The sequence below is a fragment of the Coregonus lavaretus genome, assembly GCF_964263955.1.
Source record: "Coregonus lavaretus genome assembly, chromosome: 24".
NCBI classification, from domain to species: Eukaryota; Metazoa; Chordata; class Actinopteri; order Salmoniformes; family Salmonidae; genus Coregonus; species Coregonus lavaretus.
Genome location: NC_140011.1, coordinates 39,664,173 through 39,736,261, shown reverse-complemented (window position 1 = coordinate 39,736,261; position 72,089 = coordinate 39,664,173). Strand labels below are relative to the sequence as shown.

Below are 72,089 nucleotides of genomic sequence, written 5' to 3'. Positions count from 1 at the left end.
ACCAAATCAAAACTTTGGTGAGCTTTGTACAGACACAAACGACTGACCCAGCACCTGCCCACCTGAGAGTTGGTCCACGGGGCTTCGTTCTCCACACCGGTCACATAGCTAAAGTTAGGTGTCGCGTCCCTTCCAACTCAAGTCTGTCTGACTCCCTCGTCCTGTTCGAGCCAGATGAAGACAACAATCAATTAGAACAACTAGATATTGGAGAGGGCCTTGTAGAAGTCAAGAGACAAGCACACGCATATGTGGAGATCCCAGTCGGGAACCACACCATTCTGCAACAGTTGTATGTATGTGTAAGAAGGATGGGACACTCCAGATCTGTATAGACTACAGGCAGCTGCACCAGAAGACGGTTCCTGACAGGCACCCACTGCCTCGGATCCAAGACCTTACAGACACTCTGGGGGGTTATATTTGGTTTTCCATCTTAGACCAGGGCAAAGCCTACCACCATCCCATTTGGTCTGTCCAACGCACCCGCAGTCTTTCAGTGAAGCATGGAGGAGATGTTGGACACTCTTCATGATGAATGCTGTATCCCCTACCTCGATGACGTACTGTGTTATGCCAAGTAATTTGAAGAACATGTTGAAGGACTCCGGAAAGTCCTCAGAGCTCTCCAACATCACGGAGTCAAACTCAGACCAGAGAAATTTGAGCTTTTTAAGCACGAGGTCAGGTACATGGGGCATCTTGTCTCTGCAGATGGTGTAAGGATAGACCCCAAGGACCTAGAAGCTGTCTTGGCACTCAGAGAGAAGACACCTCAGACGGTTGGGGAGGTGCGTAAACTACTGGGTTTCCTGGGCTATTATCGAACGTACATCCAGGAATTCTCAAAGGTAGCTAAACCACTCTACGAGTTGCTCCAGGTCAAGTCAACAACAGCAGTGCTGTCAGTGAAGCCAGCCGGAGGGAAAGTCAAAGGGCCCCAGCTGTCCTCCCAAGCTCCTGTGGAATGGACTAGTGAGCATCAGACCACTCTGGAGAGACTAATCAACATGCTAGCCAATCTACCTGTGTTAGCGTATCCCGACTTCAACTCACCGTTCATGCTTCCCACCAACGCCTCACAGGGAAGGGCCTGGGAACCGTTTTATACCAACACCAGGAAGGGAGGTTGAAGGCTATTGGATACGGCATTTGGAAATTGCTCCCAAGGATGAACCTGACTTGTGGAGGTCTACCATTTTTTTATTTTTTTGCTGATTTATTTTCATTATCCCATGATGTCAAGCAAAGAGGCACTGAGTTTGAAGGTAGGCCTTGAAATACATCCACAGGTACACCTCCAATTGACTCAAATGATGTCAATTAGCCTATCAGAAGCTTCTAACGCCATGACATCATTTTCTGGAATTTTCCAAGCTGTTTAAAGGCACAGTCAAGTTAGTGTATGTAAACTTCTGACCCACTGGAATTGTGATACAGTGAATTATAAGTAAAATAATCTGTCTGTAAACAATTATTGGAAAAATTACTTGTATCCTGCACAAAGTAGATGTCCTAACCGACTTGCCAAAACTATAGTTTGTTAACAAGAAAATTGTGGAGTGGTTGAAAAACGAGTTTTAATGACTCCAACCTAAGTGTATGTAAACTTCCGACTTCAACTGTATAAAACAAAAGAAACCAGTTACCCACGTCTGAGCTCCCATGGGAAGCATCACGTCTAGCTTTTCTGTATTGATTACCTGCACCTAAAGACCAGCCGAGGTGGCTACGAGTATATCCTAGTAGTGGTAGATCATTTTACATGGTTAGCTCAGGCCTACCGCACAAAGAACCATCTCCCACAGATTGTGTGTCAAGGGCTGAGCGTAGATGTGGTGCAGAAATCAAGCGCAGGACAACAGAGGCTCTTCAACAGTCTTTAGTGAGGATCAAACAATACAACAGACTCACGGCAAAATCCCAGCCAGAGGGCAAGCGAAGAATGACGCACACAGAAAACAGTGCGTAACCCAAACTGCGCACACAGTGCGGACACTCTTTCAAAATAAAACAGAACGAGAGAGAACAAACTGACGCCTAGCTGACACGAAACAATTACACACAACACATGACAAAACCTAAGAGAACTTATAGGGCACATAATCAACACTAACAAAGAACAGGTGTACAAACAGACCAAACCAAACGAACATCGAAACATAGAACGGTGGCAGCTAGTACTCCGGAGACGACGACCGCCGAAGCCTGCCCGAACAAGGAGGAGAAGCCGCCTCGGCCGAAACCGTGACAGTACCCCCCCCTTGACGCGCGGCTCCAGCCGTGCGCCGACCCCGGCCTCGAGGACGACCAGGCGGACGCGGAGCAGGGCGCGTAGGATGACCACGATGGAACTCGGTCAGAAGAGACGGGTCTAAGATGTCCCTCCTCGGAACCCAGCACCGCTCCTCCGGGCCGTACCCCTCCCACTCCACGAGATATTGGAGCCCCCCCATCCGGCGTCTCGAATCCAGGATGGACCGAACAGTGTACGCCGGAGCCCCCTCGATGTCCAGCGGGGGCGGAGGAGTCTCCTCTATCTCAAAGTCCTGGAGTGGACCAGCTACCACCGGCCTGAGGAGAGACACATGGAACGAGGGGTTAATATTCTTGTAATCAATAGGCAATTGTAACCTGTAACACACCTCGTTCAACCTCCTCAGGACTTTAAAAGGCCCCACAAACCGCTGACCCAGCTTCCGGCAGGGCAGGCGGAGGGGCAGGTTTCTGGTCGAGAGCCAGACCCGATCTCCCGGTGCGTACACCGGTCCCTCACTGCGGTGGAGATCGGCGCTCGTCTTCTGTTGACGGATGGCCCGCTGCAGATGGACGTGAGCGGCGTTCCACGTCTCCTCCGAGCGCCGCACCCACTCATCCACCGCAGGGGCCTCGATCTGGCTCTGATGCCAAGGTGCCAGAGCCGGCTGGTATCCTAAAACACACTAGAACGGAGTTAGTTTGGTGGAGGAGTGGCGGAGAGAGTTCTGTGCCATCTCGGCCCAGGGAACATACCTCGCCCACTCCTCCGGCCGGCCCTGGCAATATGACCTCAGAAACCTACCCACATCCTGGTTCACACGTTCGACCTGCCCATTGCTCTCCGGGTGGTACCCCGAGGTAAGGCTAACCGAAATTAGGATTATGTCTATTATGCTTTGGGGATAAGGCCTTGGCTCACGTCGGGCTCATTCCGTGGGGGGCCGAGTGTCTGGGTGTTTTCCAACCTCCCTTGTACCTGACTGATGAAATAATCTCACTAATTAGCTGGTTGTCTAGGTCTTAATTGAAAGGAAAAAACTGTTGTTGGGCCCTCCGTGGAATGAGTTTGATGCCCCTGCCTTAGGGACTGTAGGAGATTGATGGTGAAATATTATGATGTTGAAATAATAATAATATGATGTGATGCTGAATGGCTAAGATTACACAAATGAACTTTTTCCACAAATTAACTTTTAAGAAGGCACACCTGTTAATTGAAATGCATTCCAGGTGACTACCTCATGAAGCTGGTTGAGAGAATGCCAAGAGTGTGCAAAGCTGTCATCAAGACAAAGGGTGACTATTTGAAGAATCTCAAATATAAAATATATATTGATTTGTTTAACACTTTTTTTGGTTACTACATGATTCCATATTATTTATTTCATAGTTTTGATGTCTCCACTTTTATTCTACAATGTAAAAATAAAGAAAAACCCTTGAATGAGTAGGTGTGTTTTGACTGGTAGTGTATATTAAGGGTAGCAGCCTGACCAAGAAAAAACTTACAGGGAGGTATCTGTTAGTCTTAGTGATACGAGACTTGGATCATTGTGAGACGAGGCTCGTATCATTTGGAAATGGAACCCGCACCATCTTAGGGAGTTAGGGGCAACTTAAGGGGGGGGTGTAGATGTTAAGAAGTTTATAGAACGTAAGATTCCATTATCTTGTTATTAAATGCTGTACTTCTCATAAAATTGTAATAGACAAAAAATATTGCATTGGTAGCCTAACGGGGTGTTAGATAAGGGCGCGGGAGGTATCTAATCCATGGTACATTTTTGCTTATCATAATTGCTTGTGTGTTTATTGATTTGTGATATTGATTTTTATGCCTGTCTTGCTTGTGTCGTTGTTCTGAAACCCTGTATCATCAAAGAGTCATACAAGTGCATGTCTTTACTCAAGGTTTCTTAATTGATTTGATTAATTGAGGATATTAACATCTGGTTAATAAGCTGGTTGGGAATCTGAGTTACAGTAATAAAGGAACCTGAGGCTAGACTAGGAATACTGAGTGCATTTTTAAGGAGTCATAGGAGGGGTGATTCTGGGCGCAGCCAACCGAGGAAATAGGGCCCCTTGTAGTGGTCTACGGTGGAAGCTCTGGCCTGGATCATCAGGGACGGCGCCAGGTGGAACGGGAGTGAGTATATGCACTAGGCTCTGAGGATAGCCCACCTATTGTAAAGGCCCTTATCGCTGAGGTAGCGGAATTGTCCCTAGCTATAAACTAACCCGGTGGTAAGGTTGAGCTGCGTTTACCAGATCTGGAGGATCAATAGAATAACGGACTGTTGGTACACAGGTTCGAGTTGAGTTGTTAATCTTGCAGAAGTGGTATCCTAGTTTGACACCTTCCATGGAGTTGCATTATTTTCCAGAGAACGCATAGAGTTGATTATCCTTTTTACACCATGGCTATAATTTAACACATCCAATTGCAGGTAGAAATGTGTTCAACATCCAATGAAGTAGATAGCAAGTTTACTAGATAGCTACAGTTGTTGCCTCGGTAACCAAACAAACAGACTTGCTAGTTTTGCTATCCAAACCGTCAGTCGAATTCAACAATGCCAATAATGTTTTCAATTAGACTTTTGCTTTCAAAAGCAGCTCAAACATAGAACATGTAAGAATGAAGCCATTGAATTCTACCGTGCTGATATACTGTGTGTTATAGTGCACGCTCTAGAATGCCCTTTAAGCCAATCAGAAACAAGTATTCAACAATTCCATGGTATAAATATATTTATAAACTGGGTGGTTCGAGCCCTGAATGCTGATTGGCTAAAAGCCGTGGTATATCAGACCGTATACCACGTGTATGACAAAACATTTATTTTTACTGTTCTAATTACGTTGCATAAGAACAGCCCCTCAGGCCTTATTGCTTAAATATAAATACATGTACTGTATGCATGGGAACTGAAATGGTGAATTAAGGCCAGGATTGCTTTATAAGTTTAAACACTGGAACACAGGAACATGTGATGTTATAGCCTGGGGGCTTTTGTAGGTTATTTATTTAGTTTAATTATTTTACATTTGAAAGTCATTAGCCTATTTCTATCATCTATAGAGCCTACACTTTCTATCAGTTTATAACTTCTAACATGGCTGGGATATAGCCTATGAGGACTGGTCCCACTGGGCACACACTGGTTGAATCAATGTCGTTTCCACGTCATTTCAACAAAATTACGTTGAACCAACGTGGAATAGACATAGAATTTACGTGTGCCCAGTGGGATGCGTCCATAAAATCCTGGAAAAATCCTGGATTTTTTTTGGTGTGTTTTCCAGGTCTGGAAAAGTTTTGGAAAAGTAACATATTTGTGAAATAACATATGTGAAAATAGTCTAGACTCAATTTTCTCTATCCATATTACATGAAATATTATATGAAATTATCATGAAACAGCCTAGCTAAAAGATGTCATGAGTCATTTTACACTATGCAGAATTGCAGGAAATTAGCATCAAAACAACAACATTTTCCTAGGGAAACAAAACCATCTTTTGGTGGTCTATCTCAATTAACAATAATCAAAATAGGTCCAAATGCAGGTCCGGCCAGCATTTTTGCTTCCAACCTTCACCAACTTATTTGGTCTTTCACAATAGCTATTTAAGTCAGTGGAACAATTCGCATTCCTTACAATGGGCTAAAATATAGGGTAATCAGTGTGCTTGTGTCAGCAAGAACAACTTTTGACTGAAATGCTGTTTGTTTTCTAAACGTTTGCTTTGTAGATTTGGACATAACAAGAAACAATGTGTCAAACTGGAGCTGCACTGTACTACTCAAACAACTATCTAACAACCATCCATACAGAACAACTTACCTGATCTGTGATGCCCCATGCTGCCACACCTTACTTGCCACAGGAATGCTCAGCCTTCTCAGGAAGAATCACATGCACATGACACAGAACAACTGGTCACAATAAAAACCTGTTTTCATTCTTCGTTAAAACAGTACTGTTATGGCTGGCAAAGTAATACCAACCCTTCCCAAGGCTGGAGGGGGTGAAATTCCCCCGGAGAACGAATTCAGAGACTCACTCTCATTTCTAGATGTCTTGAGTGCAAATGAGTTTGAAGGAGAGCAAATCGAACCAGCAGTTGCATTGGAGACAGAGTCTGATTTTTACAAGGGAACCCCACCCAAATGGATGAACGTTTACCTGGCTGATGTGAAGGCAGACTCTGATAGCAGTGTCACACCTACGGAAAAAGGAAAGGCCATTGGTGTTATCAAAAGGGATGGCTATGAGGAACTTAGGGAGCAGACTATGGTATTTCAACAGAGCCACTAGAGCACAAGCACCATTAATATTCAGCATGAGACGGGCAGTGGGGCGACCACCCTGGCCATGCAGGTACTCTGGGACCTGAGGAAACAGTTCAGATGTACTGTTCTGGTCAACCCTTCTACTGACAAGACGTTTAATGCCAAACAAGCACAGAAAGACCTCAGTTTAGATACAAAGGCAATTGCCAAACAGGTGATAAGACTTTTTGAAACAGGTGGTCCAGAAAAACAGAACACTGTGCTCCTCTTGCAGGACAACGAACACCTGAATAATTCTCTACAGGACAGCCTCACCAGAGAAATAAAGAGCAAAATATACATGCCAGATTCCCTGTGGTCATTGTCATACATTGCATGCGCAAGGTCATCCTTGGTGAAAATGCTAATGGTAAGACTAAAGAGGAAGAAAGAAGACACCAAAACCAAGAGGGATCCAAAAAGGAGACCAAATCCAAGACCAAAGTGACCCTCAGAACTCAACTGTCAGTCTCAGAGAAAGTCAGCTTTGAAAACAAAGAAGAAGAATTGTGAATGTACCACGGACAGAAACGAATCATGTTTTACAGCTTTAACATAACGCAATCTGATTTCAGTAAAGAATATGTGAGAGAAAAAGGAATGAAAATAATTTCATTTGTGAAGAGAAACAAAACATCCTGCAAAACCAGACTTTTTGCATTTCTTGTGCTGCTAAATTCCTATGTTCCTGGCTCCTATCTGTTGCAGTCACAGTGTGAGGCATTCCTCGGGTGTCCAGACCCTTCGGATGTGGATATGCCTTTTAAGGAGCGCGTGGAGCCTTTCAGAGATCTCATGGTGGAATTCTCTAGGAAGAAGGGAGAAGACAAGCATGTTAACATGGCACACTCACTTATAGCTCATCAATGTGTTGAGTTACTGACCAAGGCTTCTGTCACCAGGAGTGAGACAATACTGGACTTTCTGAAGTTTGTAACCAAAGCCCAAATCCAGCTATCCATGTTCCAGTACTTCAAAGACATGCTAACTAAGAGGGAAACAACCCCAGTTTTCCAGATTGATCCAAGATATTGAGAACAAAGAAGGCTTTCACACTTGTTTAACTGTCTTGAAAAATGCATCAGATACATTTATGCTTGATCCATTTTACCGCCAAGCTCTTGCTCGCTTTTACTACATCAAAGTGAGGGACTATGACAAAGCTGAGAAGGAGGCTATAGAAGTTAAAAGGAGAGAGCTCAGAAATTAATTTGTTCCTGATACACTGGGACAAGTCCATAAAAACTATTTGAAGACCAAACCTGTGCGATCATGTGCAAAATACACTTTGTCCTATGCTGAAAAGGCCACCAGGGCCTTCAAACAGGAGGAAGAGTTGGCTGGTAAAGAAAAGGGTGCTGGCATAAAAGATTACAGCATCTTTAACAATAGGGGGCACTTTGGCTTTTTGCAGGTTGCGAACACTGTTTTTGATTCCCTTACCAAGATCACCCAAACATGGGAAAATCTTCTCACCCAGGAAATTCCAGCAGAACATCTTCCTCAACTATTTAAAGATAGAAAACTCGAGAAGTACAAGCCTCTCCTCGCCAGTCTCAGAGATGATGTTGAAAGGAAATGGACGTTTTTTGAGAGATACCTTACTTACTCTGAGCCCAGTAACTTAGGGGACCAGCCACCATACTTTCAGCGAGAAATCAATGATTGCTATGCAAATTACATAATTACACCCAGACTGTTCCATGCACAGAAACCAGGGGGTGTACAATTCCAGAAACTTAAAGAGAAAAAACCCTCTACCTTTCCTGGACTACTCTCCTGTGTCAATCGAAACACCAGAAAGTCTGAGTTGCAACACATCACAGAATTGTGGAGAACTATCTATGATAAAAACAAAAGTGGCAATGTGAACATTGCCTGTAATTACATCCTGGTCAACATCCTGGCCAACGGGCCAGTGACATCTCCAGAACCCACAATTCTACCACAATTAAGAGTAATTCTTCAGAAGTTCATTCAGGAAGACAACAGAGATCTCTGGACCCCAGAGTTTTACCTCCTTGTCCTGCTACTGTTTTGGCCCGAGGAAGGAAGAGAGGAGGATGTCACCAACGACATTGACCTCAACATGTATGTTGGGCTTATGAAACTTGCATATAACAGCAAATACAAGAAGTATCTTCGATCCAGAGAACTTGTATCCCTGTTCTACCTGGGAAGGGGTGATGGTTTGAGAAGACTTGTTCAGAAATTAGAAAAAGAGAACCAATGGGAACAGTCTGAGACGGAGGGGAAACCAGGGCAGTTTTCTCAAAACAGTGGCAGACGAGACGGATTCCAAAACCAACTTGTTCGTGTCAATGGAGTGGTCAGAGAGCATAAGGTAGTTGCCTGTATGGCAGACAAAGACATTGAGATTTGTCCCAAAAAACAGGCCAGTTAATTTTTTTATTAACTAGGCAAGTCAGTTAAGAACAAATTCTTATTTACAATGACAGCCTACACCGGCCAAACCCAGACAATGCTGGGCCAATTGTGCGCTGCCCTATGGGACTCCCAATCATAGCCAGTTGTGATACAGCCTGGAATCGAACCAGGGGGTCTGTAGTGACGTCTCAAGCACTGAGATGCAGTGCCTTAGACCGCTGCGCCACTCGGGAGCAAGTGTTTGGAAGGATGGCGATATCTCATTTTACCTTGGCTTCAATATCAGTGGCCCTGAGGCTTTTGACATAAGGTACACAGTAGAATCCGAAACAAATGTTCAGAAACAAATGGATGATGCCATTGGATCAGAGAGAACCATAATAAAAGACTCAAAAACATTCAATCAAGGTCAGTCATACCTTCACTTGTATTAGATCTATTCCACATGATGGGGTCCCGTTTAAATTCAAATATACAAGGGTGTGTATACTGTATCCATGGGTTTGTTTCTGAGACACAGTACCAGATGCCCCCAAAGGCCAAGATGACAGTGTGTTTACCTCTATTGGTAGCACAGCAAATGTGTTTTCTCAGTGATTAGCCCTATGACTTGTTTTTTGGCTAAAATGGTAAACTACTCATCAAAGGTGTACATCATGAAAAGATGGACCAATGATTCTCATTTCAGAAATTCCAATGGGCTGTAAGACTTGTAGACACATTCAGGTAAGTAAGAAATTATACATTTTGGGCCACTGACATCACTGCAGGGTTGGGGTAAATTCCATTTAAATTTCAGTAAACGAAATTGAATTTCAGTTCACTCCCTGAAATGACTGAATTGAAATGCAATTAACCCCAACCCTGCTGCAATCAATCAATCAATACACTTTTTATACAGTTTAAATTTAGTTTACAAAGATGTCTGTCACAAAGTGCTTTACAAAACCTAAGCCTAAATTCCAGGGAGATCAAGCCATTTCCACATATGCTAGGACAAATGAGTTTGATCGAAGGAAGACCTTTAGGAAACCTTTAGAGTAACAAACCTGTTAATTGACAACTCAACCAAATGTTAATGAAAACTAGACGTTGAAATGACGTCTGTGCCCAGTGGGATGTATTAAAGTCCTACTCCAGTCTCATTTTCAGCTCATTTATCACCTGATATACTTAACAAAAGGCATTGTTCCTCAAGCAGAGAATGTTGCTCATCGACTACAGCTCAGCCTTCAACACCATAGTGCCCTCCAAGCTCAGGGCCATGGGACTCAACACCTCCCTCTGCAACTGGATCCTGGACTTTCTGACGGGCCGCCCCCAGGTGGTGTGGGTAGGCAACAACACATCCGCCACGCTGACCCTCAACACGGGGGCCCCTCAGAGCTGCGTGCCTAGTGCCCTCCTGTACCTTTACATTTTACAGTTTAGTCATTTAGCAGACACTCTTATCCAGAGCAACTTACAGTTAGTGAGTGCATACATTTTCATACTGGCCCCCCGTGGGAAACAAACCCACAACCCTGGCGTTGCAAGCGCCATGCTCTACCAACTGAGCTACAGGGGACTACAATAGTCATACTGAGTCGGTGATTAAATTATTTGCCATCTTACAAGATCCTCCTGAGACGCACAGGGCCTGTTGCATTTATTCACATTATAATGGAGTCTTCTCATCCTCAGTCGATAAGGATTTCCACCAACCTACAATATGGACAAAGAGGAACTGTACTCCCTGTTCACCTACGACTGCGTGGCCACACACGACTCCGACACGACAGTGGTAGACTTGATCACCAACGACGATGAAGACAGCCTATAGGGAGGAGGTCATTGACCTGGCAGTTTGGTGCCAGGACAACAACCTTTCCCTCAACGTCAGCAAGACAAAAGAGCTTATCGTGGACTACAGGAAACGGAGGGCCCAAGCGCGACCCCATCCACATCGACGGGGCTGTAGTGGAGCAGGTTGAGAGCGTCAAGTTCCTCTGTGTCCATATTGTAGGTTGGTGGAAATCCTTATCGACTGAGGATGAGAAGACTCCATTATAATGTGAATAAATGCAACAGGCCCTGTGCGTCTCAGGAGGATCTTGTAAGATGGCAAATCATTTAATCACAGACTCAGTATGACTATTGTTAGGTTCTAAATAAATAGAGTAAAAAAACTAACGGCCGACTAGGAAAAGCTCAAACCAAGTTTATTCACCCACTGGGTCAAACAGCTGCCTAGACAAAGACATGGTTCCACAAGTACATATATTTATACCCTCCACTGGATGGAGTCAACTCCTCGCACATCTAGACAGCCAATACATTTCTGTTGCTAGGCAGGAATTTAAGCGATGTGGGTAATAAAACTCTTCCTTCTCCCTTCATCTGACCTGACCTCGGCCCACATTCCTCACTAATCCACAGCTATCTACCCTTATCAGTGCCTTTTCCCTTACTTAGTAACTCTCCAGGCCCATGGCTCATATCCAATCTCCATTGACCCCCACCATATACATTCCTCATACATGTAACCATTAACTTCTAGTATAGCAAGTATTTCAAACTAGAACCCAACACTATAATGAACATGTCTAACTTGCACCGTTATGCAATTAGTAAGAGACTAGATACAAATAGCTAATCATGGCGAACAATGTTCTAACATTAATGTATTGAGACAAGTAGATCAGGGTGGAACATAATCATATGCTATGTGTATAGTGTAATAAAACTTCCAATATACCTACTCAATAATGAACGTATAGTCAATCAAAGCAATACTCTGTAAAACAATACGATTTATTAGTCACAAAATAATTTACACTCAATTAGTGTACATGAAATACATGATCCATTACAGAATACACAGAGCAAATTACTATCATCAATAAGACTTAACGCGGTTACATATGTTTTCTGTTCAGAATAATCTCTCTAAGATAAAATCTATGTGTTTTATACACACAGGAGCTTGCTAACAAGTTCTCAAAGTATGGGCGAATTCACTGTCCTTTTGACCAAATTCAAGTAGGAACTCTCCCCCAACCTGAATTAACATTTATTTGCTAATTAACACAAAAGGCAGGAACATTCTCTAAACTAATCACCACACCTCAAAACTTTATGATAGGAGCGCACCCCTGTGTCGCTACCTTTTTAATTTTATTTATTTTTATTTTTTATTTTAGTCATTTAGCAGACGCTCTTATCCAGAGCGACTTACAGGAGCAAGTAGGGTTAAGTGCCTTGCTCAAGGGCACATCGACAGATTTTTCACCTAGTCGGCTCGGGGATTAGAACCAGCAACCTTTCGGTTACTGGCACAATGCTCTTAACCACTAAGCTACCTGACTAACGTCCGACTAACAGAATAACAGTTTCCCCGTAACAATAAATCCATAGCACTTACGGTACAATAAAACATATCAATATTCATAGATCTTTATGAACTCTTGAAACAATCCAAATGACAATTTAATTCACACAGTAACATTCATTTAATCATTTAAAGTTTTCATCAGTCTTCACACCTCTCCTGGCATCAGTGACCCCAGGGCTTCCATGGGAACGTCTCATCCCAGAGGTTGACACGGCAAAGGTGTGGCTGTCTCCTGTGATATTCAAATATACGACCATCCATCCAAACAATGTCATGAATCATGATTGAGTCATCTCACTGGGCCTCGGCAACAGCAAGTCGCGAGTATCAACTTCTCTCATTTTTCCACCAACACCACTAAGGAATTAACATGGTCCACACACACCAACAGAGCCGTGAAGAAGGCGTGACAATGCCACTTCCCCTTCAGGAGGCTGAAAAGATTGGGCATGTGCCCTCAAATCCTCAAAAAGTTATACAGCTGCACCATTGAGCGCATCTTGACTGGCTGCATCACCGCTTGGTATGGCAACTGCTTGGCATCCGACCGCAATGCACTACAGAGGGTAGTGCGTATAGCCTAGTACATCACTGGGGTCGAGCTCCCTGCCATCCAGGAGTCAGAGGAAGGCCCTAAAAATTGTTAGACTCCAGCCACTCAAGTCATAGAATGTTCTCTCTGCTACTGCATTGCAAGCGGTACCAATGCACCAAGTCTGGAACCAACAGGACCCTGAACAGCTTCTACCCCTAAGCCATAAGACCCCTGAACAGCCTAGGTTGCTATTCGGTTAACTATCTGCATTGACCTCTTTTGACTCATCACTGATGCTACTGCTTATTTACCCCTATGTACATATCTACCTTAATTACCACGATGACTCGATACTGGTAACTCATGTTTGTAGCCATGTTAACGTTACTCATTGTGTATTCCTCGTGTTATTATCTTTCTAATATTTTTCTGTTTTTCTCTATGCATTGTTGGGAAGTAAGTAAGTAAGTAAGCATTTCACCGTTAGTCTACACCTGTTGTTTACGAAGCATGTGACAAATACAATTTGATTTGATTTGAAGCAAGGGGGGAGGCCGATGACATCACAAATCCCCATCAGATCAACTCCTTGAAGTTTGCAGTTGTAAAAAAAAACACTATTTTGGTCAAAAGTAAAAAATTTACCCTTTAGTGTGTATACTTTACTGTATTTATACTTGGGAAATCACTTTTCAACAGTAAAAGTAAAAAGAAATCCCATGAGGACGTCTTTAACGATCCAAAATAAGAGCTACATGCACAGTAAAAGATATCTGAAGGATATCAAGTTGTCCTTTGGTCCAACCACTTCGTCCTTTGACATGTTTTGCTTGACTTTTATTGTTGACCTCAGGCACAGTTCTCCCAAAGGGTGCTATGAATGCACAGTGTCTGAACTCCGCTGGGTGTGTGAGAGCAATGTCATTCTGAAATACCACTACAGGAACTGGGAACCCTACAGTCAACTTCTGAAACACATGCAGTACACACAAGGTGGTCCATTGCTGGACATCACTATGGAGTTTGGTAACTGGAGGAAGTTCATCTGCCACACTTCATCCGTTTAGTTAAAATAATTGAACATATTCAGAAATAAATTGTTGTGCAATTTAATGGTTCATATTTGTTTTATTTGAGTTCAAGCTCATCTTGACTAAAGCACTTAACGTTGTTCTTGGTTGTGCTGAATGAATAATATAAAATGTTTTTAAATTCTCTCCAATTGATTGTGTTGTGCAGGGACAAACCCTTCCCTGATTAATGTCTTGAAGATTCTTTATGTAGAGGAACATAGAGTGTCTTTCAAGGAAGTGCACAAGGTCACCCGATTCCATGTTAAGCTTCTTCGTCCTGATTTCTCAGCTCTTTCACAGGCTGTACCTGCTCCTCAGAAACTCTGGTCAACAAGAAGTAAGGCACAACCATCATTAAGTGTCTATGTTGACAGTTAGGCCGTGATTCAATCCAATCGCGCTTGTAGACAATGCCTTTTTTTAAGGCAATGTTCCCACGTTCCCGGAGATCACGGTAAACGCTGCGTATGTCGGTCATGACCTTTAAATGGCACCTTTAAACATGTTTTTTTTTTCCGCAGAGTTGCACGTTGTGTGAATTATTGGTCTGACTTAATACTCCATTGTTCATTTCATAGGCTGTGCAGAAAAGGGAGAAAAGTCAGATGTCCAAAGGATTTTCCGAATATCTCATGTCAAGTCCAAAAGGACCCCTAAAGCTGAGAAGTCATTTTGCGCTCCATAATCCCAATGCCAAATCAATCAGACCTCAGGTGTAGTTTTAGCAGATTAGGGACATGACTGACATTTAATTCAAAGTTCTAATATTTTTTTCTATTCATTAAGTTTGACCCCTCTCTCTTTCTCTCGCTCTCTCATATTCTCTTCTGTTTTGTCTTTTTTGTTTCTCTCGTTCGTTGAACCATATGGCCATCCATACAGAAGATTCAGCTGTTACCTGACGACGTCGAACCAAGACGTTTTAAGATGGTTATGGATAAAACAGGGATTGACAATCAGATGGAGTTAATCGGAGATGATGGAAACATAGTATGGGATGATTAACTACCAAAAGGTAAGAGATACATTCCACTCATTTTCGGACAGATGCTATTAAAACCCTCTACAGTCTAAGGGGGGGGGGGGGGGGGGGGTCGCATCTTTGATAGAGGGCGGCTCATAACAGCCAAACCGTTTGGGCGCTACAGACGTTTTCGTGAGAAGACTGATTGTCGAGATGTCTCATGGTCTGACAAACACCGCTCTCTAGCTCTGCCACGTTTCATCTGACTTAAACGGACAGATTGTGATGGGGATTTTTTATTATTATGCTAATTCAAGTCTAGGGGATTAAAGTTTACTTTAATGATATATTATATTTTGGGTTTATTTTTCAGATGAATACAGCAATGACAAGTTTGTTTTCATGAGTCATAGTCAGTGAGATGCAAAGCTACAGAACATTCACCCAGGACATTGGATTTTTTTCTGCGGGATTAATTTTAATCACTGGACATTGATCACCGGATATTCGGCCAGTCTGCACAGCGCGTTATCGACCCAGAACATATCAGTTTTTCCGCCGGAATCACTGAATCACTGGACCTTTAACTCCGGATTTCATCGCTACCAGCTAGCTACCACCAGCCAGCTACAACAAAACGGACGCTGTGGTCTGGCTAATCAAATCATCCTGAGCTAGGCCCATCGCCCATCTCCCGGCTATCTACCTCTCTGTCAACCGGACGGGACCACCTAGTGTTGACACGGAGCCCCGCCGATCCTACACGACTGGTCTGCGGACGAAATCGTCTGATGTGGTTACGACGTTAACCACGAAGATTCCATCCATCTGCTAGCCCTGGCCCGCTAGCCGTGGCCTCTTACTAGTGCTTCACCACCGGACCTTATGATAACTCAGCTATACAGCTGATATCTGCTGGACTGTTCCTTTTTACGGTACTACATCCTGTTTATGTTTAGCCTCAGCCCAAACATGGTTAGTTTATTGTTGTTTCGGTTATTTCTAATTGTACTATATCACTGTAGACCCCCCAGCCTAGCTAAACCTGCATTAGATAGCTCCTTTGCACCTCCCCCTATACACGCGGAGACCGACTCAATTGATGACTCTAGCGATGCTATCTCTTTCATTGTTACCCAACGCTTAGGGTTACCTCCACTTTACTCATATCCTTCCATATCCTTGTCTGTACATAATGCCCTGAATCTTTTCTATAACACCCGGAAATCTGCCCCCTTTATTCTATGTACCCAACGCACTAGAAGACCAGTTCTTAAAGCCTTTAGCCGTATCCTTATTCTAGTCCTCCTCTGTTCCTCTGGTGATGTAGAGGCTAACCCAGGCCCTGCAGTCCTCAGTATCACTCCTACTCCCCAGGCGCTATCATTTGATGACTTCTGTAATCGCAAAAGTCTTGGTTTCTTGCACATAAATATCAGAAGTCTACTTCCTAAGTTTGAGTTATTCACTGCGTTAGCACACTCTGCCAACCCTGATGTTCTAGCAGTGTCTGAATCCTGGCTCAGGAAGGCCACCAAAAATTCTGAAATTTCCATCCCCAACTATAACATTTTCCGTCTAGATAGAACTGCCAAAGGGGGTGGAGTTGCAATCTACTGTAGAGATAGCCTGCAGAGCTCTATCATACTATCCAGGTCTGTGCCCAAACAGTTTGAGCTTCTACTTCTAAAAATCCACCTTTCCAGAAATAAGTCTCTCACTGTTGCCGCTTGCTACAGACCCCACTCAGCCCCCAGCTGTGCCCTGGACACCATATGTGAATTGATTGCCCCCCATTTATCCTCAGAGTTTGTACTGCTTGGTGACCTAAATTGGGATATGCTTAATACCCCAGCCATCCTACAATCCAAGCTAGATGCCCTCAACCTCACGCAAATTATCAACGAACCTACCAGGTACAACCCTAAATCCGTAAACATGGGTACCCTCATAGATATCATCCTGACTAACATACCCTCTAAATACACCTCAGCTGTCTTCAACCAGGATCTCAGCGATCACTGCCTTATTGCCTGCGTCCGTAACGGGTCCGCGGTCAAACGACCACCCCTCATCACTGTCAAACGCTCCCTAAAACACTTTAGCGAGGAGGCCTTCCTAATTGACCTGGCCCAGGTATCCTGGATGGATATAGATCTCATTCCGTCAGTAGAGGATGCCTGGTTGTTCCTTAAAAGTAATTTCCTCTCAATCTTAAATAAACATGCCCCATTCAAAAAATACAGAACTAAGAACCGATATAGCCCCTGGTTCTCCTCAGACTTGACTGCCCTTGACCAGCACAAAAACATCCTGTGGCGTACAGCATTAGCATCAAATAGCCCCCGCGATATGCAACTTTTCAGGGAAGTTAGGAACCAATATACACAAGCAGTCAGGAAAGCAAAGGCTAACTTTTTCAAACAGAAATTTGCATCCTGTAGCACTAACTCCAAAAAGTTTTGGGACACTGTAAAGTCCATGGAGAATAAGAGCACTTCCTCCCAGCTGCCCACTGCACTGAGGCTAGGAAACACTATCACCACCGATAAATCTACAATAATCGAGAATTTCAACAAGCATTTTGCTACAGCTGGCCATGCTTTCCATCTGGCTACCACTAACCCGGCCACCAACTCTGCACCCTCTGCTGCAACTTGCCCATGCCCCCCCCGCTTCTCCTTCACACAAATTCAGACAGCTGATGTTTTGAAAGCGCTGCAAAATCTGGACCCCTACAAATCAGCTGGGCTAGACAATCTGGACCCTTTCTTTCTAAAACTAGCCGCCGAAATTGTCGCTACCCCTATTACTAGTCTGTTCAACCTCTCTTTCATAACGTCTGAGATCCCCAGAGATTGGAAAGCTGCCGCGGTCATCCCCCTCTTCAAAGGGGGTGACACTCTAGATCCAAATTGCTACAGACCTATATCCATCCTGCCCTGCCTTTCGAAAGTATTCGAAAGCCAAGTTAACAAACAGATAATTGACCATTTCGAATACCACCGTACCTTCTCCGCTATGCAATCCGGTTTCCGAGCTGGTCACGGGTGCACTTCAGCCACGCTCAAGGTCCTAAACGATATTATAACCGCGATTGATAATAGACAGTACTGTGCAGCCGTCTTCATCGACCTGGCCAAGGCTTTCGACTCTGTCAACCACCGCATTCTTATTGGCAGACTAAATAGCCTTGGTTTCTCAAATGACTGCCTCGCCTGGTTCACCAACTACTTCTCAGATAGAGTTCAGTGTGTCAAATCGGAGGGCCTGTTGTCTGGACCTATGGCAGTCTCTATGGGGGTGCCACAGGGTTCAATTCTTGGGCCGACACTTTTCTCTGTGTATATCAATGATGTCGCTCTTGCTGCTGGTGACTCTCAGATCCACCTCTACGCAGACGACACCATTTTGTATACATCTGGCCCTTCATTGGACACTGTGTTAACAAACCTCCAAACGAGCTTCAATGCCATACAACAATCCTTCAGTAGCCTCCAACTGCTCTTAAACACTAGTAAAACTAAATGCATGCTTTTCAATCGAACGCTGCTGGCACCCGCCCACCCGACTAGAATCACCACTCTCGACGGGTCTGACCTAGAGTATGTGGACAACTACAAATACCTAGGTGTCTGGTTAGACTGTAAACTCAACTTCCAGACTCACATAAAGAATCTCCAATCCAAAGTTAAATCTAGAATCGGCTTCCTATTTCGCAACAAAGCCTCCTTCACTCATGCTGCCAAACATGCCCTCGTAAAACTGACTATCCTACCGATCCTTGACTTCGGCGATGTCATTTACAAAATAGCCTCCAACACTCTACTCAGCAAATTGGATGTAGTCTATCACAGTGCCATCCGTTTTGTCTCCAAAGCCCCATACACTACCCACCACTGTGACCTGTACGCTCTTGTTGGCTGGTCCTCACTACATGTTCGTCGTCAAACCCACTGGCTCCAGGCCATCTATAAATCACTGCTAGGCAAATCCCCGCCTTATCTTAGCTCATTGGTCACCATAGCAGCACCCACCCGTAGTCTGCGCTCCAGCAGGTATATCTCACTGGTCATTCCCAAAGCCAACACCTCCTTTGGCCGCCATTCCTTCCAGTTCTCTGCTGCCAATGACTGGAACGAATTGCAAAAATCTCTGAAGCTGGAGACTCTTATCTCCCTCAATAACTTTAAGCATCAGTTGTCAGAGCACCTTACCGATCACTGCACCTGTACACAGCCCATCTGAAATTAGCCCACCCAACTACCTCATCCCTATATTGTTATTTATTTTGCTCATTTGCACCCCAGTATCTCTATTTGCACATAATCTCTTGCACATCTAGCATTCCAGTGTTAATACTATTGTAATTATTCTGCACTATAGCCTATTTATTGCCTTACCTCCATAACTTGCTACATTTGCACACACTGTATATATATTTTCTGTTGTATTTCTGACTTTATGTTTTTTACCCCATATGTAACTCTGTGTTGTTGTTTTATTGCACTACTATGCTTTATCTTGGCCAGGTCGCAGTTGTAAATGAGAACCTGTTCTCAACTGGCTTACCTGGTTAAATAAAGGTGAAATAAATAAAAAATTCAGAACATGCAGAGCATTAAGATAGAAATATGTTATGTATACTGAACAAAAATATAAACGCAACATGCAACAGTTTCAACTGTTTTACTGAGTTAGTTCATATAAGGAAATCAGTAAATTGAAATTAATTCATTAGGCCCTAATCTATGGATTTCACATGACTGGGCAGGGTCGCAGCCATGGGAGGGACTGGCCCAGCCAATGAGAATGAGTTTTTCCCCCATAAAAGTGTTTTATTACAGAAATAAATACTCCTCAGTTTAATCAGCTGTCCGGGTGGCTGGTCTCAGACGATCCCGCAGGTGAAGAAGCCAGATGTGGATGTCCTGGGCTGGCATGGTTACATGTGGTCTGCGGTTGTGAGGCCGGTTGGACGTACTGCGAAATTCTCTAAAACGACCGAGGTGGCTTATGGTAGAGAAATGAACATGAAATTACCTGGCAACAGCTCTGGTGGACATTCATGCAGTCAGCATGCCAATTGCACACTCCCTCAAAACATGAGACATCTGTGGCATTGTGTTGTGTGACATAACTACACATTTTAGAGTGGCCTTTTATTGTCCCCAGTACAAGGTGCACCTGTGTAACGATCATGCTGTTTAATCAGCTTCTTGATATGCCACACCTGTCAGGTGGATGGATTATCTTGGCAAAGGAGAAATGCTCACTAACAGGGATGTAAACACATTTGTGCACAAAGTTCGAGAGAAATTAGTTTTTTGTGCGAATGGAACATTTATGGGTTCTTTTATTTCAGGGTCTTTATTTGTTACACTAACCCAGTCCTTCTCAAATAGTGGGGCGCGCCCCCCTGGGGGGGGCTCGGAGCGATGCCAGGGGGGGCGCGTGTGACCCCGGGGAACATGCTTTTTTTTGCCGCAGGGAGTAGTTTTTTTTTTGCACCGAACAAGAGCACACAGCACAGAGCAGGAAATATGAAGTGCAGATAACAAACCCTTAAGAGACCATGGAAACATATCTAACAGGGATGAAAAGAAAGACGGAGATAATGAGACAAAGTCTCCCGAAAGCTAAGACGAGGAAATATGACGAAGCGTATGTAGCGCTTGGCTTCACTGTGACTACGGTGGGAGACGAGGAAAGACCGGTATGTTTACTGTGTCTAAAAATGTTGGCAGCGGACAGCATGAAGCCAAATAAATTAAGGCGTCACTTAAAGACATTACACCCCAATCACGCTGATAAGCCTCTTGAGTTTTTTCAGCGAAAACGTGCCGAATATTGCCAACAATCGTCCGGCTTTGTGAATGCTACTTCAGTAAACAGCGTCATATAAGGTGGCGTACCAAATTGCTCAGTGCAGAAAACCCCACTCCATAGCAGAGGAGTTGATACTGCCTGCAGTATTAGACATGGTCTCTGTCATGCTGGATGACGCAAGTGCTGCAAAAATAAAAACTATCCCTCTGTCCAATGACACTGTCGCCAGACGTATAGATGACATTGATAACGATCTTAAAGAACAGCTGGTAAACTCAAAGACAAACTTTTTGCCTTACAGTTCGATGAAGCAACTGACAGCAACAAAGACTGTTTATCGTTTATGTACGTTTTGACATGACAAACTCCCTGTGTGAGGATCTACTTTTTTGTAAATATGTCAGAGACAGAGCCACAGCTGAAGAGCTATTCAAAATGCTGGACTACTTCCTGACTGAGAATGGGCTAAAGTGGGAGAACTGCATTGGTGTTTGCAGTGATGGTGCACAGACCATGGCAGGGATGAGAAAAGGACTTCGGGCACTCATCAAGAAGGCCTCACCTAATGCTGAGTGGACACACTGTGTTATACACAGAGAAGCACTGGCATCAAGGCACCTTTCCTCTGAATTAAGTGAGGTTATGACTGACATTGTAGGTGTAGTCAATTTCATAAAGACCAGACCACTAAAAACAAGAGTCTTCTCTGCTATCTGTGAGGAGATGGGAGCTGAACATCAAGCTGTGCTGTTTCACAGTGAAGCAAGGTGGCTGTCATGAGGAAACGTCTTGTCCCGAGTTTTTGAGCTCAGAGAGCAGATAAGAATGTTTTCGGAGCAGGAGCACAAGTATGACCTCGCAGAAAAATGTAGTGATGAGAACTTCCTGGCAAAGCTGGCCTACCTGAGTGACATATTTGGAAAGCTAAATGAACTAAATCTACAGCTTCAAGGGAAAGATAAACACCTCCCTCAGGTCACAGACAAGATCAGCTCTTTCACTCGAAAGCTTGCAATGTGGGGCAGGCGACTTGATGAAGGAAATACTGATTCATTCGAGAACCTGCATGAATTTGTTGACACTACTGACTATGATGCCACCTCAGTGATTCCATATATTAAGGAGCATATTTCATCACTGATGGGATTCTTTAAAAAGTACTTCCCTGAAAACAGTTCCCAATATGACTGGGTGAGAGATCATTTCAATGCACCAGCTCCAACTGGTTTCAGCTCTGCAGAGGAGGACCAGTTCATTGATATCACGTCTGACTCCACATTGAGACTGAGGTTCACATCACAGACACTGAGTGAATTCTGGCTGAGTGTAGAGAGGCAGTATCCACTCTTAGGGCAGAGGGCTAAGAGTGGATACTGCCTCTCTTTGTGAGACTGGCTTCTCTGCTGTTGCTGCACTGAAGACCAAGTACAGGTCCCAGCTAAACATTGAGCAGGAGCTGAGAGTTGCAGTATCATGCTTCAAACCCTGCTTCGAAAAGCTGTGCACTGCAAAACGTGCTCATTGTAGCCATTAATCCTGACTTCCTCATTTTTATATAAATAAATAAAATAATCAGCTCAAATTGTTTTATTCATTTTTGTTTTATAGGTCAAAGTGTTTCATATATTGTGCTCCTGAGTTAATGTTGCTGATCAATTTGAATGTATTGTTATTTATTGATTATATTTTATTTTATTTTTCAGTATCAAATGGTCAAAAAATGTTTACAGTTTAAATAAGGGTTGCATTTTTTTTAAATTTCAGGCAAATTGATGCACTTTAAGTATTTTCTGTTACAATGTTAATAAAGTTATTCTTTGTTGTAACTATATTTCTTTCTTTTTTATTTTCTTTAATGTTAATAAGGATACAATGTTATGCAGAGGTGTACATATAACAATTTTATAGACAAATTATACTATTTACAGTCGCGGCGGAGAGTTGGGGGGCGCGAAATGTTTACTTCTTCCTAGGGGGGGCGTAACAGAAAATAATTGAGAAGCACTGCACTAACCCATTCTTCTATCTTGTCTCTCTCTCTCTCTCTGTCTCTGTCTCTCTCTCTCTCTCTCTCTCTCTCTCTCTCTCTCTCTCTCTCTCTCTCTCTCTCTCTCTCTCTCTCTCTCTCTCTCTCTCTCTCTCTCTCTCTCTCTCTCTCTCTCTCTCTCTCTCTCTCTCTCTCTCTCTCTCTCTATCTCTCTGCCCATCCTCTGACTTGCAGAACCTAATCCAAAAATGCTGACATCTGTGTCATAGTGGATAAAGATACTTCACCGGATCAACCCAGTAATGAAGAGTGAAGCTGACCAAACAAAGGCACTGACTTGGCCAAGGACCTTCCTCAATTAATTAATGGTTTTGATAAAAAAAACAAAAAAAAAAACGCCTCTGGGTAAACTGATATGAAATATATTTACAAAATAATGACACAGGCATAACCTCACAGCCCAGTCATCACCTCTCCAGCATCTCTGTATTGTCCTGGACCACTGAGTCATCTAATGTTCTGACTAAGGAATGGATAAGCAGCTGTCATTGACAGGGTCATATTCATACCAGAGCATGGTACAGACGCTCTGATTAAGAAACAATGGCAAAAATGTTTTATTGATACTGTGTTGTTGTTGTCTTGAATTGATGGTCTTATATTATTAACATTGCGTTTATTTGTATTTTTAGTGTTTGATTCTTTGTATTGATTTTATGTTTTGTATTTGAAGTAGTGTGTTCATCCGACCCTGTCAATCAATCAAATGGTGCGCCATATATTTCTGAAGTTGATTTTTGTTTATAAAGTTGATTTTAAAATGTTAATGATGTTTATGTGGTCCTCTGTAGCTCAGCGGGTAGAGCACGGCGCTTGTAACGCCAAGGTAGTGGGTTCGATCCCCGGGACCACCCATACACAAAAAAAAATGTATGCACGCATGACTGTAAGTCGCTTTGGATAAAAGCGTCTGCTAAATGGCATATTATTATTATATTATTTATGTGTTTTCTTTACTATAACACTAATGGATCTGCTGTGATGGATTTATGATGTATACTTTTCAAAGACTACAGATGTTGGATCTTAATTTGAGCCAGTTTGCTACAGGAGGAAAATAACAGCAACAGGAAATGTGAATTATTATATAGATTATAATTACTTTTAGATTTTTGTTTATATGAGGATTGAAGGGCGGGAACCCGGTTGACGAGATGTACCGTGAGGCCAAAACCGCTCCCTTTTCCCGGGATAAATAACTTCAAGAAACCGGTCACTTAATTTTTTAATTGTAGCTGCAGAGTTTTAAAACAGTCTATCACTCGAATATCGTTGCTTTAAATCAGTGCACAGCACTCGCAGTCTTTCTCTCCTTCAACTCCATTCAAATTGCATCCAAAATAGATAATCTTGTTTTAGATTGATATATGTAGCCCTATATATAGATGTCCTAGCCTACCTCTTTCAGGTAATACATTCAATGCAGTATTAGCCTTATGTTTAGCTAATTAATGATGGGTTATGCATAAGCTTCTAACTTAAAGCCTCTGTCTCTTGCGCAATACGCAAGCACCTGTGCTCCGCTGGACATATATATTTTTTGCATTTCTTCTACCAATAGACTATTCATAGAGGGACGCAAGCTCTTTTTTGATGAACGTTAAATACAGCAGCCAATATAACTCACGGGTAGTTTGAAAGAAGAGCTAACGCACGATGGCGGTAGGCTATAGCAGTTATTTATTCAGACCCATAACCATTCAATCTTCATCAAGAGAAGTGAAAGCCTTCTGCATCTAATTCTAGTCCAATATTAGTCAAGGATGTCATTAGAATGATTAAGATAAGGACAATGAAACGTATTTCATTTAACTGTTGAAAGCGAGGAAGGAATGAAGCAACAATAGAGAGAGAAAGAGGAGGTAGGCTAATAACATTAGGGGACATATTATGAAAGGTATATGTGCGTCAGCCTACTAATTATACAAATAGGCCCTATTATATATTTGTTATTTGAAGTGGAATATACCAGTGCAATAAAATTAAATAAAACACAACCACCAAACATCCCTGCAAATGATATGGGGAAAGTTTCAGGGCATGGGAAAAGTGTAAATTCAGTCTGGAACTTTGATCATAGATTTATTTAAAGTCCATATTTATGATATTCCTCAAATTGTTCTATCATAATTCTTACAGCTTTATTGCTGTAAATGAAACAATCTGATATATTTTCCAGCCTCCCTATTCCGCCCCTTTCTGGCTCCGCTTCTCCATCTCGCACCCCTCGTTCCCCGACTCGTCCCTTTATCTCTCTCTCCATTACTGTGGCGCAGACTCACCATAGGCGCGTTTCTCCACTTGCGCTCTCCAACTCCCGCCAGTGGAGAGCTCTTTGTTCTTTTGTTGAAACGTTTGCTGTTGCTTTCAAACGTTTAAATGCAAATGTGGTAGATCTATATCCTATCTAATCCTTCAATAATTGCTAGCGTTTCATCATTCCATCCCTGTACCGTTTATTGCAACACTTCGACATTTCTGTTTCATGTTTTATAAGATACATTTTCATTTACCAGATCCAGGAAGTGGTGTGTTTGTGTTTACATGTGGCCAGTGGAGTGCCTATGTACGACGTAGACTTCCATATTAGCAACACTTTCATTAAAAGGAATTTAATCATAGCTAATTATTATTATGATAAATCATAATTGCCAGCTACATTTTCTCAATCTTATACTTCCAAACGTGTTTTTATTGTTAGCTCTTTGCATGTGTTTCAGACAATGGTAAAACTCATTGTTGAGAACAAAATAGTGCAAGAGTGAGGGGTAAGAAGTAGAAGGGAGGCTTGACCAGAGGAGGGGTGATAACTGACCAATGCTGGGGTGAGTTGAGGAGGAGGGGTGATAACTGACCAATGCTGGGGTGAGTTGAGGAGGAGGGGTGATAACTGACCAATGCTGGGGTGAGTTGAGGAGGAGGGGTGATAACTGACCAATGCTGGGGTGAGTTGAGGAGGAGGGGTGATAACTGACCAATGCTGGGGTGAGTTGAGGAGGAGGGGTGATAACTGACCAATGCTGGGGTGAGTTGAGGAGGAGGGGTGATAACTGACCAATGCTGGGGTGAGTTGAGGAGGAGGGGTGATAACTGACCAATGCTGGGGTGAGTTGAGGAGGAGGGGTGATAACTGACCAATGCTGGGGTGAGTTGAGGAGGAGGGGTGATAACTGACCAATGCTGGGGTGAGTTGAGGAGGAGGGGTGATAACTGACCAATGCTGGGGTGAGTTGAGGAGGAGGGGTGATAACTGACCAATGCTGGGGTGAGTTGAGGAGGAGGGGTGATAACTGACCAATGCTGGGGTGAGTTGAGGAGGAGGGGTGATAACTGACCAATGCTGGGGTGAGTTGAGGAGGAGGGGTGACGCTTTATGAGTGAGGAGGAGGGGTGACACTTGCTTGACTAGTGCAGGGTTGATATTTGACAAGGAAAGGGGTGAGGTCTGAGGAGGGGTGACACTTGCTTGACTAGTGCAGGGTTGATATTTGACTAGGGAAGGGATGAGGTCTGAGGAGGAATGATGATGTTCCTGATATGTATTCCATAGTTATATGTCTAAAACAAATTAGCTAGCTTCTTATAACATAAATTGAAGTAGGCCATGAATGACTATGGCCTTACCACCAACATTAGATAATAAAATACACAAAAAAAAAATGAATTGAATGACTGACTTTTTCATAGGCTATGTAACTTGAATAGAAGAGAGATCCAACGAATTTCCACAAAACCTACACACAGGAATATCTCATAATATTAAGTATGAACACATTTATTTACAAAGTCTTACAGTGTTCTGTGTCGATGAACTGGTTAGAGCATTTGATGCAACAACTCAGCAACAACTTTGAAACCATCATAAACATTCTAAAACGTTTTAAACCAATATTGATCTAAACATTAAACACATTGAAGAAAACGACTACAGACAAAGGTTAAATCTAAAAAGCCACCGAAAGATCATGGTATTAAAACATTTGTTCATTTCAGATCTGTTTAGTTTTTTCACACATTATGACAAAGACACACAACCTCATGTAATGAATAACACACTGATATGCGATTTAGAATGACTCGAAATAGGTCCATTAATCCAAGCTAGTGTGTCTGTAGTTTGTTGTGTGAGGGATCTGGTGTTTGAATCAAGTCCCTCCAGTATAAGTTGGATACCATCTGAAGAGTGAAATCCATATTTCCTCCATGCTGGTCTAGCCATCTGTCTCTGTCCAGCCCAGTGAGTCTGTGTGGCTCCTATTCCACAGTGAGGGCCATCCTCTGTGCCTCCCCATACCTCTCTCCTAAGGTTGGGATAGGCCCCTGCCGTGAGGACTGGTCCTTTCAAAGCAAACAATGAGCACTGGCATGATGGGGTAGATTTGTTTGCAAGGTGCAGGCTGTGGTGTACACTCCAATACTGTATCTCCATGTGGGAACACTAGTGAGCCTTTTAGTCAGAATCAATTATTTATTTCTGGTTAAAACCCTAATTTCTCCCCGATGAGATAAAATCAGCAACATTTGTCCATCCGGTAAGTGTTGAGTGCATTTGCTGCTCCTTTCTGTTTGTAACCAGTCTCCTCTCTTTGTGTGCATGATATCCTTCTAAGTAATCTCTAAACTAAAAAAATAAAAATAAAACTTTTTCTTTTCATATGCAAAAAGTACAAAATATTGATTGTGATAGACCCACAATTCAAATTCCAATACGAAAAACTCAATATTATTAAATAGGAATTGGCAAAAAAAACAACAACACTTGAGTTTTATTTGACAAATATATATCAATATGTACAGATCACATGTCCCAGGTTGGTCATCACTGAAAAAAGAGCAAGAGTAGAGACAAACATTCACTAGCAGGTAAATAATACTGTACAATCATACTGTAAGATGAAATATAACTTCTTAAACACCCCTAAAGGTGTCCGAATGCTTCCCATCTGAAACAGTTTGTGCATACGGCAAGTGTCTTCACTGACATTTTCAACCTCAACCTTGGCCCGAGTCTGTACTACCTACAGTACATGGTTTCAAGCTGACCACCATAGTCCCTGTGCCCAAGAATACCAAGGTAACCTGCCTAAATGACTATCTCTCCAATAGCACTCACGTCTGTAGCCATGAAATGCTTTGAAAGGCTGGTCATGGCTCACACGGCAAGCGGTACCCGGAGCGCCAAGTCTAGGTCCAAATGGTTCCTTAACAGCTTCTACCCCCAAGCCATAAGACTGCTGAACAATTAATCAAACGGACTATTTGCATAGCACTGTGTATTGTCTATGCGTCATCACTTTACTCTTCGTACATGTACATATTACCTCAATTACCTCGACTAACCTGTACCCCCGCACAGCGACTCAGTACCCCCTGTATATAGCCTCATTATTGTTATTGTATTGTGTTACTTTGGTTTATTTAGTCAATATTTTGATATATTTGATATATTATGATGACGTTTTGTGACGTTTTTTCGGCAAGGGTTTCTTCGGCTGTTTGTACACACCAGCTGAAGTTCGGTAGCCGAAGTCTACGCCCCTTCGTCGGTGATTGGTCAACAATAGGGATTCTTCAGTGAAGTGTTTGTTGTCATTCAACGAGAGATGACTTGTTTTCATGCACATTTCTTCATTGAGAAATAATGCACCAAACATCTTCGATGTAAAATTTCGCAACTAAGATCTCTTCGGCAAAAAAAGTCAAAATTAATGAAAGATTTCTTGAGTTATCTTACATTCATTCGGACTATTTTGAGGAAGACTGGCTACGGCGTCTCAAGATGGACAAACAGTACTATTGCCGCTTTTTTCTAGTTTTTCAAGCGAAGGTATTTTAAGGGAGTATGCGAGGCACAGACGTTCACTTCACCTAGCCGAGTTCTGCTAGGAGCAAACTGACCCTAGTATGCAGACTCCTTAAGACAGCCCAACACCCACTTGGGCCAGAGCAGGCCAAGCAAACAGAGCCTCATAGATGTACTGTTGCTGTACAAACCTTATGCCAACATCCGGGTATGGGTAATCCATCCCGACCCTGGTGACAGAAAAGAAACACCTTCATTAAACAAACACATGCAGTATTGCATCGCCAAAAGATATATACAGATGGTCTGAAACAAAGGGGTAGGAGGAGAGATATCTAACAGCACACACTAGTCATGCTGTCAAACCATCCATTAAACTAATACCATATTACAGTGATTAAAAACAGTGACATTCCAGCTCATGACATGATTCAGTAGCTGCATAACATAGCAAAACACTGACAACAGGTGATTACTTCACATAAGAGGAGCACAACACTGATGTCACAACATTACACACTACACCCACAGTGATAATAGTTTAAACACAGTTTCTGTTCAGCTAGACTACAGGCAGGGAAGAACACATTCAGTACAGTAAAGAACAGGTAGCTCCGCTGCAGTGGTAGACATGCTGGCTCAGGTTATCATGTAGCTCCGCTGCAGTGGTAGACATGCTGGCCCAGGTTATCATGTAGCTCCGCTGCAGTGGTAGACATGCTGGCCCAGGTTATCATGTAGCTCCGCTGCAGTGGTAGACATGCTGGCCCAGGTTATCATGTAGCTCCGCTGCAGTGGTAGACATGCTGGCCCAGGTTATCATGGTTTGTGGATCTGACTATAGTGTTATGTCACTAACATAAGACTACCAATTAGGAGGCCCAGAGTCTTGCTGGTTGGTTGCTGACTAAGTATGTCTAACTATCTAAGTATGTCTAACTATCTAAGTATGTCTAACTATCTAAGTATGTCTAACTATCTAAGTATGTCTAACTATCTAAGTATGTCTAACTATCTAAGTATGTCTAACTATCTATATCTGAGTTATCATGTTGCAGGTGCCTTTAAAAGCTCTGGTAAAGGCCAAGTGGCCGACACGTAAGCTTGAATTAAAAAGTGATACTAGCAAGAGCAGTGTGCAAGAGCAGTATGGCTACCACTGCATCCCAGAAAAGCAGGAAGACAGACAGGGGAAAGGGGTTAATGACGGGTGAGGGACAGAAAGACAGAAAGAAAGCAGAAATACTATACCAGGGGGCAAGGGGCGCCTGAGGATTGCCCCGCCTCCCCAGGGTGTTCTTTACACCCATTGGTGCCCTGTCAGCAAGAGCCATTCCGAAAATGTCACTCCTTTATTAAATTGATACAGTACTGTGTATACTGTCTGTCTATAGCCACTTATTCAAGTCCTGACCTCAGTCATACTAACATCTCACTCATATATAAACATTTCCATTATGTAAACATATCATATGCACCTCCCATTATTACTATAAACATCTACACTCCAATGGAACCTAATAATTGTGTTATTTAGAGAAAGAAAAGTTTGCCCTTGAATGAAAAGACAGTGTTTGAAGAAGAGTGAGTAGAGAGGAGGAGGCAGGAAGAAGTGACATACCACAGGACAGGGCTGGTCCAGTCCAGGGGGGCCCTGCTCGCCCTTCTGTCCTTTCAGTCCCTTCTTTCCCAGCATCCCCCTGTCACCCTGAGAGAGAAGAGAGACAAAACAATAATATATAATAATTAGGGTTGTTAGAGTTATTCAGTTAACTCAAGTTAACCTTTAGTAATTTTAGTGCATGATTGACATTATTTTCTCCCGCAATTGTCTGAAAGCATTCTAAATACACTGAAAACATCAAAACTACATAACTTATACAAATAAAAACAACAACGCAATGTCAAAACAAGTTGACATGGAGGTTAAAGAGTGTGCTTTATCAATTTACCTGATTTTGCTAACTGTTACTTTGAATAAAATCAAGACGTCAATATTCTTGTAATGCTTTTAGTAATTTGAGCAAATTTTGAATTTGCGATTATTCATGATTAATCAAAGCAAATCCTGTGATTAATTCGATAAATAGTTTTTATCATTTGACGGCCCTAATAATAATAATAATATAAGCAATTTAGCAGACGCTTTTATCCAAAGCGACTTACAGTCAGGAATGCATACATTTTTTACGTGTGGGTGGTCCAGGGAATCAAATCCACTATCCAAGGGCAACATGAGCCAAGCTCTACCAACTGAGCTACATAGACCCACAAAGGAGACAAGTCTCTCATCGTGCATCAATTTCTTCTCCAGATTATACTATAACTAAACAATCCTCCTCCTTCTCACCTCAGAATTTAACCAGCACCCCCCCCCCCCCCCCCCCCCCACCACCACCACTTCTAGCTCGGACTCTACAGATAGCTACGTTATTGAGGGAAAATGTACTTTCTATGCCTGTGATATGTGGTTGTCCCACCTAGCTATCTTAAGATGAATGCACTAACTGTAAAACGCTCTGGATAAGAGCGTCCGCTAAATGACTAGCATGTTCATGTATAATGTTAGGTAACAGAAGATGATTAAACATAGCCTCAGTAGCCCCTGTTGTGGCTGATACCCACCTTGTCTCCTCTGCCCCCTCTCTCCCCCTTTTCTCCCATCAGCCCGGGGAAACCCTGACATGGAGAGAGGTAGTGGTCAATAAAGTGTTTTTAAAAGACTGTGCTAGTTTCTTAGTGTGTGGGCTAACACAGTCTTGTGACATGCAGGAGAGCTGGTTCGAACCCTGTCAGTCACAAGAGCAAGATTAAATAGGGAGTGGAAGGGCTATGACAGGGCTATTCAACTGTATTCTTATGGGGGCCAAATTGTGTTTTTTTGTGACACTAACGCGGCCTGTGTTAGTTATTGAATCTTGCTCTGCATGTCACAAGACTGTGTGATAGAGGTGAACAGAAGGCACATCCATATTAGCTTTCAGGAATGGGGTCATAATAGCTTATAGCCAAAACAGTTCAAATGCTAGAGCCAAATTCATAGGAAGAAAAAAACTTAAACATGCCACAATGGCTTCAGAAACCGCCAGAAGCTTCTGTTTACCACAGTGACCGTTTAATTCTATCTGTACTCCTCTACTTTTCCTGGCTGGCAAAGTACCAGGATGTTGTCTCTGGTTTTGAATCTGAACTTAGAGAACTGAATTTGAATGCATCTGAGAAGTTGAATATGTGAAATTTTGATAAACTTGAAATAATACTGTAGTTTGTAAACTTGATACACAGAAAATGAATGCAATATCTACCATATTGAAACTGAATATATAAATACTGAATTTGAATATTCAATTACATTTAAATTGAATTTTTTAACTGAATGCAATATTCACTCAATTCAGTTTCAAATCTAAGTTACATTTCTGAATTAAATTATTACATTTGTTCAATACAAATTCAAAAATATTAAATTCAATATCCTAATACAAATTCAAAATTATGGAATTCAAATACAATTTAAGGTTGGCACGGAAACCACTCCATAGAAACGTGACAGATTTACATTTTACATTTTTAGTCATTTAGCAGATGCTCTTATCCAGAGCGACTTACAGTTATACATACTGGCCCCCCGTGGGAATCGAACCCACAACCCTGGCGTTACAAACGCCATGCTCTACCAACTGAGCTACATCCCTGCCGGCCATTCCCTCCCCTACCCTGGACGACCTTGGGTAATTGTGCGACGCCCCATGGGTCTCCCGGTCATGGCCGGCTATGACAGAGACATTTAGACATACTTACATCTAATCCCGGCAATCCTTGCTCTCCCTGTTGAAGAAATTAAATATGATCAAGTTAATTCAGAAGCAGCTTACTTTGGAAAATTTACCTGTCTCTGAAGGGTCTCTGATACCCTGTCCATTTCCTCAACAAACAGGGCATATGAAAAATGCTGCTAACCTTTCCCCCTTTGGTGCCAGGGAGACCAATCAATCCTGTAGAACCTGGAAGACCCTGGATACCCTGTGTGCAGAAATACTGTCATCAGTTATGTGGTCCGTAATATGATAGGCAGCAGGGTTGGGGCCAATTCTGAATTGAGTTGCAAATTGTTCTTTAATTCCTATTAAATTCTTGAATTTGAATTTAATTTCACTTTGGAATTAGGAAGTAGATTTTAATTCAACAAAATTCTATGAAATTCAAATGGCTAATTTATTCTACATTCAACCATACATATGTTTATTTTGACATACTGTATGTGACCAATACTATGTACAGCATATCGATGAAATATTTGACTTTTAAAGATGAATTATCTGTAAATTAATTACAAATAATTACAGTAGTCTGGACATATTCTAATATCATTTTGTATGTTTATAATTCACTTACACCTTATGAAATATGAATTAAAATACATTTCCCAGAATGCATCAAACACTACAGAATGGAAGGGATCAACCTAATCTCATGACACCAATATTAATAAATCATGTGTGACATGTTTCAGTTGTAATCAAATGGTGTCTGTATTCTTTGCAGTAATAAGTGTCAGATGCTTTTGGTAAAAGATTTGTCAAAGGAAGGATAGTTTTATGCTTCATGTCTCTGCTTCCTGTGGGAGCTTACCCCTAACCCAGGAGGACCTCTGTCACCTGCATCCCCCTTATCTCCTTTCACTCTCTCACCTGGTTCCCCCTGTGAGATATTGACAAATACACAACTTCAAGCTGGTGCTTACATTTTTCCTTGTGAATTACAATCCATCTTGTCTCTGACCTACTATAAATACACATTTCATCCACTATTCTCCACCCAGCATTTCATCATCTCCTAGGGCTAAAGTTTGAATGACAGGGCATTCCAGTGCAGCTTTAGTAACCTAAAGAATCCTGTATTGTTTTCTTTTAGGGGCAGGATAAATCACAGCCCTGACTATCTCACCTTGGGGCCAGGCATTCCATCATGTCCCTGAAAAACACAATTTGTTATGTCATTCTCTTTATAAACACTGTTAATCACAAGAGCCTATAACAGAACATACAGTGGGGAAAAAAAGTATTTAGTCAGCCACCAATTGTGCAAGTTCTCCCACTTAAAAAGATGAGAGAGGCCTGTAATTTTCATCATAGGTACACGTCAACTATGACAGACAAAATTAGAAAAAAAAATCCAGAAAATCACATTGTAGGATTTTTAATGAATTTATTTGCAAAGTATGGTGGAAAATAAGTATTTGGTCAATAACAAAAGTTTCTCAATACTTTGTTATATACCCTTTGTTGGCAATGACACAGGTCAAACGTTTTCTGTAAGTCTTCACAAGGTTTTCACACACTGTTGCTGGTATTTTGGCCCATTCCTCCATGCAGATCTCCTCTAGAACAGTGATGTTTTGGGGCTGTCGCTGGGCAACACAGACTTTCAACTCCCTCCAAAGATTTTCTATGGGGTTGAGATCAGGAGACTGGCTAGGCCACTCCAGGACCTTGAAATGCTTCTTACGAAGCCACTCCTTCATTGCCCGGGCGGTGTGTTTGGGATCATTGTCATGCTGAAAGACCCAGCCACGTTTCATCTTCAATGCCCTTGCTGATGGAAGGAGGTTTTCACTCAAAATCTCACGATACATGGCCCCATTCATTCGTTCCTTTACACGGATCAGTCGTCCTGGTCCCTTTGCAGAAAAACAGCCCCAAAGCATGATGTTTCCACCCCCATACTTCACAGTAGGTATGGTGTTCTTTGGATGCAACTCAGCATTCTTTGTCCTCCAAACACGACGAGTTGAGTTTTTACCAAAAAGGTCTATTTTGGTTTCATCTGACCATATGACATTCTCCCAATCCTCTTCTGCATCATCCAAATGCACTCTAGCAAACTTCAGACAGGCCTGGACATGTACTGGCTTAAGCAGGCGGACACGTCTTGCACTGCAGGATTTGAGTCCCTGGCGGCGTAGTGTGTTACTGATGGTAGGCTTTGTTACTTTGGTCCCAGCTCTCTGCAGGTCATTCACTAGGTCTGGGATTTTTGCTCACCGTTCTTGTGATCATTTTGACCCTACGGGGTGAGATCTTGCGTGGAGCCCCAGTTCGAGGGAGATTATCAGTGGTCTTGTATGTCTTCCATTTCCTAATAATTGCTCCCACAGTTGATTTCTTCAAACCAAGCTGCTTACCTATTGCAGATTCAGTCTTCCCAGCCTGGTGCAGGTCTACAATTTTGTTTCTGGTGTCCTTTGTCAGCTCTTTGGTCTTGGCCATAGTGGAGTTTGGAGTGTGACTGTTTGAGGTTGTGGACAGGTGTCTTTTATACTGATAACAAGTTCAAACAGATGCCATTAATACAGGTAACGAGTGGAGGACAGAGGAGCCTCTTAAAGAAGAAGTTACAGGTCTGTGAGAGCCAGAAATCTTGCTTGTTTGTAGGTGACCAAATACTTATTTTCCACCATAATTTGCAAATAAATTCATAAAAAATCCTACAATGTGATTTTCTGGAGAAAAAAATTCTCAATTTGTCTTTCATAGTTGACGTGTACCTATGATGAAAATTACAGGCCTCTCTCATCTTTTTAAGTGGGAGAACTTGCACAAATAGTGGCTGACTAAATACTTTTTTCCCCCACTGTATAGCATTAAAAAAAACATGAATAGCAAAGTAGACATTGGAGATTTACTAGGTTCCTCTGAGAACAGGTTGAGGTTATGGAGTGTTTGTCAAGGATCTATTTGCAGAGAGAATATATCTAGAAAGTTTAAGCTTTTGATATCCCCCCTATAATATGTAATATATGCCATTTAGCAGACACTTTTATCAAAAGCGACCTACAATCATGCGTGCATACATTTTTCGTAAGGGTGGTCCCAGGAATCTAACCAACTAGGCTACAGAGGACCCCCCCTATCATTACGAAGACAGAGGGACCGGTTACCCACCATGTGGCCCGGGTAACCCTGGGGCCCGGGAGGCCCTGGAGGGCCCGAGATAGAGATCCTATGGGCCTGGAGCAGAGAGCATTAGTGTTAAGATAACCAGACGTTGCACAATCGTATAACACTACTAGACCTTGATGAGGTATCACACTTGACAGATACACGTTTGGTATCTAAACCGTTACTGACCAGACCGTCCTCAAACCTTGAATCCCCTCTCTCTCCTTTTTTTCCGTCAGCTCCCTAAGAGACAAAAAAATACATTGTATGGACAAAATCTACAAGGCAGGGGGACAGTAGACTGCTGTGCCATGCCCATAGCCCATCATCCATCAGGACACAGCTCATATCACACTTACCGCAAGCCCAGTTTGGCCCGTCAGGCCTCGCTCTCCCTTCTCCCCTGCCACTCCAGGCATCCCATCATCACCTCTATCCCCTTTGGCTCCCTATAGAGATGAGGCACAACATGATGCCGATAGCACTGAGGAACACAGCTCATATTGATTTCATAGTACAATAATAATTAGACATTACAGTTCATGTCATTTACCTTATCCCCATCAGCTCCAGGTGCACCAGGTGAGCCTGACTCTCCCTGTTGGCAAGAAGGAGACGGGTAAACATGAGGAGATGGGTAACATGAGGAGACGGGTAAACATGAAGGAGACGGGTAAACATGAGGAGACGGGTAAACATGAAGGAGGCGGGTAAACATGAAGGAGATGGGTAAACATGAAGGAGACGGGTAACCATGAGGAGACGGGTAACAATGAGGGAGACGGGTAACCATGAGGGAGACGGGTAAACATGAGGAGACGGGTAAACATGAAGAGATGGGTAAACATGAAGAGACGGGTAAACATGAAGAGATGGGTAAACATGAAGAGACGGGTAAACATAAAGAGATGGGTAAACATGAGGAGACGGGTGAACATGAGGAGACGGGTGAACATGAGGTGACATGTGAACATGAAGGAGACAGGTAAACCAAAGCCATACTGTAGATTACTGCTCCATTACTGCATATGCCAACATATTTTAAACACATTGACACTTTGACACATTTAGCAGACACTCTTATCCAGAGCGACATATAGTCAGATGTCATAACCAACACACTGTTGAATGTGTATAATGGAATTATAAAATTGGCTACAATGACAAATCTCCCCTCCAGAACAGAATCTCTTCCACCGACGACGGGATTGGAACCCAGGCGTGCCGAGCACAATTGATTAGCAGGCCATCGCCTTAACCACTCGGCCACCTCGTCAAACACAACTAACTCTCACCTTTGACCCTTGGCCTCCTGGGGGCCCTGGGGGCCCTGGGGGACCCTGCAGGAATAGAAAAGTAGAAAAGGAAAGTGAGAATATGCACTCCACAGGGGACTGTTATATAGAATGCATATCTAGAGAAATATTATGGTGTGAGTGAAACTTTTAACAATAAATAAAATGGTACATTCTGAATTTGTGGGGTAGTAATGCAAAGCAGAATGTTGTTTTTGACCCAATTTAGAACTCACCTGAACGACTTGGCCAAGGCCGATGTCATAGGAGCCAGGAACAGCCTTCTCTCCCGGTGAGCACTGTAGAGGGAGACAGAGTCAAACACACAGAAAAATTAATGAATAAAGATAAATAAAGGTATTGGAAGAGGTCTCCTGTCCCCACCCTTCTCCCCATGTCTCCTGTCTCCCCCTTCTCCTTCCTTCTCCCCCTGTGTCTCCTGTCTCCCCCTTCTCCCACTGTGTCTCCTGTCTCCCCCTTCTCCCCCTGTGTCTCCTCTCCCCCTTCTCCCACTGTGTCTCCTGTCTCCCCCTTCTCTCACTGTGTCTCCTGTCTCCCCCTTCTCCCACTGTGTCTCCTGTCTCCCCCTTCTCCCCCTGTGTCTCCTCTCCCCCTTCTCCCACTGTGTCTCCTGTCCCCTCCTACATAGAGTGAATACATACAGTAGGACCTCAGCATGCCTGCCGTTCCAGTGCATCCCCACTGGGCACAGACTTCAGTTCAAACGTAGTTTTAATTGAGTTGTCAACTAATGTGAATTCAAAGCGAAATCATCAAAGAACAATTGCAAATACAATCCATTTTCCACCTTGATTCAACGTCATGACATTGACATTTATTGTTTAAATGGCGTGGAAACAACATTGATTCAACCAGTCTGTGCCCAGTGGGTCAATACATAGTGCCAAATGTCTCAGGGTCATCGCTGTATGTAACGTCAATCTTTTCTTCATCTTTCAAGACATCCATTTCCAATTCCTCCTCTATTTACCTTCATCCCTGGTAGTCCATCAAGGCCAGTCCTGCCCTGGTCACCAGCAGGCCCCTGCTCCCCCTGTCACAGACATGGAGATAGAGTGAGACTGGGAAAGAGACGGGAGAGGAGGAAGAGGCGGAAGAGGAGGAAATAATACGATGCCACACCTTTAACCCTGGAGACCCCTGTGATCCAGGCATGCCATGCTGTCCATCCTCACCCTGCAAGACATTACATTCATGGTACATTTTAATTAACCTGCAAGACATTACATTCATGGAACATATTAATTAACCTGCAAGACATTACATTCATGGTACAAATTAATTAACTTGCAAGACATCTACATTCATGGAACATATTAATTAACCTGCAAGACATCTACATTCATGGAACATATTAATTAACCTGCAAGACATTACATTCATGGTACATATTAATTAACCTGCAAGACATCTACATTCATGGTACATATTAATTAACCTGCAAGACATCTACATTCATGGTACATATTAATTAACCTGCAAGACATTACATTCATGGTACATATTAATTAACTTGCAAGACATCTATATTCATGGTACATATTAATTAACCAGCAAGACATTACATTCATGGAACATATTAATTAACCTGCAAGACATTACATTCATGGAACATATTAATTAACCTGCAAGACATTATATATATTATTTTATTTTCATTGGTGAGTTTACAGGTACAATATTCAGATTCATTTAAATTCATAATTCCATAATTAATCTAAAGACATTAGATTATTGACATTAGATTATTGAAATGCATTAATTAATCACAGATTATATAGGTTACATACATAGAATAAATGTATACCGGTATGTGTGGAAGTGTGTCTGCATTAGAAATGTAGATATTTTACCTTTCGTCCAGGAGGACCCATTGGTCCCTGTGTAAAGAGGACACGTTATCAGCATGATGTGGGGCATATACAGTGTACACCTTATAATATCAGAAATAAAAAATAACCTTTCAAACAAAGGCTTACCTCTAATCCATCGATTCCATCTTGACCAGGTGGACCCTGTGAAGAAAGTTCAAGGTCAATAATCCATCAACAAGTAAAGATGGATCAAACTGAGGAGCAGAGCAATTCAATTGATCCTCCACAGGACGGCAGTATTTCATACAAATATGTCAAAGGTGTTAGGTACTCCAGTACATTAGTGAAGCGTTTCTGATGAATCTACTGGGATGGTAATTAGCGTTTATAAAAAAACAAAAAAACAAAAGCAAATCAAAACAGTAATAGTTTAGTTATTTTCCAGCTCCAATAAGCTATTCTTAATCCCTCTCCTTTCAGTAGAAGGCCTACAGTCATACTCAAAAGGCAAACCGTAGGCCGAATCCGGACTCAGAATCCGGACCCAGAATCCAGACACAGAATCCGGACCCACAATTATTATTGTATTCTTATGGATTTCGGTCAGGATTCAACTCCTTGTATCACATGAACACACAAAAGACATGGAAAACGTGTAGAATTGCAGGAAATTAGCTTTAATACTGCAAAATGTCCCCTTTGCTCTATGGCATAATGTGTAGAGTTGCAGGAAATTAGCTTCATAATAGCACATTTTTCTCTCTGCCAAAAAGAGGGGTTTGAACAGTTTGGGGTAGCATGGGTTGTGAGGTGGGGGCTTATTACCACACCGGAAAATGACAATATCCATCCGGACCTTTACCACATAGGAAATTTGTGTGACCAAACCTTCTCAAAAAGTATTTGAGTATACCAGGGGTGTCAAACGTACGGCCCGCGGGCCGGATCAGGCCCGCAAACGGGTTTAATCCGGCCCGCGAGATGATAAAAAAAAAAAAAAAAAAAAACATTTTTTAAAATAAATAAAATAAACTGCTGTTCCAATTGTGTCCACTGGATGGCGCAATAGCAATTGTCTTAAGCAAGCAAATTGTTTATACCGGGGCAGAGCAAGTAGGTCAAGCACGTGCAGCCAATGAGCTACTTTGTTTTGCCCGCGATATTTATTACGGCTTCTACTTTTAACATTATGTGCTTTGGCACCCTCATTGCCCCAATATGTCTCTGTCAAAAAAGAGAAAAGTGGACGCAGAGTGCAGAGTGTTCCAAGAAAAATGGTCATCCTATTTATTCACGGAATTGAATGGGAAAGCTGTATGTTTGGTGTGTTCAGAGCATGTTGCAGTGCTGAAAGAATATAACCTTCGTCGCCACTATGTGAGTCTTCATGCCGACAAATATGACAACTTTCAAGGACAGCGGAGATGAGAGAAGGTGAATGAACTGTTGGCGGGTCTGAAGAAACAGCAGTCTGTGTTTACTCACAGCCGAGACATCAGTGACGCTGCAGTGAAAGCTAGCTACCTCACTGCTAATGAAATCGCAGTGGCTTCAAAACCATTTAGTGAGGGTGAATTTGTAAAAACATGCATGATGAAGGCAGCGGAGATTGTGTGCCCTGAAAAGCGGCAGGCTTTTGCAAATATCAGCCTGACAAGAAACACAGTTGCAGACAGGATTTCCGATCTTTCAGTGGATTTGGACAGCCAGTTGAAGCAAAAAGTAAAGTCATTTATTGCGTTTTCGGTTGCAATTGATGAAAGCACGGACATTACAGATGTTGCACAACTGGCCATTTTCATCCGCGGAGTTGATGACACATTGACCGTCACCGAGGAGTTCGTGGAGTTGGTGCCGATGACAGATACAACGACAGCAGCTGATATTTTTACCGCACTCGTCGGCGCGCTGGACAGGGTCGGAGTGGCCTGGTCCCGCGCTGTCAGCCTGGCTACAGATGGTGCGCCCTCAATGATCGGGAAAAAAGCAGGCGTTGTGACAAAGTTCAGAGAGAAAGTGCAATCTGCAAATGGAGGACGTGATTTTTTGACTTTTCACTGTATTTTGCACCAGGAGGCTTTGTGTTGCAAGTCATTAAAGATGGATAACGTCATGAAGGTGGTCATCCAAACTGTTAATTTCATCCGATCCAGAAGCCTGAATCACCGTCAGTTTGACAGCCTTCTCAGAGAGAAAGACCACATCTATGGCCTGCCATACCACACTGAGGTAAGATGGTTAAGCCGAGGTGCTGTGCTGAGGCTTTTCTTTGATTTACGAGAAGAAATTGAACAGTTCATGGAAGAAAAGGGCAAACCAGTGTTAGAATTTCATTCCGCAGAATGGATGCAGGACCTTGCATTTATGGTGGATGTTACAGAGCACCTGAATAACTTGAACAAACAGCTGCAAGGGCGCAACAAAGTTGTCACGCAGTATTATGACAGCATACGTTCTTTCAAGTTGAAGCTGTCATTGTGGGAGACGCAACTTGCCGGTGGTGATGCAGCTCACTTCCCCTGTCTGAAAAATGTGTGCGCGACCCAACATGTGGCAGACATGAAGCGGTTCAAAGATAAAATAACGGGACTGTTACGGGAGTTTGAGCAACGCTTTCAGATTTATGTTTATGTTTTTATGTTGATGTGCTATTGTTTTTAATTGATTTTATTTGTATATTTAACCTATTCTTGACTCTGTGGTTCTTGCACTTGTTTGGGGAACAGGATTTCATTATTTTTATCTACATTTCTGCCTGAGAAATGACACCCTGATATAGTTCTGTGATCTGTGATATACTTCTGTGAATCACTGAGGCATTGTGTGTTTGTGTGTTCTTTGTCCTCAGAACTTTCAAATAACTTGAGGTGTTTTATGATTAATAGTGATGTTGTGCTTTTGGACACTGTCCTCAGGCTCCAGCTTTATGTTTATATGTTTTTATGTTGATGTGCTATTGTTTTTAATTGATATTATTTTATTTGTATATTTAACCTATTCTTGACTCTGTGGTTCTTTCACTTGTTTGGGGTACAGGATTTCATTATTTTTATCTACATTTCTGCCTGAGAAATGACACCCTGATATAGTTCTGTGATCTGTGAAACAGTTCTGTTAATCACTGAGGCATTGTGTGTTTGTGTGTTCTTTGTCCTCAGAACTTTCAAATAACTTGAGGTGTTTTATGATTAATAGTGATGTTGTGCTTTTGGACACTGTCCTCAGGCTCCAGCTTTATGTTTATATGTTTTTATGTTGATGTGCTATTGTTTTTAATTGATTTTATTTGTATATTTAACCTATTCTTGACTGTGGTTCTTGCACTTGTTTGGGGAACAGGATTTCATTATTTTTATCTACATTTCTGCCTGAGAAATGACACCCTGATATAGTTCTGTGATCTGTGAAAGTTCTGTTAATCACTGAGGTATTGTGTGTTTGTGTGTTCTTTTTCTTTAGAATTTTCAAATAAACTTGACGTGTTTTATGATTAATAGTGATGTTCTGCTTGTACTATTTTGGACACACTGTCCTCAGGCTCCAGCTTTATGTTGTATGTTGATCGTATTAAAACAAAGAAAACAATCTGAAGTTGTTGTTTTTAAGTTATATATACCATGATTTTTCCGGTCCGGCCCACTTGGGAATAGATTTTCCTCCATGTGGCCCCTGAGCTAAAATGAGTTTGACACCCCTGGAGTATACCATGGCCTAAAGGTTAAACATCTGGTGCTTATTATAACATTGACTTGTGACATCTCCATCAGCAATAAATAACGCTCTGAAATCTTTAGTGGTCTGACAATCAATCACTTGGGCATCCATGCCAAACTACTTATCAGGACAACTGTCTGTCTGTCTTCCCCTCCCCACCACATGACATGACAGACCAATCAGACCAATCAGATGCCCTAGCGAAATCTAGCGGACGCCGGCTTCACCCAGGTGGGTACTACATGTTGTTTGAGGAGTATCTACCCACAGAGTCTGCAGAGAAGCTGGGGATGGTAAGGGCTGGCCTGAAGATCGGGACCTATCTTACTGACGTCCCCCCCCCGTGCTGGATGTGACCTCCCTACTCAAGCCTGCTTCAGGGCATCAAAGGAGCTGAGAACGGCAAGGCGGAGCAGAGTGCTGAGGGTGGAGCGTGGTGGCCCCCCACTGACCTTCAGGAGACAGTTATAGGCTTGGCCTATGTGCAGCCCATCAGAGAGGGATGTGACCTGGACGCGCCAACCTCTGTTGAACACCAACAACCACATGTACTTTTGGTTTTTATGCATCATTGAGATTATCTGTATAATGAAAAGCACTATATTATCTCTCCTACCAGTAAAAAAAGGGAAAGGAACACTAGCTAGCTCGCTCTCCAACCAAGGTGCATGAATTGAGGACCAAACTGAAGCAGAGAGGATATTCAGTAACTCTTGGAGGTAATTGGAAGTAAATAAAAAAGCGTATTTATTGTTAAACCAACTAATTGAACTAATTTCATCTTTCGGCCTTTCCTCTCTCTCCTACCATGTAGTGAGCTGACTGTAGTGAGGTGACTGTAGTGAGGTGACTGTAGTGAGGTGACTGTAGTGAGGTGACTGTAGTGAGGTGACTGTAGTGAGCTGACTGTAGTGAGCTGACTGTAGTGTGCTGACTGTAGTGAGGTGACTGTAGTGAGCTGACTGTAGTGAGGTGACTGTAGTGAGGTGACTGTAGTGAGGTGACTGTAGTGAGGTGACTGTAGTGAGGTGACTGTAGTGAGCTGACTGTAGTGAGGTGACTGTAGTGAGCTGACTGTAGTGAGGTGACTGTAGTGAGCTGACTGTAGTGAGGTGACTGTAGTGAGCTGACTGTAGTGAGGTGACTGTAGTGAGGTGACTGTAGTGAGGTGACTGTAGTGAGGTGACTGTAGTGACATGGATGAGAGGAGGAAATCTGTCTTACTGTACCTGCTCTCCAGTGGGTCCTCTGGGCCCATCCTTCCCAGTGTTCCCAGGGGGTCCTCTGGGACCTGGTGATCCAGGGGGCCCCGGGGGTCCAGGGGGACCAGCCTGACCCTGGTCACCCTGTATGGACAGGGAGGGAGAAGTATGAGTTTAGGTAAATAATCCCAATTCCCACAGTATTATCAATCAAAAAAGTTGCAAAACAATTGACAAGTTATTGAACCACTTTCAATATCTTCAGTTTTAGCAATGTTCTGGATAGTTAATTCAAAACTTTGTCTCTTTTCACAAAGTGTCTGGTGTTTGCCGCCAACCATCCTCGCCAATGTGTTAAAGCGAGTCTAAAACTCTAAAACTCCGGCTACGCATAACATTCACTCTATAAGACTGTTGAATGACTGATGTGGTTGTATTCAAAACAAGATGTTTAACATTCATATTATCAGCCATTTATATTGTCGCGTAAACAACAAGCTATTCTTCTTCTCCAATTAGCGTAGTTCTCTCTGGCATTCTTTCCACCAATTATCATCCACAAACAATGCAATTTATTCAAACTCACTTTCCAAAGAGGCATCATTTACTTTCCCACTCATTTTCTCTCTAATGTGAAGCAGACGTGGAAGAAAGTGGCAGAGCGGCAAACAGAGAAATGCTTGAGGACAATAACATTGTACGTGTGAGATATAAAAGGGGGAGGAAAGTGATAGAAGAAGAGAGGGTGAGCCAGCTTGAAGAAAGAGAAGAAGAGAGGGTGAGCCAGCTTGAAAGAAGAGAAGAGGAGAGGGTGAGCCAGCTTGAAGGAAGAGAAGAAGAGGGTGAGCCAGCTTGAAGGAAGAGAAGAAGAGAGGGTGAGCCAGCTTGAAGGAAGAGAAGAAGAGAGGGTGAGCCAGCTTGAAAGAAGAGAAAAAGAGAGGGTGAGCCAGCTAGAAGGAAGAGAAGAAGAGAGGGTGAGCCAGCTTGAAGGAGAAGAAGAAGAGGGTGAGCCAGCTTGAAGGAAGAGAAGAAGAGAGGGTGAGCCAGCTTGAAGGAAGAGAAGAGAAGAAGAGAGGGTGAGCCAGCTTGAAGGAAGAGAAGAAGAGGGTGAGCCAGCTTGAAGGAAGAGAAGAAGAGAGGGTGAGCAAGCTTGAAGTAAGAGAAGAAGAGAGGGTGAGCCAGCATGAAGGGAGAGAAGAAGAGAGTGTGAGCCAGCTTGAAGGGAGAGGAGAAGAGAGGGTGAGCCAGCTTGAAGGGAGAGGAGAAGAGAGGGTGAGCCAGCTTGAAGGAAGAGAAGAAGAGGGTGAGCCAGCTTGAAGGAAGAGAAGAAGAGAGGGTGAGCCAGCTTGAAGGAAGAGAAGAGAAGAAGAGAGGGTGAGCCAGCTTGAAGGAAGAGAAGAAGAGGGTGAGCCAGCTTGAAGGAAGAGAAGAAGAGAGGGTGAGCAAGCTTGAAGTAAGAGAAGAAGAGAGGGTGAGCCAGCATGAAGGGAGAGAAGAAGAGAGTGTGAGCCAGCTTGAAGGGAGAGGAGAAGAGAGGGTGAGCCAGCTTGAAGGGAGAGGAGAAGAGAGGGTGAGCCAGCTTGAAGGGAGAGGAGAAGAGAGCAGGGAAAGATGCGCCCGCTCTACAGTACCTTCAGGAGGCGTTTGTGAAAAGTGTGCTGGTCGCCAGAGAGAAAGCCGTGGTCGAAGCGCGGGAAGACCATCTGACTCCAGAGAGAAAGGGAGAGAGAGAAGAGAGAGAGAGAAAGGAAGAGAGAGAATGAGAGGATGAGAAAATGAGAGAGTGAGAGGATGAGAGGATGAGAGAGAGAGAGAGAGACAGAATTAGAGGAGAGAGGATGAGAGAGTGAGAGAGTGAGAGGATGAGAGGATGAGAGAGTGGGAGGATGAGGATGAGAGAGAGAGAGAGCGAGACAGAATTAGAGGAGAGAGGATGAGAGTGAGAGGATGAGAGAGTGAGAGGATGAGAGAGAGAGAGAGAGAGAGAGAGAGAGAGAGAGAGAGAGAGAGAGAGAGAGAGAGAGAGAGAGAGAGAGAGAGAGAGAGAGAGGAGACGGAGAGAGAGAGAGAGAGAGAGAGAGAGAGAGAGAGAGAGAGAGAGAGAGGTTAAACAGTCATTTAAAACTGACGCCAGCAACTAGTTTTCTCTACAGGCTGAACAGAACAGGAGAGATGGAGAAGGTAGCAAAGGGAAGTGATTGGCAAGGCTGGATGGAGACAGAGGACCCGGTCCATGACAGATGGGTGAGGAGGGTGGGACAAACCTTGACCGTGAGAATCTGATTACTGAGCAGACCTGCAGAGCCCGTGAGTGCAGGGGGTCCCTGGGGTGAGGTTTTTGACAGCGTTGGAAAGGAGAGTTATGATGGAGGGACGAGAGAGGAGGGGTTGGGTAAGAGGGGGATGATGAATGACGAGTAGAGTGAGAGACAACAGAGGGATGTTATTGAGGTTATTGATCCATCTGTGAGTAAGCACAAAAGTCCAGTTCCAGCATGTGTAAAGCCGCTCAACCATAACCGTAGACTAGAGAATACAAAGACAATAGGCCTTCTGTCTAGTTTCAAGCCTCAAACAATAGCAGCCTAGTTGTCTTGTGGCCCAAACTTTTCTGATAGACTTCATATAATTATCGACCATCCATGGAGAGATTCTGGCAGTCTTGTCCATTATGTTTTTGTCAGAGCTGTGGTCAATGTGAATTGCTGTGGGTTTAGAGGCTAAGACTATATTCTCCCTGGTGTCCAGGGCTGGAGTCAATTCCAGTCATTTCAGGAAGTACACTGAAATGTCAACTGCTTTTCAAAGAGGAACATTTGGAATTTTGTGTACTTTCTGAATTGACTGGAATTTAAATGGAATTGACCCCAACCCTGCTGGTGTCCCCAACCCTGCTGGTGTTCCCAACCCTGCTGGTGTCCCCCCCTCCCCCCAACAACCATGGTAGACTGTACGCTCATCAGTATGGACACCCTCCTATGAACTCACATACACATTGAAGTGCTAGAATGGCATGAAAGTGCTCTCATATGTCTAATATTATGAACTACAAGTACTTATCCATAAAGAAGCCCTTTGGAGGGCCGTCTACGAAACAATGAACTCAAATGGAAACCAGGCCAGAATCAACTTTGAGACAGACTGAGAGGGCTTCAGATTGACAGGAATGGATCTGCTCAGTGTTGTAGTGTAGACCACATATTGAGTGTCTCGGTCTTGACTCGGTCTCGGACAATGAGGACTCATCATTTCTTCCCCAGACCAGCTGAGTAAAAAAATCATAATTATCAGCTCCCATTCAGTCAACCCATAAAACTGCTTTGCCAGGTCAAATATCCACACTCCCTCATGACACATTCATAACTTATTGCATATTGAAATCTGGGCTTCCTATTTCACTTTTCACTTTTAACATTACTGTCCTTTACTTTCATTGAATATCCTCAAACTTTGTTGCGCTCGTCAGAATGTAATTGATTCGCTAGTAGGGAAGAATGGGGGAAGTTGTTTGAAAGTTGCATGCTCACTATTATTAGGGGAGACTGGGGGAAGTTGTTACGTACACTGAGTGTACAAAACATTAGGAACACCTTCCTAATATTGAGTTGCACCCTCTTTTGCCCTCAGGACATGGACTCTACAAGGTGTTGAAAGCATTCCACAGGGATGCTAGCCGATGTTGACTTCAATGCTTCCCACAGTTGTGTCAAGTTGGCTGGATGTCCTTTGGGTGGTGGACCATACTTGATACACACAGGAAACTGTTGAGTGTCAAAAACCCTGCAGCGTTGCAGTTCTTGACACAAACCGGTACACCTGGCACCTACTACCATACTCCATTCAAAGGCATTTACATTTTTTGTCTTGCCCATTCACCCCCTGAATGGCACACATACACACAAGTCATTTCTCAATTGTCTCAAGGCTTAAAAATCCTTCTTTAACCCATCTCCTCCCCTTCATCTACACTGATTGAAGTGGATTTAACAGGTGACATCAATAAGGGATCATAGCTTTCACCTGTCATGGAAAGAGCAGGTGTTCTTAATGTTTTGTACACTCAGTGTATATTGTCTTTTTTTAATCTATTATAAACCTGTTTGGGTTAGTGATCATTTATAAACCTGTTTGGGTTAGTGATAATTTATAAACCTGTTTGGGTTAATAATCATTTATAAACCTGTTTGGGTTAATGATAATTTATAAACCTATTTGGGTTAGTGATAATTTATAAACCTGTTTGGGTTAATGATCATTTATAAACCTGTTTGGGTTAATGATCATTTATAAACCTGTTTGGGTTAGAGATCATTTATAAACCTGTTTGGGTTAATGATCATTTATAAATTTGTTTGGGTTAGTGATAATTTATAAACCTGTTTGGGTTAGTGACCATTTATAAACCTGTTTGGGTTAGTGATAATTTATAAACCTGTTTGGGTTAGTGACAATTCATAAACCTGTTTGGGTTAGTGAACATTTATAAACCTGTTTGGGTGAGGGACCATTTATAAACCTGTTTGGGTTAGTGATAATTTATAAACCTGTTTGGGTTAGTGACCATTTATAAACCTGTTTGGGTTAGTGATAATTTATAAACCTGTTTGGGTTAGTGACCATTTATAAACCTGTTTGGGTTGGTGATCATTTATAAACCTGTTTGGGTTAATGATCATTTATAAACCTGGTTGGGTTAATGATCATTTATAAACCTGTTTGGGTTAATGATCATTTATAAACCTGGTTGGGTTAGTGACAATTTATAAACCTGTTTGGGTTAATGATCATTTCTAAACCTGTTTGGGTTAGAGATCATTTATAAACCTGTTTGGGTTAATGATAATTTCTAAACCTGTTTGTGTTAGTGATCATTTATAAACCTGTTTGGGTTAATGATAACTTATAAACCTGTTTGGGTTAGTGATAATTTATAAACCTTTTGGGGTTAATGATAATTTATAAACCTGTTTGGGTTAGAGATCATTTATAAACCTGTTTGGGTTAATGATCATTTATAAACCTGTTTGGGTTAGTGATAATTTATAAACCTGTTTGGGTTAATGATCATTTATAAACCTGTTTGGGTTAATGATCATTTATAAACCTGTTTGGGTTAATGATAATTTATAAACCTGTTTGGGTTAATGATCATTTATGAACCTGTTTGGGTTAGTGACCATTTATAAACCTGTTTGGGTTAATGATCATTTATAAACCTGTTTGGGTTAGTGACCATTTATAAACCTGTTTGGGTTAGTGACCATTTATAAACCTGTTTGGGTTAATGATAATTTATAAACCTGATTGGGTTAGTGATCATTTATAAACCTGTTTGGGTTAGTGATCATTTATAAACCTCTTTGGGCTAATGATCATTTATAAACCTGTTTGGGTTAGTGATCATTTATAAACCTGTTTGGGTTAATGATCATTTATAAACCTGTTTGAGTTAGTGACCATTTATAAACCTGTTTGGGTTAGTGATAATTTATAAACCTGTTTGGGTTAGTGACCATTCATAAACCTGTTTGGGTTAGTGAACATTTATAAACCTGTTTGGGTGAGGGACCATTTATAAACCTGTTTGGGTTAGTGATAATTTATAAACCTGTTTGGGTTAGTGACCATTTATAAACCTGTTTGGGTTAGTGATCATTTATAAACCTGTTTGGGTTAGTGACCATTTATAAACCTGTTTGGGTTGGTGATCATTTATAAACCTGTTTGGGTTGGTGATAATTTATAAACCTGTTTGGGTTAATGATCATTTATAAACCTGGTTGGGTTAATGATCATTTATAAACCTATTTGGGTTAATGATCATTTATAAACCTGGTTGGGTTAGTGACAATTTATAAACCTGTTTGGGTTAATGATAATTTATAAACCTGTTTGGGTTAGAGATCATTTACAAACCTGTTTGGGTTAATGATAATTTCTAAACCTGTTTGTGTTAGTGATCATTTATAAACCTGTTTGGGTTAATGATAACTTATAAACCTGTTTGGGTTAGTGATAATTTATAAACCTTTTGGGGTTAATGATAATTTATAAACCTGTTTGGGTTAGAGATCATTTATAAACCTGTTTGGGTTAATGATCATTTATAAACCTGTTTGGGTTAGTGATAATTTATAACCCTGTTTGGGTTAATGATAATTTATAAACCTGTTTGGGTTAATGATCATTTATGAACCTGTTTGGGTTAGTGACCATTTATAAACCTGTTTGGGTTAATGATCATTTATAAACCTATTTGGGTTAATGATCATTTATAAACCTGATTGGGTTAATGATAATTTATAAACCTGTTTGTGTTAATGATCATTTATGAACCTGTTTGGGTTAGTGACCATTTATAAACCTGTTTGGGTTAATGATCATTTATAAACCTGTTTGGGTTAGTGACCATTTATAAACCTGTTTGGGTTAATGATAATTTATAAACCTGATTGGGTTAGTGATCATTTATAAACCTGTTTGGGATTAGTGATCATTTATAAACCTCTTTGGGCTAATGATCATTTATAAACCTGTTTGGGTTAGTGATAATTTATAAACCTGTTTGGGTTAATGATCATTTATAAACCTGTTTGAGTTAGTGACCATTTATAAACCTGTTTGGGTTAGTGATCATTTATAAACCTGTTTGGGTTAGTGACCATTTATAAACCTGTTTGGGTTAGTGATAATTTATAAACCTGTTTGGGTTAGTGACCATTCATAAACCTGTTTGGGTTAGTGAACATTTATAAACCTGTTTGGGTGAGGGACCATTTATAAACCTGTTTGGGTTAGTGATAATTTATAAACCTGTTTGGGTTAGTGACCATTTATAAACCTGTTTGGGTTAGTGATAATTTATAAACCTGTTTGGGTTAGTGACCATTTATAAGCCTGTTTGGGTTAATGATCATTTATAAACCTGTTTGGGTTAGTGATCATTTTTAAACCTGTTTGGGTTAATGATCATTTATAAACCTGTTTGGGTTAATGATAATTTATAAACCTGTTTGGGTTAATGATCATTTATAAACCTGTTTGGGTTAATGATCATTTATAAACCTGTTTGGGTTAGTGAGCATTTATAAACCTGTTTGGGTTAATGATAATTTATAAACCTGTTTGGGTTAGAGATCATTCATAAACCTGTTTGGGTTAATGATCATTTATAAACCTGTTTGGGTTAGTGATAATTTATAAACCTGTTTGAGTTAATGATAACTTATGAACCTGTTTGGGTTAGTGATCATTTATAAACCTGTTTGGGTTAGTGACCATTTATAAACCTGTTTGGGTTAGTGACCATTTATAAACCTGTTTGGGTTAATGATAATTTATAAACCTGTTTGGGTTAGAGATAATTTATAAACCTGTTTGGGTTAGTGATCATTTATAAACCTATTTGGGTTAGTGATCATTTATAAACCTGTTTGGGTTAATGATAACTTATACACCTGTTTGGGTTAGAGATAATTTATAAATCTGTTTGGGTTAGTGACCATTTATAATCTTGTTTGGGTTAATGATAATTTATAAACCTGTTTGGGTTAGTTATCATTTATAAACCTGTTTGGGTTAATGATCATTTATAAACCTGTTTGGGTTAGTGATCATTTATAAACCTGTTTGGGTTAGTGACCATTTATAAACCTGTTTGGGTTAATGATCATTTATAAACCTGTTTGGGTTAGTGATAATTTATAAACCTGTTTGGGTTAATGATCATTTATAAACCTGTTTGGGTTAATGATCATTTATAAACCTGTTTGGGTTAGTGACCATTTATAAACCTGTTTGGGTTAATGATCATTTATAAACCTGTTTGGGTTAGTGACCATTTATAAACCTGTTTGGGTTAATGATAATTTATAAACCTGTTTGGGTTAGAGATCATTCATAAACCTGTTTGGGTTAATGATCATTTATAAACCTATTTGGGTTAGTGATCATTTATAAACCTGTTTGGGTTAATGATAACTTATAAACCTGTTTGGGTTAATGATAATTTATAAACCTGTTTGGGTTAGTGATCATTTATAAACCTGTTTGGGTTAATGATAACTTATAAACCTGTTTGGGTTAGTGATCATTTATAAACCTGTTTGGGTTAGAGATAATTTATAAATCTGTTTGGGTTAATGATAATTTATAAACCTGTTTGGGTTAGAGATCATTCATAAACCTGTTTGGGTTAATGATCATTTATAAACCTATTTGGGTTAGTGATCATTTATAAACCTGTTTGGGTTAATGATAACTTATAAACCTGTTTGGGTTAATGATAATTTATAAACCTGTTTGGGTTAGTGATCATTTATAAACCTGTTTGGGTTAATGATAACTTATAAACCTGTTTGGGTTAGTGATCATTTATAAACCTGTTTGGGTTAGAGATAATTTATAAATCTGTTTGGGTTAGTGACCATTTATAATCTTGTTTGGGTTAGTGACCATTTATAAACCTGTTTGGGTTAGTGCCATTTATAAACCTGTTTGGGTTAATGACCATTTATAAACCTGTTTGGGTTAGAGATCATTTATAAACCTGTTTGGGTTAGTGACCATTTATAAACCTGTTTGGGTTAGTGACCATTTATAAACCTGTTTTGGTTAGTGATTATAGTGGTGATATGAAACAATTACAATGATGCTCTTGAATTGGACCTTTCTGGTCTCGGTCTTGACTCGGTCTCGCTTTAGGTGGTCACGAACACAACACTGCATCTGCCTCAACAACACAATATAAAAATGAGTTCATGTGTAAAGTATGTTAATAGTAAAGAGTAACTGATGGTAAACAAATTGCATCTTATTAATAGAGATACATGAACATGACTGGCTGCAGTGCTACTTGCCTTGACCCCGGCAGAGAGGACAACAGTAAGGAGACCAGTGCCCGATGGGCTCTACGCTGGGCTCTGCCAGATGTCTACACTGCTCCAAGAGCTTTAATTCACTTCCTGGGTCAGGAGAGGCAACACAACACACGCCCAAACACTTCCAGTGACATGGACTCCTGCCAAGCTGCAGTTAACTGGGACGTGGACTCCTGCCAAGCTGCAGTTAACTGGGACATGGACTCCTGCCAAGCTGCAGTTAACTGGGACGTGGACTCCTGCCAAGCTGCAGTTAACTGGGACATTTACACATTTACATCCTTACTTCTTCTCAGTCAGAGAGTTCAGCTCACGGTATATTGCAATGATAACTCAGGCAAGGAAATAAAAAGACAGTCTAAGACAGATGCTACAGTAAGACTTGATGCTAAAATAAGTGTGTAATATACTCTGTGTAATATACTCTGTGTAATATACTCTGTGTAATATACTCAGGCACTGGTTCAATCAAAACACGTTGCCAGGTTTCCGAGATACATAAAAGACAACATACTGAGCAGAGAGATGAGAAGCAGCACTTTTTTTGTTTCTCACAGTACACATTGTTTTGTTGACTACATGAATCCAAAGCACATTCTTGCAGTGGCAGAAAAATAATATGTTTTTTTGGTCTTATCATGGACAGCTGGTAACCGGGTCTTTCTTTAGAGATGTAGACTTACAGTACCAGTCAAAAGTTTGGACACACCTACTCATTCAAGGGTTTTTCTTTATTTGTAATATTTTCTACATTGTAGAATAATAGTGAAGACATCAAAACAATGAAATAACACATATGGAATCATGTAGTAACCAAAAAAGTGTTAAACAAATCAAAATATATTTTATATTTGAGATTCTTCAATTAGCCACCCTTTGCCTTGATGACAGCTTTGCACACTCTGGGCATTCTCTCAACCAGCTTCACCTAGAATGCTTTTCCAACAGTCTTGAAGGAGTTCCCACATATGCTGAGCACTTGTTGGCTGCTGTAGTGTCGAGTTAATGTTGCTAATTATGCTCTGAAACAAAGGAGTCCGCTTATACTGAGCTTTGATCATAAGTTTTATTCATATCACAAGATTTCAGCATAAGTTTACAGATGTCTATAGCATCCGGAGAACAGAGTCCCAAAAGAATGAGTCTGTTCTAATGTTCTTTGTCTCTAGCCCATACTTATAATCTTTACAAAAATATGGGTGGTTCCCCATACTGTCCAATCACCTGTCTCCAACAAACAGACTCCCTCTGTTCTATGGGGTGTCACTCTAAAACGGCTCCCTCTGAAACGGAATAAACATCCTCTCAGGTTCCACTTGAAAACATTAGCAAAGTCATAATTCTCCATATACTACACTGCTTTTCCTTCACTCTGCCCTCCGACTCATCCGAGACCATGTCAATTTGGTTGAGGTCGGGGGATTGTGGAGGCCAGGTCATCTGATGCAGCACTCCATCACTCTCCTTCTTGGAAAAAAATCCCTTACGCAGCCTGGAGATGTGTTGGGTCATTGTCCTGTTAAAAAACAAATGATAGTCCCACTAAGTCCAAACCAGATGGGATGGTGTATCGCTGCAGAATGATGTGGTAGCCATGCTGGTTTAGTGTGCCTTGAATTCTAAATAAATCACAGACAGTGTCACCAGCAAAGCACCCCCACCTCTTAACACCTCCTCCTCCATGCTTTACGGTGGGAACTACACATGCGGAGATCATCCGTTCTCCCACACCGCGTCTCACAAAGACACGGCGGTTGGAACCCAAAATCTCCAATTTGGACTCCAGACCAAAGGACACATTTCCACTGGTATAATGTCCATTGCTCGTGTTTCTTGGCCCAAGCAGGTCTCTTCTTCTTATTGGTGTCCTTTAGTAGTGGTTTCTTTGCAGCAATTCGACCATGAAGGCCTGTTTCACACAGTCCCCTCTGAACAGTTGATGTTGAGATGTGTCTGTGACTTCAACTCTGTGAAGCTTTTATTTGGCCTGCAATTTCTGAGGCTGGTAACGCTAATGAACTTATCCTATGCAACAGAAGTAACTCTGGGTCTTCCATTCCTGTGGCGGTCCTCATGAGAGCCAGTTTCATCATAGCACTTGACGGCACTTGAAGAAACTTTCAAAGTTCTTGAAACTTTCCGTATTGACTGACCTTTATGTCTTAAAGTAATGATGGACTGTCATTTCTCTTTGATTATTTGAGTTGTTCTGGCCATAATATGGACTTGGTCTTTTACCAAATAGGGCTATCTTCTGTATATCCCCCTACCTTGTCACAACACAGCTGATTGGCTCAAACACATTAAGAAGGAAATAAATTCCACAAATTAACTTTTAAGAAGGCACACCTGTAAATTCAAATGCATTCCAGGTGACTACCTCATGAAGCTGGTTGAGAGAATGCCAAGAGTGTGCAAAGCTGTCATCAATGCAAAGGGTGGCTATTTGAAGAATCTCAAATATAAAATATAATTTGATTTGTTTAACACTTTTTTGGTTACTACATGATTCCATATGTGTTATTTCATAGTTTTGATGTCTTCACTATTATTCTACAATGTAAACATAGTAAAAATAAAGAAAAACTCTTGAATGAGTAGGTGTGTCCAAACTTTTGACTGGCAGTGTGTGTGAACAGTGAACAGCAGAATGCCATTTAGTTGGGGCTTAAATACAATAACAGGGCAATAGTAATTTAATAGGCCAGACCAGGGCACCTGTTTCTAATAGAAGTGTGTTGGGTTGTGGGTTACAGGGGAATCAGTAGGCTTGACTGATGGGGCTACGATAGGTTCAGATGGTATATATATATATATACATACATACATGTAGCCACCCTTTGCCTTGATGACAGCTTTGCACACTCTTGGCATTCTCTCAACCAGCTTCATGAGGTAGTCACCTGGAATGCATTTCAATTAACAGGTGTGCCTTCTTAAAAGTTAATTTGTGGAATTTGTGTGGGGGGGGGGGGGGGGGGGGGGGGTATACAGAAGATAGCCCTATTTGGTAAAAGACCAAGTCCATATTATGGCAAGAACAGCTCAAATAAGCAAAGAGAAACGACAGTCCTTCATTACTTTAAGACATGAAGGTCAGTCAATATGGAACATTTCTAGAACTTTTAATGTTTCTTCAAGTGCAGTTGCAAAAACCATCAAGCGCTATGATGAAACTGGCTCTCATGAGGACTGCCACAGGAATGGAAGACCCAGAGTTACCTCTGCTGCAAAGGATAAGTTCATTAGAGTTACCAGACTCAGAAATTAACAGACACATCTCAAAATCAACTGTTCAGAGGGGACTGTGTGAATCAGTCCTTCAAGGTCGAATTGCTGCATAGAAACCACTACTAAAGGACACCAATAATAAGAAGAGACCTGCTTGGGCCAAGAAACACAAGCAATGGACATTAGACCGGTGGAAATTAGTCCTTTGGTCTGGAGTCCAAATTTGAGATTTTCTGTTCCAACCGCCGTGTTTTTATGAGACGCGGTGTGGGTGAACGGATGATCTCCGCATGTGTAGTTCCCACCGTAAAGCATGGAGGAGGAGGTGTTATTGTGTGGGGGTGCTTTGCTGGTGACACTGTCTGTAATTTATTCAGAATTCAAGGCACACTTAACCAGCACGGCTACCACAGCATTCTGCAGCGATACGCCATCCCATCTGGTTTGGGCTTAGTAGGACTATCATTTATTTTTTAACAGGACAATGACCCAACACATCTCCAGGCTGTGTAAGGGCTTTTTTTTACCAAGAAGGAGAGTGATGGAGTGCTGCATCAGATGACCTGGCCTCCACAATCCCCTGACCTCAACCCAATTGAGATGGTTTGGGATGAGTCGGACGTATGTGGGAACTCCTTCAAGACTGTTGGAAAAGCATTCCAGGTGAAGCTGGTTGAGAGAATGCCAAGAGAGAAAAACCCTTGAATGAGTAGGTGCTTCCAAACTTTTGACTTGTACTGTATACAGCAAATCAAACATGATTTTCTTCAGGATTCCTGATTTGATATGGCCCATATCTCTCCCTGTGGTGGACAGAAAAAACAGTGGGCTAAAACAAAGGATGAGGGTATGCATCGTGTGCGTATTAGCATTGTATTTGACCTGAGAGAGTGGAGCCGGTAAAATGAGTTCTGGTGGTATTTGAATGATATTATGACATATTTAACTCTCTCACCCTTGGCCCCATATCTCCTTGGTCTCCCTAGAAAAAACAGGACAAGTAGAAAATGTTACATCAAATAGGAACTGATCAGATAACTATCAGATAGGAACAGTATGGATGATCAAGGTATACGACAGGAATCAAAAGGTACAAAGCAAGTTACAATCATGCTTCCAGAACTTCTTTCCATTTCATGTTTAAAATTGTATCATAACTTTATGAATTGTACTATAGAAAAGGAATCTTTAGTCATACCTGCTCTCCTTTTGGCCCAGGCAGTCCCTGACAATAAAGGAGAAAAACAAAACATGATCATGGAAAATGAAATAACGGACTATAACAATCTCTGACACCTCATTCCTTACAAGATATTCACAGCCATTTTTTACTTTTCACTTTCCATGTAAAGACCCAAAAGAAAGCCATGCCTTATACCTCTGGCAGGGAATCAGGGTTGTGTGGGTTTGAGGAACACAGCTTTTGTTCACTAATTAACTCTCTGTGTCTCTTACAACGGCTGGAGGACATATGGGTTTCGGCCTCAGCGCATTACGCTCTACAATTCATTCCGTGATGAGGTCTTCTTAGAGTGTGTTTAGATTGCGATGAAGGACATCTGCTGATATGAGCTTTGTGAATGAATGGACTCAGGCGGGTTTATAATCCTCACGCAGATGGAGTTTATAGACGTCAGAGTGATGTAACATTGGGCTGCTGCATGTCCTTATACTGTAGAATAACAGGAGCCTCAAAGCCCATACTCTCTCCACACTCAAGGCAACATCTTTACACAGGTCTTGCAACCATTTCCTCTGGATATAGTACAGATCGTTGAGTAATTACATGTGGGGATGAATGCCATATAATATTATGGTGTGTTTCTGTGTTCTGTGTCCATCAAAAGTAATTGCACATTTTTAACGAGGTGCAGGGATAGTGTTGAAAAGCCAAGGCCTTTCGGAACAATGTAATGAATCAGATCATCTTCTAAGAAAGGGTACTTTTAAAAAACTCTGGGTAAATTATAAATAGCCTCTATTTCACTTTCCAAACTGTCTTAACAGTTGACCAATACGCAATGGCTTTTTAAAGAGGCTCACTTCAGTCAAGACACACCCCATTTATCCCCTTGGATATAAACACAGGGCTGGCTTCAGGGCTGGCTTCAGGGCTGGCTTCAGGGCTGGCTTCAGGGGCTCATATAGCACACGGATGAATGGATAGACCTTTCCAGACTAGTAACACAGCTTTGGAATATATAATAATTATGTATGCCATTTAGCAGACGATTTTATCCAAAGCGACCCTTAATCCTGGCGTTACAAGCACCATGCTCTACCAATTGAGCCAGAATAATGAGCTGAGACGTGGAAAACAGAGGAGTGTTTTGGCAGACGGTCAGCTCTTCTACATCACATGTCCACATCTGGTGTTTGATCATCCAAACCGGGGAGTTTAACAGATAATATTTATATATTTGTTATATTTAAAATGATCATCATACATACCTGGCTTCCCATAGGACCAGGAGCACCCTGAATATGGAAGACAATGTTTAAGTCACAAAATTATCACATCACAAGTCGTTCATGGCAAGAGTAGAACACATACAATGTTTATGGTAATTAAATACACACATAATTATAGTTGTACTCTATAAAGTACACTGTGAGCTGAATATTAACATCATATCACAACATTAACAGGATGAAGAAGGCTACTTACAGGCTTCCCATCCATCCCAAGTGGGCCCTAGAGTACAGAAACATGGATAGAGGATACATATTATGTCTAAGATAAACACAGTTGTGTACAGTACATTAACGTTTTGGTAGCAAAAATAACATATCAATCGGGCACACTGCTGGCCAATGATCTAGCAGGCCATTGACAAACATAGGTAAAAATCCAGTCAGTCTAGAGTCCACATGTTCACTGTATGGCAAAGCCATCATGTAGGTCGCTGTCCAGTGCTGCATAGGTGCTGACATGCTCTTGAACTCTGTCCGAGGAACTATCATAATATTCCACAGCCATTGAAGTGAAAAAGACAGATGAATGAAGCCAGGATTCAAAACAAAAAGAGACATACATCAACTGTTCTGTGAATACTGTGTGTGTGTGGTGGGGTGGGGGGGTGGGGGGGGGGGGTGGGGGGGGGGGGGGGGGGGGGGGGAGGGGACCAGTGAGTCCAACGGGACCCACATGTGGTTTTGTGGTTATTGGAGCAATTTCACAGGCTAGCGCATTTCCCTGTTGATCTTAACTAAGCATGTGGGATGCCAATGCATGCAACCCAATGCATCTGGACCTACTGCCAGAACAACTGCCTCAAACCTTTGTCTGAGTAGAATTAACCATTTGATGTTATTAAAACCTCAACACACACAACCAAATGTGGGACAGCTCGAGACCACAAAACACCTTTTAAGTTCCTGAGAGATGGATAAGTTGCAGCATCATAAATTCATTATTTGCTTGAGGAGAAACTTGTAGAGATGCAGTGAGTAGACCTGTTTGAATTATTTCTGTACACAAAAAGATAGCTGTGCCTGATGTATCCAGTAGGTGGTGCTGTCATGCTCCTGGGCCCAGTTTCTTATGGTTCTAAGATGAACCTAGCCTTAAAATGCTTTTTGGAAACCAGGAGAGGTGCAGGTGACATTACACACAATAGCGGAACCACTCAACTGGAGCCATGAGGGAAGATCACTATAGTCCAGGACTAGGTTATGGAAGACATTATTCTAGATCTAGAGTATTACTACAATTGAGCCACTAGCTCAGAAAAGAGATTAAGAGTGACATTTACCGGGTAACCATCCCGTCCAGGCGTGCCCTGTTAGGATTACACAGAACACAGAGAAGAGAATAGAACTAAAGGCCAGGATTAGGATTAAAATCAGGATGCTTTTAAACAAACCCATTATGGCAGACTTTTCATTTTAATGCTGCAATTCTCAAAAAGCATTGCCCTTGACACCTTGAGGTCAAATACTACAGCAAATGCACTTGAGCTGAGCAGAAAATGATAATTTACCTGCTGTTGCCTCCCATGTGCAGTGTCCATTCACTTACCTTATCTAAAGCGTAGCCCACCAGGTTAATGCAGACCAAACGTATCCTCATAAATCTACTAAAACCCTATTAACCATGGTGAAACGGTACTTACTGGAGATCCTGAAACATCTACTAAAACCCCATTAACCATGGTGAAACGGTACTTACTGGAGATCCTGAAAAATCTACTAAAACCCTGTTAACCATGGTGAAACGGTACTTACTGGAGATCCTGAAACATCTACTAAAACCCTGTTAACCATGGTGAAACGGTACTTACTGGAGAACCTGAAACATCTACTAAAACCCCATTAATCAAGGTGAAATTATACTTACTGGAGATCCTGAAACATCTACTAAAACCCTATTAACCATGGTGAAACAGTACTTACTGGAGAACCTGAAACATCTACTAAAACCCCATTAATCAAGGTGAAACAGTACTTACTGGAGAACCTGAAACATCTACTAAAACCCCATTAATCAAGGTGAAATTATACTTACTGGAGATCCTGAAACATCTACTAAAACCCTATTAACCATGGTGAAACAGTACTTACTGGAGATCCTGAAACATCTACTAAAACCCCATTAACCATGGTGAAACAGTACTTACTGGAGATCCTGAAACATCTACTAAATCCCTATTAACCATGGTGAAACGGTACTTACTGGAGATCCTGAAACAGAAAACAAACAAGGACAGAAAAATACAGTTAGTGATGGCGTGTGATCAGTTTCACACTGGTAACTTTCATGTTCTACGTTGGAGTTGGAATATAACTCAGTGGGAGGTTGATTACTAAAATACCCCTAACATGTTGTGTCCTGTGTCACAACAAAAGGTGCTGTACATATACTCTTTATCAGTCGTTGTCATAACAAAACCCCAGTTCCCATGATGCTCTGTTTGTTCGGTTGTCATTGCAATCAAGAGACATGAGTTTGATTACAGAAGGCTCCACCCTCCTGCCTTTGTTCTCCTTGTGTGTGTGTGTGTGTGTGTGTGTGTGTGTGTGTGTGTGTGTGTGTATCTGTCCTGCATTACACGAAACACACACACACACACACACACACACAAACACACCACAATGAGGATATCCAGGCCTGTGTAATATCATTGTTTCCCTACTGATTAATCACAGAGACTGGCTGGGCAATACCAATCCCTCTCTCTGTTTTCACCCGTCTGAATTCCAGCCTGCCAGGAGTCATGCCCACAAGAGAGAGGCTGCTGTTACAGCTATATGATGACCAGAGATGGGGGTCAACTAGGGCTGCCAGGAATTGCCAGGGACCTCACGATATGATATTATCATACGTTGTGTCATGATCGTCGATAGAAGTGGACCAATGCGCAGCGTGATGAGTGAACATACTTTATTTTGATTCACCACACGAAACAAAACAACAAAACGATAACGTGAAGTCCTTGGTTACAATACAAAACCATACACGGAACAATATCCCACAAAACACTGTGGAAAACAGGCTGCCTAAGTATGGTTCCCAATCAGAGACAACAAGCAACAGCTGATACTCGTTGCCTCTGATTGAGAACCACCCCGGCCAACACAGAAACACATGAGCTAGATAATCAACCTAGAACACAAAACACATAGAAACAACACACCCTGGCTCAACATAACAGAGTCCCAGAGCCAGGGCGTGACACCTTGGTGCCGATACGATATGCATTGCGATTCTCGCGATTCTATATGTATTGCGATTCGATACTGTGATTTTGGATAGGTAACTCTTTGTGTGGTTGGTTCTTTAGTGTGTTCCAATTTTCCCAGAAGTGGTTAGAGTAGAGGAGAGGATTCTTCAATTAAATTTAGCTGATTTCTGACGTGCTGTTCCTTCTTTTTCCGTAGTGTATTTCTGTATTGTTTTAGTGATTCACCATAGTGAAGGCGTAGGCTCAGGTTTTCTGGGTCTCTATGTTTTTGGTTGGATAGGTTTCTCAATTTCTTTCTCAGGTTTTTGCATTCTTCATCAAACCATTTGTTATTGTTTTTCATTTTCTTAGTTTGTCTGCTTGACATTTTTCTATTTAATAGGGAAGCTGAAAGGTGAAATATACTGTTTAGGCTTTCTACTGTGAAGTTTACACCTTCACTATTTCAGTTAAATGTTTTGTCCAGGAAGTTGTCTAAAAGGGATTTGTTGTTGCTTAATTGTTTTTTGGTAGGTTTCTACACTACTTTCCTTCCAGCTATAGCATTTCTTAATATTGTGCAGTTCCTTTGGCTTTGATGCCTCATGATTGAGTATTGTTTTGTTCAAGTAGACTGATTTTGCTGTGATCTGATAGGGGTGTCAGTGGGCTGACTGTAAACGCTCTGAGAGAATCTGGGTTGAGGTCAGTGATAAAGTAATCCACAGTACTACTGCCAAGGGATGAGCTTTAGGTGTATCTACCATAGGAGTCTCCTCGAAGCCAACCATTGACTATGTACATACCCAGTGTGCGACAGAGCTGCAGGAGTTGTGAGACGCTTTTGTTGGTTGTTTTGTCATAGTTGTGTCTAGGGGGGCATATTTGGGAAGGAATGCTGTCACCTCCAGGTAGGTGTTTCCCCCCTGTGTGCTGAGAGTGTCAGGTTCTTGTCCAGTTCTGGCATTTAGGTCACCACAGACTAGTAATGATGCTCTTAAGACATTTAGTATCACTAATGGGATGTGACACTGAGATACAGGCAGCTCAGGGAGAGTCCTGCACATCATCACTCCAGCATGTAATCAAATAGTCAATCTAAGGAGTGACTGAGGACATAGATGTCTCAGGGTCTTCTATCACAGCCCTTACAGTAAAATCACATGATTTCATGCGGAAAATCACATGATTTCATGTGAAAACGTGTTTTTGGAATGTGTAGTTTCATGTTATCACATGTTGCTTTACATGTTGACATGTTATCACATTAACTTCACATAAGATCACATGTGATCACATGAAAACATGTTATTTTGGAACACTTCACATGTGTTCACATGCAAAATTCAATTGTTTTTTTTCCATAAGGGAGAGTTAAGATGCCAGTCCACTCCCTGTCATGGTGAGAGGCAAAGGGATCCAGAGAGAAAGGGATCCAGAGAGAAAGGGATCCAGAGAGAAAGGGATCCAGAGCAGAGGATGAGGATCCCGGGACAGGGCCAGGAGGAACCATGGTGTGCCAGGAAGAACCATGGTGTGCCAGGAGGAACCATGGTGGGCCCAGAGGATCCATGGTGGGCCAGGAGGAACCATGATGAGCCAGGAGGAACCATGGTGGGCCAGGAGGATTCCATGCTGGGCCAGGAGGAACCTTTGTGAGTCAGGAGAGGAGTCAGCTCAGCAGACAAGCCAGAAGTCTGCTTTTCATGGAGATGTATGTCGCTGGGCTGGGGGGTTGGAGACAGTGGAGTAACCCTACTCAATCCCCTGAACAGAAAAAACGATTCTCTCCATCCCCCTAGCTTAGCTGCATATGTGTTCTGCACTATCGAGGGCCGAACTGACAGGTAGAAGCCACAGATTGTAGATATAGGCAGACCCATGGGGCCAGCCATGATGTGAGAATGAAGTGATGAGATGAGATTGTGATTTATCTCCGACGCCACCCACCACTATGCATCATGGATGAGATCTGTCTCTGGTCTACACAAGGGGAGTTCATCTTACTGTCCAGATTATGGATCACTGTATGTATCTGATGTAGTGTAGTCTAGTCTCTTCTCTCAAGGGCACATTCATCTTTATAATAGGGGATGAGTATACTCCTAGGAGGAACGTTCAGACCTCTGCACTAAAACCTTGCTATGTCATCAAGGGAATTTTGTAACACTGGCAAGGTGTTCTTGATTATTTGGGGATTTTTTCTTCTGGCATTTTCAAATAAGGTGTTTCGATGATCATATCATGAATGTGGATTCTGGCTAAGGATGCTGTGATAAGGCTTGCATGGGGCCACCATGTTTTATATCCACAGAAGAAGAAAAAAAAACAGGTCAGAATTGCCACAATTCCTCATATGACAAATGTCAAAGAACATTCCAAGCAAATTGAACTGCACACTTCTGAGAAAGGATGGGATGAGAAATGACCCAATTATAGCAGTAGATATCCCGCTGTTTAACGGTGTACTTCCACAACGGCCCTTTGCAGTCCGCCGTCCATAGGCATGGCTGAAAGGATTTTGAGTATACAGAGGTCTGTGTATAACTATTCCTGAGAACGGATCGATTCCTTCAGAGGAAAGAGAGAAAAGTGAGGCCACCAGGCAGGCGATACTGGCAGGGTGAAAGGTCATTAAGGAGCCTGCAGCAGCCGCACGCTGTCAAACCTCCCCCGGCTGGCGGCAACCAGGGACTGTAGGGAGGTACTGTACAGTTCACTCAGATCTGTTGGTCACTTTGATACACTCTACCCTTTGGCTCACATAAACATCCCCATTAAACACACTGCTGAGGACGATAAGAGGTGAAAACACTGAGGGATCATGGGAACTAAGAGAGAATAGCTACCAGGGTCGCCTCGTCTTCCCATCCTTCCCCGTTTTCCTGGAGGCCCTAGAAGAATGACAGAGAGAGAGAGATGAACGGAGGTTATTCATTTGTCCATTTATTAGTTTACACATTTAACATACGGGTAGTCTATATTTACCATTCAACAAATGATTTGGTTTCAATTGCAACAATTGAATTGAATAAAAAAGTCATACCACTTGAATTGTAACACATTACCTGTCTTTTGTTGTCACCAAAGTTGGGGTTCCAGCTTGATAAAAAACAACAACCTATATTTCATAGTGTGCAACTTGCACAGCTACCAGTGAGGAATTATCTGTTTACTTCTCAGATATCTGAACTAGTCTGGACCATGTTTGTACAAGTCCGATAAGATTGGTCCATTACAGAGTATCACTTGTGTGTAGAGACAGGAGGAGATAGTACACATGACCTGCCAAAACTGATGCTATGACAATGGGTTAACAGATCACTAACTGACTGATGGGAGATATAATGTAGGAAGCTGATAGACAGTGTGAGAAAAATTGCCTTTCTGTTTCCCATTCCTGAAGACGGGATCAGTGTGGAAGCTTCCCCTGGCATATCCAACCTGAAGACAGGCTCAGGGATCAGTGTGGAAGCTTCCCCTGGCATATCCAACCTGAAGACAGGCTCAGGGATCAGTGTGGAAGCTTCCCCTGGCATATCCAACCTGAAGACAGGCTCAGGGATCAGTGTGGAAGCTTCCCCTGGCATGTCCAACCTGAAGACAGGCTCAGGGATCAGTGTGGAAGCTTCCCCTGGCATGTCCAACCTGAAGACAGGCTCAGGGATCAGTGTGGAAGTTTCCCATGGCATGTCCAACCTGAAGATAAGGGGGCCGGCTGGGAAAAGGGCTATTACTGACAGCAGCGATCGGGGAACACACAGACACACACATGTCCCATCAGCTTTCCCCTGACTACATCTGCAGGAAGGCCCCAGCCAACAGTGACATCACACACAAGCAAAACAAATAATTCTGTCTGTCAGCGCTGAGAAACCTGCATTAATAAGAGTCCAGGCACAACGCAGCCTCTCTGATACATAAAGAGTCCTATCAGCAAACACACTGGTGAGCGGTGACCTGACCAGACATGATGAAGGAAAAGCTCTTCCACCAGGGTTTCAGTTCAGACATGTCAAAGTCGGGCAGCCATGGATGATGAGTAGGAGTTGAGATACGATCAAAGCTTTGGAATTGACTGTTTAAAAATAAATAAACCTATTGCATGCATTTGATCAACCTATTCAAATGTGATATGGTTCAGAGAGGGAAAATGTGAGTCACAATATGAGAGTGATGAGGGTAGAGTTTCAATGTGCTGTACAACTCTCCCTCCCGTTTCAACGTGCTGTACAACTCTCCCTCCCGTTTCAAAGTGCTCTACAACTCTCCCTCCCGTTTCAATGTGCTCTACAACTCTCCCTCCCGTTTCAATGTGCTCTACAACTCTCCCTCTCGTTTCAAAGTGCTGTACAACTCTCCCTCCCGTTTCAATGTGCTCTACAACTCTCCATCCCGTTTCAACGTGCTGTACAACTCTCCCTCCCGTTTAAACGTGCTGTACAACTCTCCCTCCCGTTTCAAAGTGCTCTACAACTCTCCCTCCCGTTTCAACGTGCTCTACAACTCTCCCTCCCGTTTCAACGTGCTGTACAACTCTCCCTCCCGTTTCAACGTGCTGTACAACTCTCCCTCCCGTTTCAACGTGCTGTACAACTCTCCCTCCCGTTTCAACGTGCTGTACAACTCTCCCTCCCGTTTCAACGTGCTGTACAACTCTCCCTCCCGTTTCAACGTGCTGTACAACTCTCCCTCCCGTTTCAACGTGCTGTACAACTCTCCCTCCCGTTTCAACGTGCTGTACAACTCTCCCTCCCGTTTCAACGTGCTGTACAACTCTCCCTCCCATTTCAACGTGCTGTACAACTCTCCCTCCCGTTTCAACGTGCTCTACAACTCTCCCTCCCGTTTCAATGTGCTCTACAACTCTCCCTCTCGTTTCAAAGTGCTGTACAACTCTCCCTCCCGTTTCAACGTGCTGTACAACTCTCCCTCCTGTTTCAACGTGCTGTACAACTCTCCCTCCTGTTTCATTTGCTGGTGGCTGTGTGGACCTATCCCTCCAGTCTGAAGCCAGGTCATCCGTAGCTGGATGCCTCGTATCGATAACCCCCACGTGGATCAGGGGCTACAGCCATTACACAAGTCCACTGAGCTCAAACAAGACCAACTGGCCCACACCCTCCACAGCACAGATAACATATTCAATATACTTTCACCCTGGTGCACTGGCCCAAGTCATAGTCAAACACATGTAAGGTATCAGAGCTCAAGAACAAAACGACAAGTATGGTTTTAATAAGAAAATACTGTAAGACCATATTATTTTACCATAGTACTTGTTCCAATGGCTAATTGCTTTAGCTCACACGCAGGGGGAGGGTAGCTACGCTCAGATGACGACATCTCAGTATAACGTTTAGCAATGGGACAATTCCTTGGACACAATGCACAACTACGCAAAACTGAACAAAAGAGTTTGAATTACCATTTAAATGTTAACGTGAAAGTCTTCTTTGTTTTTCATCCAACAGATTCAACATGTGCAATTTACATGCCAATTACGCACGGGCCAAATAATCAGTGTTCCAGGAGAAAAGGGAACAGTGTTCCTTCCCACACTCTATTGTTAGTGTATGGTATATGTCCACATCTATGATGAATAAACCCCCTACCCCACCCTCTGACTGTCTGCTTAAACACCATGCCACTAAATTCCATGTAAATCCTATTTAAAGGAGGAATATGTGGCTTGTACACTAAACTTTGTGTGCGTGATGTTGCCCCTCTTCAGAACTAATCAAAATAAAACATCCAGCAAGAGACTGAAATAAAATGTTTAAACACAACTGGCTCTGTTCCAATGAAATGAGCTCACAGAAGGACAAATGTGATTTAAAATCAACCCATTGTCCTGAAGATTTTGCCAATAGACATTGCATATAATAAATGCCATTTAGCAGACGCTTTTATCCAAAGAGACTTACAGTCATGTGTGCATACATTTCATGTACGGGTGGTCCAGCGAATTGAACCCTCTATCCTGGCGTTGCAAGCGCCATGCTCTACCAACTGAGCTACAGAGGTCCACAACTGAGCTACAGAGGTCCACAACTGAGATACAGAGGTCCACAACGGAGATACAGAGGTCCACAACTGAGATACAGAGGTCCACAATTCTCTCCATGTACAGTAAGAAAATGAGACTGGTATGGCTATAATCAGACTTCCTATAGTGAACTAAAAGTCATTTTGGGAAGCTGACTCTGTCATGATCTTTACTAGGAATGGAAGAGATCCAGTAGAGAGAGGGAGAAAAGGAGGAAACTACAGTTGAAGTCGGAAGTTTACATACACCTTAGCCAAATACATTTAAACTCAGTTTTTCACAATTCCTGACATTTAATCCTAGTAAAAATTCCCTGTCTTAGGTCAGTTAGGATCACCACTTTATTTTAAGAATGTGAAATGTCAGAATAATTGTAGAGAGAATGATTTATTTCAGCTTTTATTTCTTTAATCACATTCCCAGTGGGTCAGACGTTTACATACACTCAATTAGTATTTGGTAGCATTGCCTTTAAATTGTTTAACTTGGGTCAAATGTTTCGGGTAGCCTTCCACAAGCTTCCCACAATAAGTTGGGTGAATTTTGGCCCATTCCTCCTGACAGAGCTGGTGTAACTGAGTCAGGTTTGTAGGCCTCCTTGCTCGCACACGCTTTTTCAGTTCTGCCCACACATTTTCTATAGGATTGGGGTCAGGGCTTTGTGATGGCCACTCCAATACCTTGACTTTGTTGTCCTTAAGCCATTTTGCCACAACTTTGGAAGTATGCTTGGGGTCATTGTCCATTTGGAAGACCCATTTGTGACCAAGCTTTAACTTCCTGACTGATGTCTTGAGATGTTGCTTCAATATATCCACATAATTTTCCTTCCTCATGATGCCATCTATTTTGTGAAGTGCACCAGTCCCTCCTGCAGCAAAGCAACCCCACAGCATGATGCTGCCACCCCCGTGCTTCACGGTTGGGATGGTGTTCTTTGGCTTGCTAGCTTACTGGCACATACCCATAGACTTCCAGCCGTTGCGCTAACACTAGTTAGCATTGGTTTGCAAAACTACCTATAACTTCCTTCATACTGGACAGAGACATACAATTTTCTATCTACGAGTTCATCGGACTCTGGGGAAGTAGATAAAATCCAGAAGTATCCCTTTAACTCACGATTTGTTAAAACTTGCTTGCATGAAATTACACCAGTATCTCCAGATAAGTCGGCAGGTAGCTTAGTGGTTAAGAGCGTTGTGCCAGTAACCGAAAGGTCGCTGGTTCTAATCCCCAAGCCGACTAGGTGAAAAATCTGTCGATGTGCTCTTGAGCAAGGCACTTAACCCTGATTGCTCCTGTAAGTCGCTCTGGATAAGAGCGTCTGCTAAATGACTAAAATGTAAGTAGTCCCCCTTTTCCTCCAAACATAACGATGGTCATTATGGCCAAACAGTTCTATTTTTGTTTAATCAGACCAGAGGACATTTCTCCAAAAAGTACGATATTTGTCCCCATGTGCAGTTGCAAACTGTAGTCTGGCTTTTTTATGGCGGTTTTGGAGCAGTGGCTTCTTCCTTGCTGAGCGGCCTTTCAGGTTATGTCGATATAGGACTCGTTTTACTGTGGATATAGATACTTTTGTACCCGTTTCCTACAGCATCTTCACAAGGTCCTTTGCTGTTGTTCTGGGATTGATTTGCACTTTTCGCACCAAAGTACGTTCATCTCTAGGAAACAGAACACACTTCCTTCCTGAGAGGTATGACGGCTGCGTGGTCCCATGGTGTTTATACTTGCGTACTATTGTTTGTACAGATGAACGCGGTGCCTTCAGGCGTTTGGAAATTGCTCCCAAGGATGAACCAGACTTGTGGAGGTCTACAATTTATTTTCTAAGGTCTTGGCTGATTTCTTTTCATTTTCCCATGATGAAAACCAAAGAGGCAGTGAGTTTGAAGGTAGGCCTTGAAAAACATCCACAGGTACACTTCCAATTGACTCAAATTATGTCAATTAGTCTATCAGAAGCTTCTGAAGCCATGACATAATTTTCTGGAATTTCCCAAGCTGTTTAAAGGCACAGTCAACTTAGAGTATGTAAACTTCTGACCCACTGGAATTGTGATACAGTGAATTATAAGTAAAATAATCTGTCTGTAAACAATTGTTGGAAAAATTACTTGTGTCATGCACAAAGTAGATGTCCTAACCGACTTGCCAAAACTCTAGTTTGTTAACAAGAAATGTGTGGAGTGGTTGAAAAACGAGTTTTAATGACTCCAACCTAAGTTTATGTAAACTTCCGACTTCAACTGTATCTGGCCCAACTACCTGGCACCCAAACACTATCTTAATAGGGATCTTCAATACGTATTTTCACCTGGCACCCAAACACTATCTTAATAGGGATCTTCAATATGTATTTATCGCCTGGCACCCAAACACTATCTTAATAGGGATCTTCAATACGTATTTATCACCTGGCACCCAAACACTATCTTAATAGGGATCTTCAATACGTATTTATCACCTGGCACCCAAACACTATCTTAATAGTGAACTTCAATACGTATTTATCAACTGGCACCCAGACACTTCCTTAATAGGGAACTTCAATACGTATTTATCACCTGGGACCCAAACACTATCTTAAAAGGGATCTTCAATACGTATTTATCACCTGGCTCCCAGACACTAATAGGGATCTTCAATACGTACTTATCACCTGACACCCAGACACCATCTTAATAGGAAACTTCAAGGTCCATATAGGTGTGCCAAAGACCCACACCTCCACCAGTGTTAAATTAAGAGCCGTAGCAGTGCTGGAATATTCACATGAACAGAGGGTTTTCATAATGAATTCCATGGACATTAATTTAGCAGGTGGTACGTGTTAGCTTGTTTAATTTGTAACACCACAAAATAACCTATAGTGTGCTGAGGGTGTGAAAAGGAGGCGGAAATAGCAATATCTGGGGACGACGCCCCCCACCCACTTAGGACCCAATTCAGACCAGACGTAGATTAGTGGTGCTTATCCACATCTTAAGATGCCACAGTGTCGTGGCAGGATGGAGCCAAAGAAAACCTAAAGCAGAAATTACCAACACAGGAAATAGCTTTTTTTTCTGAGCCAAGATTGTGTGTATTGTATGGAACTGTCTGAATCCAGTAGCCCTCTTACATTAAAAACACATGCATATTAACTTTGGCAGAACAATCAACCTAAATATAATCTTTTGAACCTTCATTTTAGATAGCTAGATAGCCCTAGAGTTTAATATACTAGGAATGAGTCTGATACAAAACATTTAAACTATTTTGAGACATATTTAGGGAGCATGTCTGATACACAAATTGAGTGATAGTGCAATATTATCTAGGGAGAATACTAGAGTTATTGTGAGTTATATTAAGGGATATTCGTTTTAATCTTTGACATTCTCTTGGGTCTGTAGAGACAACAAGGGAGCACACGTTTCCAGCTATGTCTCTCTGGTACTAGTAGTGTCAATAGGAACTGCACATAAAAAACAATGCTAAACACTAAATCCCAAATCCAGCCTCTTCTATTGTGGCTGGAATACAAATCCAAGCCACATTGGGGTCCTCTACCGGCACTTAGATGAGGATATTTTCCCTCCTCATTGGACAAATGAAGGATAGTTGACATTGACAACAGTGATTGGTATTATGATGAGTTGAAGTTGAAAGTATGTTTAGCAACAAGCGACATGATAAGTCACTTGAATATATCACGTAGCCTTCAAGACAAGCACCCTGATTGTGTTGTTATAAGAATCTACTTCTAATGATTGGTCCTTTGTAACTCAGCTGGTACAGCATGGTTCTTGCAATGCCAAGATAGTGGGTTTGAATCCTGGGACCACCCGTATGAAAAATGTATGCCTGCATGACTGTAAACTTGCTTTGGATAAAAGTGTCTGCTAAATGGCATATATATATATATATATATATATATATATATATATATATATATATATATATATATATATACAGTTGAAGTCGGAAGTTTACATACACCATAGCCAAATACATTTAAACTCAGTTTTTCACAATTCCTGACATTTAATACTAGTAAAAATTCCCTGTCTTAGGTCAGTTAGGATCACCACTTTATTTTAAGAATGTGAATTGTCAGAATAATTGTAGAGAGAATTATTTATCTCAGCTTTTATTTCTTTAATCACATTCCCAGTGGGTCAGAAGTTTACATACACTCAATTAGTATTTGGTAGCATTGCCTTTAAATTGTTTAACTTGGGTCAAACGTTTCGGGTAGCCTTCCACAAGCTTCCCACAATAAGTTGGGTGAATTTTGGCCCATTCCTCCTGACAGAGCTGGTGTAACTGAGTCAGGTTTGTAGGCCTCCTTGCTCGCACACGCTTTTTCAGTTCTGCCCACACATTTTCTATAGGATTGGGGTCAGGGCTTTGTGATGGCCACTCCAATACCTTGACTTTGTTGTCCTTAAGCCATTTTGTCACAACTTTGGAAGTATGCTTGGGGTCATTGTCCATTTGGAAGACCCATTTGTGACCAAGCTTTAACTTCCTGACTGATGTCTTGAGATGTTGCTTCAATATATCCACATAATTTTCCTTCCTCATGATGCCATCTATTTTGTGAAGTGCACCAGTCCCTCCTGCAGCAAAGCACCCCCACAGCATGATGCTGCCACCCCCGTGCTTCACAGTTG

General features: G+C 42.0%; 1 protein-coding gene across 1 annotated transcript; it reads right to left on the bottom strand.

Annotated features, from left to right (window-relative positions):
• Positions 1–26,563: 26,563 nt before the first annotated feature.
• Positions 26,564–59,779, bottom strand: LOC311099876 (uncharacterized protein; the record flags this gene model as incomplete). The annotated part of the gene is made up of 26 exons (XM_084140598.1): positions 26,564–27,629; positions 28,802–28,840; positions 30,232–30,318; positions 31,236–31,289; positions 32,412–32,438; positions 32,571–32,633; positions 33,243–33,311; positions 33,558–33,584; positions 35,555–35,620; positions 35,741–35,794; positions 35,911–36,000; positions 36,105–36,149; positions 36,847–36,891; positions 37,083–37,145; positions 37,838–37,900; positions 37,990–38,043; positions 38,721–38,747; positions 38,847–38,882; positions 43,625–43,741; positions 44,711–44,909; positions 45,013–45,143; positions 45,229–45,300; positions 58,159–58,185; positions 58,376–58,402; positions 59,463–59,489; positions 59,729–59,779. 26 exons carry the CDS (start codon positions 59,777–59,779, stop codon positions 27,627–27,629), a joined length of 1,563 nt encoding a protein of 520 aa, XP_083996724.1. The 3' UTR covers positions 26,564–27,626.
• Positions 59,780–72,089: the final 12,310 nt, after the last annotated feature.